The following is a 72,089-nucleotide window of genomic DNA, read 5'->3' on the forward strand; positions in this document are numbered from 1 at the left end:
TTGTGGGGATTTTAAAAAATTGTTTGTCTCTATAAAAGAAAGTGTGGAAAAAAATTAAAGGAAGGTTGGTCCTATTTTTATATATTGATTTTATAGTAAAATGCGAGTTGAATGAGTTATTGGAATGTGAGGCCACTTAAAAATAAAAAAGTGAAATGAAATATTTATTGGTGAACAGACGATAAAGCAAATATGTGACATTTAATGACGTACGGTGTGAGTAATAATTAAATATCTACCTAAATGCCAAACTTTTTATTAGTAATACTATTTGTACGATGAACAATGTTATTCTTAATTAGCACATGCATTAAAAGATGATCTAAGCCATCTAGGTCGAAAAACTGGAACTGATTCATGTATTTGACTTATGAATACGACATTTTGGTTTCTTTAATTATATGGAGTACTTTTTATTAAAAAAATCAGAACCAATATATTTTTTAAATTATAAAGTGAACTATAAATTTATTTTTTCTAAAGAATGTTGTTTGCATTTTTTCAGTACCTCATAAAAATAAATATCATCAAAATTTCGGGACAAAGACTTAATTTTATTTGAGATATTATTTTAGGACTTTTTACCCTTTTCTTCATTTTTTTCTTTAAAGGCTAATTTAATCATTTTTTGCCTTCATTTTTTATAATAATTTCAATTGACTCTCTCTCCTCCTTCTCTAATTATTAAATATATATATATAGGGATGCATTCATATACTTTTCCCATCTTTTGTTCTTTTTTCTTCTCAATCTCGGCCCTTCAATTTCAAAATCTGATGGCTCCAAATCATGCCACATGTATTTAAATAAAATATTCAAAAAATGAGAAAAGGGTAATGTTGCAAGTTCTTTTTTGGAGCGGTTTATTATCTTCCTTAATTCTCTCCATTATTATTAACTTCCTTGATTTTCTCCATTAAGTTTAGTAAATATATTTTCAGATTTATTTTTCTTAATTACCTAAAATCACGCCACTAGCACATTGAACAGTCAATCTATAATTTACTTAAATTAATATATAAAGATTTACAATATCTTAGTTTGATTTCTCGTAAAAGTATTGACCATAAAAATCGCACACTTAGTTATTTATTACCATAAAAATATTCTATTTTTATTCTTTGTTTTTGGTTCCATATAATCCTCGATGTACGAAAGTGGCTATAATGTACCAATAGTATCTAATAATGTGCACGTATCAGTGAATAATGTACACATTGAAGAAAATAATGTTGAAAGAAAATTGAATTCATGCCCTTTGGGTTTAGCAATCCATGGGCTAAGTTGTAGTACCCACTCACAAACGGAACCATCACAAAGGACAGAGAGTTTGAATAATTCCTCTTGGGTTTAGCAACCCATGGGGCTAGGCTATAGCACCACAACATGAATTAATTTTCATTTTTTAATGCGTTTAAGATTTGGTACAGTAAATAATGTACTAATAGTATCTAATAATGTGCACGGATCAGTTAATAATGTACAGTTTGAATAGAATAATGTTGAAAGGAAATTGAATTCATGCCCTTTGGGTTTAGCAATCCATGAGGCTAGGTTGTAGTACTCACTCACAAACGGAACCATAACAAAGGGCATAGAGTTTAAATCATTCCCCTTGGGTTTAGCAACCCATGAGGCTAGGTTATAGCACCACAAAATGAATTAAACATCATTTTTAATGCATTTAAGATTTGGTACAGTAAATAATGTACTAATAGTATCTAATAATGTGCACAGATCAGTGAATAATGTACAGATCGTCCATTACTACAAGACGCAAATCGTCCATTATTGAGTAAATAAAATCCATTACATTGAAATATTTGTACATTATATTTATCAGTTAAAACTACTCATAAAATCACAACAAAAACGTCTTATAAACATATACATTACAGGACACAAATCGTCCATTACTGAGTAAATAAAATCCATTACACTGAAATATTTTCACATTATGTTTATAAGTTAAAACTACTCATAAAATCAGAACAAATACGTCTCAGAAACATATACATTACAGGACACAAATCGTCAATTACTGAGTAAATAAAATGCATTACACGAAAATATTTGTACATTAAGTTTAGTATAAAACTCTAAATCGTCGACTTTGTGGTGTTTTCATTGCTAAAATCGGCTCAGAGACTGGTCTCTTACCAAAAATCGAAACTTTGGAACAATACCTTGTTGTCGATTGAAAATCTTCCACCGATTAAATTGGTGCTGCGTCGACCGAAGGTGTTAAGCAGGCAGAAATCGACTCTTCCATTGGAGTTTCTCTGATTTTGAAGCAGCTAGGGTTTCTAACCTCACTTTCTTCGTCTGTTCATCACAAATTTATCAGAATAAGCCATAAATTCAGTGAAAATCGAATTCAAAATTGCGAAAACCGACGGTTACGCACAAATTTACCAGAATAAACCATAAATTCACTGAAAAATCGAATTCAAAATTGAATCAATTGATCTCCAACCGTGACTAGAAGCAACTCACTAATCCTTATTACTCACTAATCAATAATGGACAATTCCAACTTAATAAGCAATCACTACTAATGATCACATACATCTATAATGTTGAAATCCAACCAAATAATGTAGAAAATGAACTGAATAATGTAACAAAAATGTAGACCACTTCTAGCACCATTAAAATAGAGATGGAATAGAGTTGTAATGCAAAAAATAAGGAACAAAATGCACAAAAAACGTTAAATAATGTATGAAACTTCACTACAAGCAACCTACTATTTCTTAAAACTCACTAATCAGCAATGTATAATTCCAACCAAATAAGCACCACTACTAAACACATACATCAGTAATGTTGATTACCAAACAAATAATGCAGAAAATGTACTAAATAATGTTACAAAAATGGACATCACTTCAACTAACTAAACAGCGATGGAATAGAGTTGTAATGCAAAACAATAAGTACAAAAATGCACACCAAACGTTAAATAATGCATCAAACTAAGGAAAAACACACTATCAGTTTCGTAAAATGGCGCTGCATTCTCACCTTCGGTCTGCGTGGACTGGCTTTTGAAGGGGCGGCCTCTTTTCGACATCGCAAAACTAACAGAGAACACAACAACAGAAACCACTTTAGATACTACACCAGAACCACACCTAATTCGTCTACAGAACCAACAAAAATAAAACCTATACCCAAACTCGTATATTTAAAGCAAAATCGACAAATTCAGGTTGAATTCAACCCAAAAATCTAACATCAAACCAAATACTCCCTCCGTCCCACAAAAGATGTCACACTTGTAGGACGGCACGGGATTTTAGTGCTGGGGTTTGGTGCCCCTTCCACATATATTCTAATTTAGATGTTTGCCTAAGACCATGAAGGTCTATATAAGCTTCCAATCATGCGTTTCTTGCCCTTAATTACATATCCATTAGAATGTTCTAGTAGATGATTTCCTCAAGACTTCTATTTATAGAAGGCTGTCTTGACAATCACAATACATACATTCTAATTTATGTAAGTTCTAATAGACAATATGATCGATTAATTCCTGGCACAACGATAGCGAGAAGATAATTCTCTTTGGGCATAACCCATTGTCATTGTCTAGCCATTTGAGATCCACATTTACACTTGCAAAGATACTTTGCTCCCACTGACTGACACAGCCTGTAGGTAGTATTGCAAGTCTTGTAAAATATGTTGTCTATCTTAGATTGTAATATGGAATCTATCACCTTTTCAAAGATGATTATCCAAATTAACCAATACTACATTGTAGTTAAAGGGATTATGTTCAAGTTAATCTAAGACTGAGTCTTACGACACTCTTAGACCCATGAACTTGTTGTGTTCCAGTGGAACGCTCCCACTACGACATGGTTCTTACAATCTTAGGTACTGAAGTTGATTTTATTAGTGCAAAAGTTTCTAATGGTATGACTTCTTGGTAATGTGGAAAATCTGATATCTCTCTCTTTATTTTGAGAGTTATCACGTTGTTAGGCTTGTAGTTCATCTCTTGATCTTCATACAAGAATTATATCTTTGAAGATTACAGAACTTATAACCTTACATCATTTGGGACAAACCTTAAAACATGCCTCAGTACACAACTCCAATTTCTTGGACACTTTTCCAACACGTGTTGGAACAACATTACACCTTGAGATGTGCTAGACTAGAGACACTCTAGTCCACAACTCGTGTTTTGTAGAAGGTACTGATGTTGGTAGTTTCTTTAATGTTTATCCCATCAATGATAAGATTTTAATGAGTATAACTCATCACTTAATCAAACTTGTCTTAGAAAGACTTCGATTCCTTCTTACATAACTATCTCATTCATTAGATGAATGCTTGGATTCATTATTGGAGATTAGACTCCCACTACTGATCATAACCCTTTGCTCGTCTCCTTATGGTGTAAACCATTGAGACTTGCTAGTCTTTATATGTTGCACTTCTATAAGCATTCTGAATCTCTTAAAAAATCAAATGATTCTAACTCATAGTGCATCAAACAGACTTTCTCAACTCTCAAGCTATTTAACGAAATGTTAAAATCTTGATAGTCTAGATCAGTTCGAACAATTGCTAAGTATTTTCTTGGCCTTAAGACTAAGAGCCATAAATACCTTATCATTCAATGATTAAGAAGTTGATGTGTTGTTGAATACTCAACCTTGTCGCCTATATTATTTTAATACTATGATGCCTTAAGCATCAACCATAAAACAATAGTTGAGCACTAATAGCTCCCACTGCAACAAAAACCTAAATCAAGATCTCTTACTTAGAAGTTGCATTATCATGTAAGTCATTGTCCTACTTTAAAATAGATCAATCCAACTCACAAAGCATCTTTTCTCGCTTTAAACAAACTTTGACGACAATTCAGGCTCTCCCTTTTCATATCTAGTCTTTTGTTCAAATGAACTAGGACTTAAGAAACATGCAGCCTTTATGAATTCGTCATCTATCATGTTACTTTCCTCTAACAGTAATATAACGACTATTAGTCTGAAGATTTTCTACTTTTCAGTTAAACCTTCTTATAGTCATTTCTTATTACTTTAGGCGATGACTTGTGTGTCAGAAACTATATGAGTGATCAAAAGATTCTCAAAACATTCTGTCACTCTAGGATATTCCAATCGAATCATCTTGACAGATTCTATTTATATCCATCTTTCATCGTCATTAACCAAGACTTGTCGAGCTACTTAAAAGGAAAATAGCTTGACCTTATTCCTCAAAGAGCTTGTCAAGTACATGCATAATGCATTCTCGAACATTCTTCGTGGAATTATGTCGAGGAATGGAGGACATGAATCATTGAGTATAAACTCCAAGCTTTCAGCGATGAGAATCTTATCCACTTTCGTTTCCCATCTACATAATTTTGGCATTCGAGTTTACTTTCTTTAAGGATCGCAGACAAATATTAAATGACATAATGAAGATTTGGCAAATAAACTTATTATCACATACTCATGCTCAATACATAATCGCAAATAACCACAAAACAATTATGTATCTTGCAACTGTAAAATTAAAATCTTGTACCCTCAAGCAGAGGTCAATACGCATTAAAATTTTAGCAATTTTACTGGTCACAACACCGACGAATAGTCAAGAGACCGCAGCACGACATGGCCGCCAAATGTTGCCTAAGCTCGACCATCAGATTTAGCATTACAGAATCTTGTTTCTACAACACACTCCCATAACAATGCTCATGTGCTGATAACAAAACCAAGCTATCTCATAACATCTGTTTGAACTTCTGAAACTTGTAATTTCTTAGGATTATTGTCCCCACAGCATGGGTGGCGATAATATTAGAAACTACTTTCTAGTTCATACTATTTATATTTGAGAAGTCTGCCCTTATGAACTTGCTATTTCTTAGGATTATTGTCCCCACAGCATGGGTGGCGATAATATTAGAAACTAGCTTCATAAATTGGCAAACCAACCGATGGAGACCGTATACAACGCACTTGTTGTAATCATCACTTAGATATTTTTATATGGTTTTTGCATAATTATCACATAAGCAGATAAAACAGATAATTCACTTAAAATAGATAAACACCAAATAAACAGATAAATCCATTTAATGCATGACATTTAAACACACTGGAGAATTATCGAAAATTATTTAATCTACTCAAGGGAGAATCAATTAAATAATTAAGTTTTATCTTGGATAATGGTTATCCAAATTCATTTAGGATTTATCAAGATAGTGTTAACTATCTAAATCCATTTAGGATTATTCTAGATTTTATTTCGATAAAATAAATCCTACAAGTCAAGATAACGTTGATCTAAGATTATCATTATTTAAATCGTACTAGGATATCACTAGATAGAAACAATTCCATCATAATACATAAGATAAAAATAAAATCCTATCAACCATGATTTATACAAATCTTAATTCTATTTAAAATAGACATCTAGAATATATCAAATATTACTTAGGATTTCTTAGATAAATAAATTCATCTAAATCCAATTAAAGAAGGATTTCTTATATATCATTAACATCCTAATCTATCTAGGACATAAATCCAAAAGATAAGAATAACTTGGATCAATACTTATTTTAATCCATCTAAGATTTGTCTTAATAGAATTAAATCTATTCAAATCCATAGAATAAAATAAATTAATATAAATGTTTATCCTAATTCATCTAGGATTTATCTTGGAATAAATCCATGTAAATCCATAGAATAAGATAATATTATATTATAATTATTCAAATCTATCCAAGATTTATCTAGGAACAAATCCATATAAATCTATAAGATAAGAATAAAATATTATATTATCACTATCCAAATCCATCTAAAATTTATCTATGAATAAATTCATATAAACTCATAGGATAAGAATAAAATAATATTATCATTATCTAAATCCACTAGGATTTGTCTAGGATAAATCCATGTTAATCCATAGAATATAGATAAATATTAGATTGTCAATATCCAAATTTAACTAGGATTTTCGTCTAGGAATTAAATCCCTACAAATCCATAAAATAAAGATAAAATCTATAATCAATCCATGATTTAATTCATAATCAAATCTTATATAATATATAAAAACCACAAAAGATATATTCAAATCTTATTTCCAAATTAATCTTGATTTCTTTCCAAATTGAATCCAAAGATGAGACAATCCTAATCAATTTTGGAAAGCGAAGTCACGAAATGAGGCGTGCAACGTCTCCATCATCCGTCGAGTTCGGGAACTGCCCACGAAGGGCTCCCACTCGATTCGCGAACTGCTGCTGTTCTGCGTTGCGCAAGCTGCCCAGCTCGAGAGCATGGGCTGCTGACGCAGCTTGGCCAGCCTGCGACGATCTAACTGCCGCTTGTGCCCAGCTTGCCTCCCAACGCTGCTGCTGCCCTGCAGTTGCCTCACGAGTCCGGGAAGCCACCGACGGCAAGCTCCCACTCTGATCGCAACCGCTGCTGCAGCTGTACCGCAGTCGCAGGCGCTGCTGTCACGCGCAGATCTTTGCCGCTGCTTCTCCGCTTTGGGGCTGCTACTGCCATGATCGACCCAAAAAGCCATTGCTGCTGTCACGATCCTAGGCCAGCCCCATCACGCTGCTGCCCTTTGGAGATCACTTGTTGCTGCTTTCGTTTGATCACGGTGTTCTCTCTTGTCGCAAACAAATCACACACCGATTCAAACCAAAGCCAAACAATTGATTCTCCATGTGATTACCGTAAGTAATTTAAACAATTACATACGCTACTAACCATTGATTATAATGATTACATATGTTAGGGAATTAATTAATCAACACATAGACTATGCAATGATTACATATATGAAATATAATTCATACTCCCATGGTAGAGCGCAATTTTCCGTTCATAGTTTTCGAGAGATTACAAACGGAAACACATCTTATCATGCATTCAGGCAATTCACATAACATGAAATTAATCCACATAATCAGAGCCAAAATTTGTTCTGATACCAATTACTGGGGTTTGGTGCTCCTTGCACAGCGGAAGACTTGTACAAAACAAATAAATCAGATACGGATCTATTTGCCCGATTATGCGATTAATCAATTCACGTGTTAAACAGATAATTGCATGCTAGAACGAAAATAATTCATGCTCAAAGAAAATAAATCCTAAACATGATTTCTACGATTTAGGGTTACCGATTTGATTCCCCAAAGAATCGTCGATTGCTCGCGCCTTCTCCACGTGATGATCTTCAATACTAGACCACAGATCTTCTGACTGGTTCCCGAACTTTATCTCGATATCAGGGTGGGCTGATCTTATCAAAATACTAGGACTCGAATAAAAAGAAGGCAGAAATTCCTCACGGAGGAGAGCTGAAGAATTTTCGAGCTCCTCTACTAATTAGAGAGGGGGACGAAAATTTCCTCTACTAATTAATTGTAACTCTGTCTCTCCTTTATTCTCCTATTTATATTAAGTTCATATTGGGCTCAGTCAGAGATCTATGGAAGGTTTTGGATATGGGCTCCCCCAATTAGCTTTTTACTAATTAAATTGAACCCACAATTTAATACAAGCTTATATTGAAATATTACGAGCAGCTACTACAGAAGTAATATTGCACTCCCCATCCAAATCTGAAATTACAAGTAATCCGGGTTTTCATTATTTATATTATTTATTTCCCGCACTTAAGATATAAATGTCCATTAATTAATTGAAGTCTGCTATGGACTTAATTAATTAACATCTTATTAATTCCAAGAGTGGACTTAACAAGAAACACTTATTTATTATTCATAGAGTAATAAAACTCCAACTGGCCAGTTTCCCGAATAATAAAACCTTGTTCAAGCTCCTCTTGAGGACATTATCAAACGAGACTCACCTCGCGCACGATTTAACATAGTAGCAATCCTAGCACCGCTAGATATTAATCACCACTATCCAATATATCAGGATTATTGGATTGCGAAAAACCCGCACCATTTGATAAGTCAAAGTAGTGCATAATCAATACCGTATGCTCAATGCTAACGTATGTAGATTAAGAAATAGTATTTTATCAAGACCTAGTCTTTCAATAGATAACATAAAGACACGTCTTGCTGTTACATCCATTCAGTGCTATACCACGCCAATGTCATCTTATTTCAGTAAGGTTTAGAAATAATCGAACTGACATTGCAACCTTTCACGATAGGTAGTCTAAGTCTATCTGGGTTGTGAAATTCTTCTTTTTCTTTTGCAAAGCACTGCATAGAACCGACTGTGATACCTTAAAGTGGACGACGCCCACAACCAGTCTACTAAGCAAAAGACTTAGACTTTGCTTGCTTCTTATACATTTAAATGTTTATAAAACATCTTATAAATGCACAAGCAAACACAATGTAATAATATACTGATTCTATTCGTGCGAAACTGCTCGAATAATACTGAATCGGGTTAAAAGTGGATTATAGAGTTTTACGTATACAAGCAAGATTCTATTCGAGCGAAACTTGCTCGAAACATGCTTTTCAATATACCAAACCTAACATTTAGGAGGTTTTATTTTGTGTGTAACACGGGAATGGTACCAATAATGTAACACGGGATTAATTTCAGAGTTCTAATCTTGACCGTCCACTACTATAATGTAATGGATGTGATTAAAAAGGAAATAGTATCTAAAGGGGTAAAAGGAGCTTAATGATCAATGTCGAACCCTTCTTAAAGACCGAACTAAAGACCAAATTTGGGCCACTCATTTTTCTTAATCTTATGGTTATGATTAATTTAGAATTAATTTAATATTTTATTAAATAAAAACGTTTTTAATTTATTTATTTTTTTTAAAAAAATTAATTTTTTTTTATTCGATAAAAACTTGCTGGAGTAAATAATGAACTATATTCACTACATGATGAACTAAATGAATGTATGTTATGAACTTATTACTTCATTCAGTCGTGCTATTACTTCATTCCGTTAGTTTATTACTTCATTTATTCATGCTATTACTTCATTCTTTTAGTTTATTACTTCATTCAGTCATGCTATTACTTCATTCAATTAGTTTATTACTTCGTAATGTGTTATGCCATAATTATCTTTCAGTTGGGTTTAGGGTTATTACTTCATTCCGTTAGTTTATCACTTCATTCAGTCATGTTATTACTTCATTCTATTAGTTTAGTACTTCATTCTGTTAGTTTATTACTTCATTCAGTCATGCGATTACTTCATTCCGTTAGTTTATTACTTCATTCAGTTATGTTATTACTTCATTTCATTAGTTTACTACTTCATTTCATTAGTTTATTACTTCATTTATTAGTTTATTACTCCCTCCGTCCCGCTTAAGATGACACGTTTTCCTTTTTAGTTTGTCCCAACTAAGATGACACATTTCCTTTCTTTATCTCTCTATTTTAATACTTACACACACCTTCTCTCTCTCCAATTAAACACTTTAACCAATAACTCCTAAAACCCCGTGCCGGCTAAGCAATGTGTCATCTTAGCCGAAGGGAGTACTTCATAATGTGTTATGACATAATTATCTTCATGAATGCGAAAAATTACTTCATAACATACATTCATTTAGTTCATTATTTACTCCAGCAAGTTTTTATCGAATAAACAAAAAAAAATTTAAAAATATTTTAAAATTTTTTTTTAAAAAAAATTAAAAAAAAAGTTTAAATTTTTTGTTAAAAAAATAAATAAATTAAAAACGTTTTTATTTAATAAAATATTAAATTAATGCTAAATTAATCATAACCATAAGATTAAGAAAAATGAGTGACCCAAATTTGGTCTCTAGTTCGGTGTTTAAGAAGGGTTCGACATTGATCACAACTCTATATATATATATATATATAGGATTGTGATCAATTGAGATTATTTAGGCTAATTGAGAAAAATGAGATGCAATATCAGCCACTCATTTTTATTAAATGAGTGGTCCAGATTTTACCACACAATAAATAATTTTAGATTAATTTAATATGAAAGGATATAATGGTAATTTTATTCTAATCTAAGGATGTCATCCACCACTACGCTAATGCCTTACCTCTTTCTCCTCCACAAAAGCAACGATTTTTCCCATCGCCGTCGCCGCAGCGGCAGCAGGCGGCCGATTGTCAAGCAATCGAGACTTCATCTCGTGAAATCCTCATCAAGCCTGCAGGAGGAGATCAAGGTTCCTCAAATTGGATCAATCCCCAAATTCGCGCCGGCGGTGCAAATCCCCAAATTGGATCAATCCCGAAATTTGGTGACGGAGTGGCGGAGACTCTGAGGGGGAATCTGAGGTTTCCGTCAAAGATTTTCCGTTCTGTGTCGCCGGAGGCCAAGGATCTGTTGAGGAAGATGATCTGTCGAGATCCTTCTAGAAGGCTCTCCGCCGAGCAAGTTTTGAGTCAGTATTCTTCACTCTCTACATTCCTGTACATAATTTCGCATAATTTGAGACTGATTTTCATTTTGATTGCTAATTCCAGTGCATCCGTGGATCGTAAACGGAGGAGAGATGTGAGATTTGAGCTGTACATTAAGACGGTGGTCGCAGAAACAAATGAATAATGTATTCGATGAATCCCTTACCCTTTTTCTTTAGATGAGAATGACGGAGCACCTCTTTGTTTTGGAGGAGTTGTGGTTTTCGATCATCTTTTGTGTTTTGGTGAGAGATTTGTGCCAAATTATGAATAAAGTTTGCACATTTATCTGATTTAGGTGTTGAGTGTATTGTTTTTTTTAATCTGAAAGAGGTAATGTTCAATACTCATGGATAGGGGAATCAAGCTTAATCATAATGCACTCTAGGTGTTTGGTGATATTCCCCAGTTAGGAATTAGTTGCTAAGAGTTAGATTCAAGATTTAGCTATTTCCATTTTTTAATGTCAACTACATATATAATCTATGTCAACAACACACATATAATGTCAACTACATATACAATTCATGTCAACTACACACATATAATGTCAACTATGTGTAAAATTCATGTCAACTATACACATATAATGTCAACTACATATATAATTCATGTCAACTATACACATATAATGTCAACTATAAGTTGTTGACATTCGATATTCGGTATTGATATGTGAATTATAAGTGTTATTTGTTAGTTGTTGACATTCGATATTCTCGGTATTGATATGTGAATTGTATATGTTATTTGTTAGTTGTTGACATTTTAATACGAGTTGTTGACATTCGATATTCTCGGTATTGATATGTGAATTATAAGTGTTATTTTTTAGTTGTTGACATTTTAATAAGTGTTATTTTATTGAATGTTGAAGATTTGAAGATTTGAAGACTTTGCAGCTAGAGTTTTAGAGAGGGTTTTAGAAAATGATTTCAAATACAATTTAATGAAAAGACAATTATACCCCCCCGTGTTGACATAATGTGATAGCTGTTGACATAAAGTTAATCTTGTGAATTAGTGGCTGAGATTGCATCTCATTTCTCAATTATGCCCAAAAATCTCAACCTAACAAGACCCTATATATATAAAAGAAATCCCAAAACTTTAAATTCATATACTAACATATATCAAGTTAAAGATAATTTTATGAGGATTCCAATGATATCCTACATGCATATGTTCTGACGTCAAAATTTGAAAAACATTTTGAAAATTTTAATTTTTTCGTACAGCAGAAATGTCAATATACTATATAAAATATGTAAATATAATACATGTAGAATGTAAATATAAGCAATGGGTTAACATTCTTAAAGCATTGTGTTGATATTTTTGAAACACTATATTGACATTTTCATCCAAAACCCAAATTTGGAGGTTTTTTTAATCTTTTTCGATTTAATTAATAAAAACGAAAATTACATGTGGCAAATTGTAGACCACACGTATTCTAATATCCTATGGCCTTAAATTAGTTGTAGTTAGCAATTAAATGATGAGTTAGCAATTGATATTTTTTTAATCTTTTTCGATTTAATTAATAAAAACGAAAATTACATGTGGCAAATTGTAGACCACACGTATTCTAATATCCTATGGCCTTAAATTAGTTGTAGTTAGCAATTAAATGATGAGTTAGCAATTGATACTCATCATTTAATTGCTAACTACAACTAATTTAAGGCCATAGGATATTAGAATACGTGTGGTCTACAATTTGCCATGTGTAATTTTCATTTTTATTAATAAAATAAAAAAAGATAAAAAAAACCCGTCAAATTAGGGTTTTAGATGAAAATGTCAATATAGTGTTTCGGAAATATCAACACAATGCTTTGAGAATGTCACACGATGCTTTAAGAATGTTAACCCATTGCTTATATTGACATTCTACATGTATTATATTGACATATTTTATATAGTATGTTGACATTTCTGCTTTACGAAAAAATTGAAAAATTTTCTATTTTTTTTTTCAAATTTTGACGTCGGAACATATGCATATATGATATCGTTGGAATCCTTATAAAATTATCTTTAATTTGATATATGTTATATGAATTTAAAGTTTTGGGATTTCGTTTAAAAGTTAGTTATAACTAAACATGTAGTTAATTGACATTAATACCTCTATTGATATTTTATGGAATTAATCCTATGGCTTTATTGACGTTTTTTGTTGATCGTATTGATATTTCTTGATTAATGATCTAGGCCCTTAATTTGAATATCTAATGGCTATTATTTAGTTGTAGTTAGCAATTAGGTATTGAGTTAGCAATATAACACTCCCCTTACGTATATTAATTAAAAAGGTTAGGCTAATGAACAAGGAGTTGAATTACACCAAGTTTAAAAACCTCAATTCATTCAAGAAAAGTGAGTAGTGTTAGTTATTTACCTAATCGAACTCTAATTTAGATGAAATTAGTTTATTTTAATAAATTATATAAGCTTAGTATTTATTTATTTATGTTCAGTAAAATTATATGTAATCTGATTATATATTATTGACTTGACTTTATAAATCATAATCAATTAAGCTTTGTTTATATGTACTATATTATCTAGTAATTAGGCCTGCTTATTCGGCCGGTTCCGGTTCTAATCGGACCGGTTGATCGGTTAACCGGTTTTAAATTTTCATAAATTCAAGAATCGGAACCGGAACCGGAATCGATCGGTTCCGGTTTGGAACCGACCGGTTAAGAACCGGTCGATTCCGGTTCCGAACCGGAACCGATGTGTAATTTTAATCCGAATTTATTTATAATTTAAAATAGTTCAATACTAAAAAAATAATAATCCAACATCTAGAATTATAACAAATAATACCTAAAAATTAAAATAAATACACAAAATACAAACCAACAATACAATAATATTCATATATGGATAAGAGTGATGCCAAGTGTAGTAGGTCGAGTCGGACTAGTTTATGTTAGCAATTTTTTACTAATACAAAAATAGGAGTTCTAAACTTTAGCATTTTTCAAAAAAAAAAATGAGTTTTAAAATTGAATTTCATTTTTCCTTTTTTGGCTAAACATAGTATTCATTGGAATTTCCAATACTAATTAATATTGTTGTGACTATTTGGTTTATACCGGAACACTTAATAAATTATTCACAAATATGTTAAAATCGTATGTTAAATGAATTGTTACATAAATTTGTAATAAATATATCATATGAAATGATATTGTATTTGTATAAGTTCTTTTGAAAACTAAAAACAAACTTATGATGTTCTACTCATTGTAGTTAGTTCATAAAAAATGGATTAGGGAAATAATTATAGATTCAAAGTATCACAGATTAAACATTTAAATCTAAAAATCACTCAATGTTTCAAACTATTTTACTTTAATTCAAAATTAATTCAATAAATTAGATTTTTTAGTATATTAAATTATAAAAAAATAAAATTGAATTATAATCCGGTTCCCGGTTAGGAACCGATCGGTTCCGGTTCCAAACCGGAACCGGTGTTATTTAAAAAGTTGGAACCGGTACCGGAATCGGAACCGGATTTTCCGGTTCCGGTTCTTCAATTAACCGGTCGGTTCCGGTTCCGATTCCGGTTAACCGAGAACCGGAGAACCGTTTAAGCACCCCTACTAGTAATGATTTCTGATTTTGTAACATATAATATTAAAGTGTATTTTAAGTGCACGCATCATTCTTTTATTTTTGGAAATAAAAGTGTTATCTATATTGAGAGAGGAGAGAAAGGGGGGAGAGTCATTTGAAAAGATTACAAAATGATCGGCAAAACATTGAAAAAATAGTTTTATAGAGAGAAAGAGGAAATTGTAAAAATGTCTAAAACTAGTAAAAGTATAGTAACTAATGTCTTTGTCCAGAAATTCTATAGATATTTATTTAAAAATAAAAAAAGTGCAAATAGATAAAACTTTTTTATAGTTCAATTTTTATTTTTTTATTTTTGTGTAAGGTAAGGAAAAAATGAAAAGAAAAGAAACCAATTTGTAAATAATGAATAAATGAAATTGGTAAGGAAGAAACGATAAAGTAAAATCGGTGAAGCCGTTATTATAAACTACAAAAGTCAGCAATTTGTGGAGTAGATTATTAAAAGGTCTAAAATAGGCTAGAGTTTTTCTGGAAATTAAAGTAAGAAAATAGAAAGACCTTAATATGTGATTTTTTCTATAATTTAGGCATTATGGAAGATATTTTTTTCATGAAGCGTATGAATGACACCTTAATAATTTAGAAACTAAGTATATACGTAGGGCACTTACAAGCGTCCATAGACCCCGCCCGATGCGATTAGCGGGTTTATTGGCGCCATTGCAGCCATCAGAAGAAAAAAAAAAAAAAAAAACACCGCAGCGTCCGACATAGGAATTGGCGGTCGCCGTGGCTCGGCAATTTTCTCGGCGCTATTGTGACGGTTCGACCAGGCCGATTTTTTATTTTTTTCCTACTATTTTCACTTTATAAATACCCTATTTTCTCATATAATTGATTTGTTTTGTTCTTTTATTCTTTTTCTCTGTTTTTTTGCTTTTTATTTATATTATTTTGCTATTTTATTTATTTTTTTTGATAAAACAAAAAAAAAATAAAAATAGAAACGGTGGTGAAATAAGTTCGGGGGCAATTTTCGGGGGCAGAATTTGAAACGCTATTATAGGTGCTGGGCTTTAGAATTTAAAATACTACGTGACATAGGAAAAATAGAAATTAGTTGACTTTTAGGGCGAGTTTTAAGGGTACTCTGATTACTTCATTATAGAAACAAAAAAAAAAAAAAGAGATAGGAGTATTATTTGTTTTGATATTCTAAACTCTATAACAGTTTTATAAATCGTGTTGTTTGAAAATCTTCATTTTCAAGATTTTAAACCTTTTAAAAATAACTTCTGTTTAATCCATTAATAAGTCTTATTTTAAAAATCAGATTAGATTGAGCGTTTGAACTGGTTCGTTCACAAATACTACTCCCTCCGTCCCGGCTAAAATGACACATTGCTTAACCGGCACGGGATTTTAGGAATTATTGGTTAAAGTGTTTAATTGGAGAGAGAGAAGGTATGTGTAAGTATTAAAGTAGAGAGATAAAGAAAGATGAATATTTTAATAGGAGTGAGAAAAAGTGGTTGAGTGTAAAAGTGGTTGAGTGTATTAATTGGAGAGAGAGAGAAAATTTCTGAAAAAGGAAATGTGTCATCTTAGTTGGGACAAACTGAAAAGAAAAACGTATCATCTTAAGCGGGACGGAGGGAGTAAATGTTTTGTCCAGTCTAGTTTGAATATATAAATCGTTAAACTATTGGACTGTGGTGAATCGGATAAATTGACCGGTGTCAAATGTGAATCGGCCTGCGATTGAAGCGATTTCTTATTCTTTCCATATTTTAATTTCTTTAAAATTAATTATAAATATTGATTTTTACAATGACCCATAATGAAACTGGGTCCATTGCTAAAAGCTATACTAAAAAATCACTCAAGAGACATTCTATAATTTTTTGTCTTATTTTTCAATATGGATGCAGGTCTTTATTTTATAGCCATATTTCTATACTTTTTTTTTAAAATGTGGGATACAATTATTTTTATTAATATATACTTTGTATTCATTTATGTACAATAGAGATATACTTATAATATAGTAGTACATTTTAATTAATTTGATCGTGGCCAAAAGTTAATAAATTTTAATTAAATTTTAAATAAAGTTTTAACTAACTATTTGGATTCATAATCTTAAAGAGTAAACTAAATTATCATTGCTGGGGCTAGTTGATTACACAAGTATATACATGTTTTTTTTCTCCCATTAAATATATTTAATTCGAATACGCATCTATATAAGTAAATAGGGACCTATGAAAATAGGGTATTTGTATTATTGTATATATACATATATCTACTTGGATAAGAATTCACCTATGCATTAAGGTTTAGTTATTCTATGACCCAATACATATAGTACTACATATTTATGCATGTATTTAGATCTCTTCTGTATTTGTATTATTGCACTATATGTAGTTGATAAGAATTGACCTATCACATTAGGATTTAGTTATTCAGATTATGACCCAATGCATGTACATGTTTACTCATATATCTATATTTCTTGTATATATATTAATTACAGTGATTATATTTATGTAAGCACAATTCTTGTTTGGGGGCATATTTAACATTATTTATGTTGTTTTCTATAATTTGATTTGAATACATTAAAAAATATTATTCACATTTTAATTTTACAAAATTCATAAAAATCAAAACTCACTTAAAGTGCTCACTTTTCTATTATATACTCATAAATGATTAATTAGGAATAGTTTGTTACACATCTCACAGTTCTTGTTTAAAATAATTAGAACAGTTTGTTTTTATATTTTACTCCATCCTTCCCTAAAAGTTTGTCCAATTTTTCTATTTCCGTCCGTCCCGCAAAATTTGTATTATTTTACTTTTTATTATTTTTGGTAATAGACCTTATATTCTACTAATTTATTCCTACTCATATTTTATTATGAAACTAATATATGAAATTAGGACTAACATTTCACTAACTTTTTCAATTCACTTTTTATTACATTTCTTAAAACCCGTGCACGGTCAAAATGAGATAAAATTTAAGGAACGGAGGCCGTATTATTAACACTCTCATACACTATCCGTATTATTAACACTCTCATACACTATCCCTAATATTCAAAGTTAAAGTCATTCAATTAATATTGAAAGAAACCCACAAATAAATTTTACTCCTTGACTTCTTTTCTATCTATGCTTATCTTCTGCCAAACTCAGTCTATAAATAGGCGCAATTAGCAGTTACATTTATCACACACAAAAGAAAATAGTCTTACGTACATCTTTTCAAGCACTCGTTCATGGCTTCTAAGATCTTTCATCCCATTTCCTTCATCTTCCTCATTTTCATCCTACTTGCTCCAATTGGCCATGCCAATAGGAGCATCCCAAGTGACAAAAACTCATCACCTTTTGATTTCATCAAGTCATTAAAAGGTTGTCACAAGGGAAACAACACAAAAGAAATCCACGAGCTCAAAGCCTACCTCGAGAAATTCGGTTATCTCAATTATCCAAACAAAACCCATGCCACTGAGGATGATTTCGATGATACCCTAGAATCAGCCATCAAAACCTACCAGAAAAACTTCCACATCAAACCCTCAGGTATCATAGATGACGAAACGATATCGGAAATGACAGCCCCACGATGCGGGGTGCCTGATATTGTTGACGGTACCAACTACATGCAACCTCGTGACAATAAACACGAGGCGAGCTCGAGCAACTTCCACATAGTATCTCACTACAGTTTCTTTCCAGGAAACCCTAGATGGCCTAAAAGCCATCTCACTTATAGATTTGTGTCCAACTATCCCACAAATGCTATTCCCCCAGTGGTAAGTGCCTTCCAAAAGTGGGATGCTGCAACCCACTTTTCCTTTTCACAAGTCCCAACCAATCAATTCTCTGATTTGCTTATAGGGTTCTTTAGAGGTAATCACGGAGATGGAGCCCCTTTTGATGGCCGTGGCGGAACTCTAGCTCATGCATTTTCACCAACAGATGGAAGGTTCCATTACGACGGCGACGAGATGTGGTCCGTTGCGCCAGCTCCGGGTGCTTTTCACCTTGAAACCGTTGCAATTCATGAAATCGGACACCTTTTAGGGCTTGGGCACAGTTCAGTTAATGGAGCAATCATGTTTCCGTCGATCGGAGCCGGACAGACTAAGAACTTGCATCCAGATGACATTGAAGGAATAAGAGTTCTGTACAATAAATAAAATGTTATGTTTAATCCGTCATAGTAAGTATTAATGTTGTGTGTGAAAATAATTTCCCTATGTTGGAATTTGTAATAGTGAATAAGGTTACTCGTGCGCTGATACAGACTTGGCCTTCTCCAAGCCCGTAGAGGCTGAGCAACCCATGTGTCCGTCCTAATAGAGTCGAGCATGATATAAGCTCATTTCCGGGTTTTCTTTGTCGGTTCTTTCCTGGATCGCAAATAAGTCAGAACCGTGTAGGGTTGTTAGAAGAGTCTATATATACTACCACTTGTATTATTTTCATAATCAAGCATTAATGAAATTTAGTGGAGTATCATTCAATTCGAGTTCCACGGCCTGCGGGCACAGTTATGCAGATAATTCTTTCCAACTAAAATAATCTCATAATTTAATCCTAGATTATATTTTGGTATTATTTTATCTAGCAAACTAAACACCACTTATGTGTTGGATCATGTCAGTTGCTTCAATTTGTGAAAGAACTTAATCGGTTCATTTTGGAAACCATACCATTGAATATGCGGAAAGGTGGTTTATGCACTCTTGTTGATCTCAGGTATGAAAGTAGGAGTGAGAACCATCGTTGGGTTATAATTTTCGTGGTCAGACTTTGATTTTGATAACAAAATTACATTCTCAAGAAACTAGGTTTTTTAAGAATGAATGGTGGAAATTTGGTTATTAGTATTCTACATTATATAGGCAATTAATTCTTACACATAATAGAGGTTGACATTGTTCCAAATTGTAATCAATATTTTATACTACAATAATTCAATATTCTTTTCTTCGTCTCCATGTTGTTGGTGAGACTTTTGAAAAATGATACTAAATTGAATCATATTTGACACGTCATTTTATAAAAAATCGGTAGATATCAGAGGATAGTCGGAAAACCTATCTATCTATCTATCTATCTATCTATCTATCCCACACATGACAAGATATTGCATACGCAATAGGAGTGGTGAGTCAATTCATGCATGCACCAGAAGAGGAACACTAGGAGGCGGTCCTGAGAATTGTCCGATATTTGAAGGGTACGGCTGAGCATGGGCTCATGTTTGAGAAACACGGGCACATGGAAATACATGGCTTCACCGACGCTGGCTAGGTAGGAAACCCGAACGATAGAAAATTCAATTGCCGGATATTTCACCTTTGTAGGAGATAACCTTGTAACATGGAGAAGCAAGAAGCAGAAGGTGGTAGCACTTTCCAACGCAGAAGCAAAGTTCAGAGGAATTAAAAGTGGATTGACGGAGATATTATGGCTGCGAAGATTGATGACAGAATTGGATTCTCGATCTGCCCTTCCTTGTAGTTTGTTCTGTGACAAAAACGACCATTAGTATCTCTAAAAACCCGGCTCAACATGATAGAACCAAACATGTGGAAGTGGACAGACACTTCATAACGGAGAACATTGAAGCGAAAGTGGTGTAAATGCCTTATGTCAAATATGAAGATCAACTGGTGGTTATCTTGACAAAGACAGTAAATTCGAAGTCATTTCGAGAAGTACTATGCAAGCTAAGTATCGCGAATCCCGTTACTTAGCTTAAGGGGGAGTGTTAGAATAATATCGCATAAAATCATGAAGATTATATGCAATTGATATGAGAGTATATTATGCCAAAGATAGAATACCAATTATTGTAAATTAGGTTTACCATATGTAGAGAATACCTAGCCTATATAATCTTATAATATCTGTATCACAATTACACTAAATAAGAAGATGATTTCTTCTACCGATATTTAACAAACACATAACTCATAAGTTGCAAACCACAAAACTCAGGATCTGTTAGTATAATCCTTAAGGCTTAAGGTGAATATAGAAAAAGCTAAAAGATGTATGGTGAGTTCAGTGGCGTATGGAGTAGGGAAAAAGGGGTACAGTTGTACCCCCAATTTTTTTTTTTTTTTTAATACTATTATACATATCCTTTATTTTGTTAATTATATACTGATATTGTACCCCTAAATATTTGGGAAAAATATTACTCCTATACGATTAATATTTCAGAGAAAGAAGGAAGGAAATAAACATGATAAAAGGGTAAAAAAGAGATCAAATTTAAAAGATATTCGGATGTTTTAGAGGAGCTGGGCAGAAGGGAAGGAAAATTTCAAATTAAATTTGGAGAAGGAAATAAATACATAAGGTAAAAAAAATTGAAATTAAAACATCAAGCCCTATAAATTTCGCCCAAATTAAAACCTCTAGATTCAAATCGAGTTCTTTGACAAGAGCTTTCTCCTCCGAGTCACCGCTTTGACTGCATGCAGTGCAGGTGCAGCGTCCGTCGTCTCCGGTCTGCTTCAATCGTCGAGTCGCCGGTTGAGAATTTTCTCTCTCGCCTCCTCGGTTCTCCAAAGACGGAGAGATACCACACAAATTTATCTACTTTGAAAACTGAAAATTATTTGAGAATTGATTAATGCTTTATATTTATTGTAAAGGGGAGTGTACAACCGTGATTCACTATTTAAGAATGTAAATTATCAATTCTTTATTATTTTAGAGTAGAATATTAGAATCTACTACAATACAGTTTCAATTTAAAGTTCAATCGTATGGTTTTGTGATGTTAATATTTGTGATTCAATTATTTATAATTTTAGTTTGTAATGATTTTGAATATATTTGCAGAAAATTAAAAAAAATGAGAAAATAATTTGATCTTCGACAATTTCTCTCCACAAAGAGAAAATCTCATGATAGTGTAAGCTCTCCTGCTTCTAGCTCTCAGCCAGCAAACCCTCCGGCTTCAAACTCTCCAGAAAATCTTCATGCTTCAAACACTCCTGCTTTAATTGATAATGTGTCTCCTTCAAATACTAGTGTGTCATCACGCGAGAAAGAATTGATTTATGATGTTGAATACGTTCCTCAAGATCCTGGAAAAAGAAGAGACACAATGGAGTATCCTCCACATGAGCGAGATGCAGTTAGAAGAGCCTATATTCTTAGAAAACCTTGTCAACCAAAAAATCATAAATTTCCTCGAAAAGAAATTGGAGGTTCGCGTCGATTTATGATTTCATGGTATAATAAATGGGATTGGCTTGAATATAGCATGACAGAAGATGCTGCATTTTGTTTTGTTTGCTACTTGTTCAAGAATGAAGTTGGACTTAATGCGGGGGAGACGCGTTTGTGAATAAAGGATTTAAGTCATGGAATAAGCCAGATAGATTTACTAAACATATTGGTGGGCTTAGAAGTGCTCATAATCGTGCTTATGAGAATATGTGAACCTAAGGGATGGCAAAAAAAAAATCGATTCTTGTTTCTTTAGATAATGTCAGTGATGTGATTAACAGAGAATATTCGCTTGAGGGCTTCAATTTCTTGTTTACATTATCTATTGCGACAAGGCTTGGCGTTTCGTGGGCATAGAGAAAGTGAAGAATCCCTTAATAGGGGAAATTTTCTTGAACTCTTGAAATGGTTGAGGATACATAATGAAACTATTTCAAAAGTGACTATGGAAAATGCACCTGGAAATTGTCAATTGATATCTCCAATTATTCAAAATGATATTATTAATTGTTGTGCTAAAGAAACAACTAAGCGAATTATGGATGATCTTGGTTAGGACTGATTTGCTATATTAGCCGATGAATCAAGCGATGTGTCGCAAAAGGAACAATTAGCCCTTTGCTTGCGCTATGTTGACAAAAAAAGTGGAAGGGTAGTTGAACGATTCATTGGTCTATTGCATGTCGCTGATACAACAGCTTTGTCTCTTAGAAGTGCAATTTTAGCTTTGCTTGCTGAACATTCACTGAGTCCATCTAAGATTCGAGGACAAGGATATGATGGGGCTAGTAACATGAAGGGTGAGATACATGGACTTAAGACTTTGATTATGGAAGATACTCCAAGTGCTTACTATATTCACTGCTTTGCGCACCAGCTTCAACTAACTCTTGTAGCCATTTCCAAAATGAACGATGAGTGTATTTGGCTTTTTGATACTATTGCAAATTTGTTGAACGTAATTGGAGTTTCTTGTAAGAGAAGGGAAATGATTCGTGAAATTCAAGCACAAAAAATCGCTAAAGCCTTAGAGATTGACGAACTTGAAACATGGACAAGGTTGAATCAAGAACTTGGTTTGAAAAGGCCTGGAGACACTCGTTGGAGTTCTCACTACAAGACTCTTTTGAATGTCATGGACTTGTTTTCTGCAATTGTTAACGTTCTAGTGATAATTGGGAAGAATGGTTCTTCAGATGATAAGCCAAAAGCTCAAGGCGTTTTGTACTCAATAGAGTCATTTCATTTTATTTTTATGGCACATCTAATGACCACTATATTCGGGTACACTAATGATTTGTGTCTTGCTTTACAAAGAAGGGATCAAGATATTATTAACGCTATGAGGCTCGTTAATTTAACCAAGGACCAGTTACAGAAAATGAGGAATGTCGGATGGGAGATTCAACTGAATAAGGTAATCTCAATTTGCAACAATCTTGGCATTGTTGTTCCAGATATGGAAGCTCAATATATCCCTCAAGGAAGATCACAGCGTTTTGTTCAAGATGTTTCCTATCTTTATCATTTTCGGGTTGATGTGTTTATAAAGGTAATTGATTTATTACTTCAAGAACTTGATAACCGATTTGATGAGGTCAATATGGAGTTGATTAGGTGTATGGCTTGCTTCAATCCTAAAGATAACTTCTCTTCTTTTGACAAGGAAAAGGTACTTAAACTTGCCACTTTTTATCCTTCCGACTTTTCAAACCGTGAATTGGTGGCTATTGAGTACCAACTTAATTTATTCATCGAAGATGTGAAAAATGATAGTGACTTTCAAAATTTACAAGATATTGGTTCTCTTCTGATGAAACCTGTTGAAACAAAGAGAGATGTCGCTTTATCTTCTTGTGTTTTTGCTTATCAAGTTGATTTTGATGCTTCCGGTTGCTACTGCAAGTGTGGAGAGAGTGTTTTCCGGAATGACGTTTGTGAAGAATAAGTTGCGAAATAGGAGGAGTGATCAATCTTTGAATGATTGTTTGGTCACTTTCATTGAGAAGGATATATTTCTACAAGTTTCTGACGACGCTGTAGTCAAATGCTTTGAAGAAATGAAGACACGTCGAAAAATAAACTAGATGTTATGTATTTTTCTTTTATATTTTGAATTGTATAGACTTAAAACTAAATATTGTTTCAAAATACTATATTATTTCTAGCATTAGTTTTTTTTTTTGTCATGTTATACCATTATTTATTGTTGAAGTCGTACCCCCATACCAAAAATCATGTATACGCCACTGGGTGAGTTGCTCAATAAATAATGAACGCACTATAACAAAAAAAACTGTTAAGGATATTTTTTAATGAAATTAAAGACGCTAATTTGTGTTTCTAAATATGTCCTTAACGCTTCGAAAAGCGTTCTTATTATTGGCGTCCCAACTGAAAATAGAGAACGCAAATGTAAGCGTCCTAAAGAAGCAAAAGATTAAGTTAATTTGTCATTAATTTTGGAAAGTGTTCTTTTGCGTCCTAAATTATTGTTATTTTTAAAAAAAATTCTAATGCAAGTAATTGCGTCTCAATTTTTGCATTCTTCAAAAATAATACTCCCTCCGTCCCAATAAATATGCAACATTTGGTTTCCGGCACAAGATTTTATGCAGTGGTGTTTTCTGAGTTAATGAAGAGAGAGTAAAGTAAGAGAGAAGAAAAAGTAGAGAGAGTGTTGTTTCCATTTTAGGAAATGTTTCATTTTTATTGGGACAATCTAAAAAGGAAAACGTTTCATTTCTAATGGGACAGATGAAATAAATTTTTTTATATTGACGTTGCTATATTTATGATAGGGTATACATTTAGATTTTTTAACATAGGTTCATGCATTCATTAATGTTGTAAATAAGATCTATACTATGCACTAATACATTTATATAGACTGTACTCAGTTTCGTATATATAATAATTATAGGAAGTGTTATATTGCTAACTCAATACCTAATTGCTAACTACAACTAAATAATAACCATTAGATATTCAAATTAAGGGCCTAGATCATCAACCAAGAAATATCAATACGATAAAAAAAAAACATTAATAAAGCCATATGATTAATTCCATAAAATATCAATAGGGGTATTAATGTCAATTAACTACATGTTTAGTTATAACTAACTTTTAAAAGAAATCCCAAAACTTTAAATTCATATAACATATATCAAATTAAAGATAATTTTATAAGGATTCCAACGATATCATATATGCATATATTCCGACGTCAAAATTTGAAAAAAAATTCGAAAATTTTTCAATTTTTTCGTAAAGCAGAAATGTCAACATACTATATAAATTATGTCAATATAATATATGTAGAATGTCAATATAAACAATGGGTTAACATTCTTAAAGCATCGTGTTGACATTCTCAAAGCATTGTGTTGATATTTCCGAAACACTATATTGACATTTTCATCTAAAACCCTAATTTGGCGTTTTTTTTATCTTTTTTTATTTTATTAATAAAAACAAAAATTACACGTGGCAAATTGTAGACCACACGTTTTCTAAAATCCTATGGCCTTAAATTAGTTGTAGTTAGCAATTAAATGATGAGTTAGCAATTGATCACTCCCATATGAATATATATTGTACATTTAATTAGTTGAAAATTTCCTATCCAGAAATTCATATAAATTGTAGTAGTAATTAAATTTCTACCTAAATGTCAAACTTATTATTAGTATCTTTTACTACTATTTGTACGATGAACAATGTTATTCTTCATGAGCACATGCATTATAATATTATCTAGCCATGTAGGTCGAAAAACTGGAACTGATTTTATGTATTTGACTTATGAATACGACATTTTAGGTTCTTTAATTATATGGAGTCCTTTTTATATATATAAAAATCAGAACTAAATATTTACTTAAATTATTAAGTGAACTATAATTTTTTTTTCTAAAGAACAGTGCATTTTTTCAGTGTCTCATAAAAATAAATGTCATAAAAAAATTTCTTGACAAAGACTTAATTTTATTAGAGGTATTATTTTTGGACTTTTTTACCCTTTCTTCATTTTTTTTCTTTAAAGGCTATTTTAATCAATTTTTTCTTCATTTTTTATACGTACTCAATAATTTCAAATGAGTCTCTCTCCTCTTTCTCTAATTATTTAAAATAAAATTATATTCTGTATTAATTTGTTGATTTGTTTGATTAATTAATTTAAAAAATTAGATGAATAAAGAGTTGAGTTACAGCAAGTTTAAAAACCCCAATTCACTCAATAAAAGTGAGTAGTCTTAATTAGTTAATTATTTATCTAATCGAACTCTAATTAGATGAAATTAGTTTATCGTAATAAATTATATAAGCTTAGTATTTATTTAATTATGTTAAGTAAAATTATATGTAATTTGATAATCATATATGATTGATTTGACTATATAAATTATAATCATATGTAAGCTTTGTTTATATTATGTATTAGAGACGTTGTACACAATTGCTTGTAGATAGAACATGGAAATTTCAAATCATTCTTCTAACGTCTAGGGACCATATATAACCTACCTTATATTTATACAAAATATACTAAGACCCTATATTTTTCATTTAGTTCCTCAATACATTAAATTCACTTTAACTAGAATATTTTAATAGATCACTTTAATTAAATAATGAAAAGATAATTATACAAATTAAATTAATTAAGCCCAAAATTCCACAATACACTGTCCAACGACTTGTATATTTTTCCAGTGTCGTCAATCTTCTCTCGGTCAATACCGCTAAAGGGAAAAAGACAACAATAACACGTTTTTGATCCATTTTCCAGGCTGAATAAAATTAACTTACTTGGAATTAGGATTATTTGAGATCGTTTCAATTTGGCTGTTGAATTAAGAAAGGATACAATGTGACATAGCTTTAAATTTCGAGGGACATGCAATTAATTTCCAAAATAAAGACTTCATCAAATGGTAACTACTTAAATTCTTCTTCGAAACTCGTATTTCTAATTACACACTAGATAATGTGAATAGGAGCCGAAAAAGAAAAATCAATTTGATAGGGATTTTGTGGCTTTCCACAAATTTAAATTTTCTACAGTATTTAATTAGTTTCACGGTGGAGAAGAAGACTTTAAATAACGAAGAGAAATTTTGATATGATCGAATAGAACGATAGAACAAAATGTGATTTCGATTTGAATTATTTATTTGTTTCAAAATGATAGAACGAAGGTGGAAATGAAATGATAATATAAAAAAATATAAAAAAAATGTTATTTTAATCTTATTTTTATCCAATTCTAACTTATTTCATTCCATCATATTAAGAGGCTAGTTCCTTATTTTTAAATAAACAAGAATAATTTGATATGGTCTTTGTTTACCAATTAATTTTTTCTACATCCAATATTCCAAGTCAAAGTCACTCAAATAAAGACAAATCAAACCCCAAAATTCTTTTTCTTGACGTGTTCTAATTTTATTCAGCCAGGCTATAAATATGTATAATCGATACCATTAGCATATATGTATCACAAAACAAATTATATACTCTTTACTTTCTTTCCATTGCTCATTCATGGCTTCCAAGATTTTTCAGCCCATCTCCTTCATTTTCCTCATTTTCATACTACTTGCTCCAATTGGCCATGCCAAGAGGAGCACCCCAAGTGACAAGAAATCATCCCCTTTAGATTTCTTCAAGAAATTAAAAGGTTGTCACAAGGGTAACAACACAAAAGAGATCCACAAGCTCAAAGCCTATCTCGAGCAATTTGGCTATCTCAACTATCCAAACAAAACCCATGCCACCGATGATGATTTCGACGATATTCTTGAATCAGCCCTCAAAACCTACCAAAAGAACTACCACATCAAACCCTCAGGTATTGTAGACGATGCAACGATATCAAAACTGATAACCCCGCGATGTGGGTTACCTGATATCGTAAACGGCACTAACTACATGCAACCTCGTGACAAGAAACACGAGTTGAGCAACATCCACATAGTATCCCACTATAGTTTTTTTGAAGGAAACCCTAAATGGCCATCTACTAAAACCCATCTCACTTATAGATTCTTGTCCAACGTTCCCTCAAATGCTATAAACCCTGTGGCAAGTGCCTTCCAAAAGTGGCAGTCTTCCACCCACTTCACCTTTGCACAAGTCCAAACCAATCAAAATGCTGATTTGGAAATAGGGTTCTACAGAGCTGATCACGGAGATCGATTCCCTTTTGAAGGAGCCACCATAGCTCATGCATTTGCGCCACCAGATGGAAGGTTCCATTACGACGAGGATGATAGATGGTCCGTTGGGTCAGTTGCGGATGCTTACCATCTAGAAACTGTTGCGCTTCATGAAATCGGACACCTTTTAGGGCTTCATCATAGCGCTGAGAGAGCGGCAATCATGTATTTTGAGATCGGAGCCGGAGAGGTCAAGAACTTGCATGAAGATGATATTGCAGGAATAAGAGCTTTGTACAATCGTTAAGTTAGATTTGAAGTTGTCATGGTAATTTATGTATTTTTGCATGTGAAAAATAATTTCCTTATATTGGAATTTTTGTAATGAAGGAGTAATACTTTTTAATCGTCTGAGGAATTTCTGATTTCTATAATAGATAATTGTTGCATACCCTTAACAATTTCATACTCCATATAGAGGAATTATGTGCAAACAAATTCAGACCAGTAGACATTGCCAATGTCTGTGTTGCTCTTGAGTCGATGCCTTCTTTTCCTCAACCAAACACGGTCCTCCTATTTTGTTAGGTTTGTTAGACAAAATAAACATGAGATGTAGTCTATGATTGGGTTGTGAAATTATTTTAGTTGGAGGGGGTTGACTATGACTCATTATCACATAATTATTCATCTTAAATTGAGTTGTGAGATTCAATCTCATTAACCAAACACAATACAGATTTAATCTGGAGATATAATCTTGCAAACAAAACAACCCTTTAGTGTAAAACCAGTAACAAACACGAGCAAGATGGCACCAAGAATTATTTAGTTCAATCTCAAGGATCTACGTCCACAGAGAAGAAAAAATGAGAGATTGTGCATAAAACTTACTAGGATTACAATGTACAAATTATGAACCTATTTGAAAAACTTTTTAAATGTTTGCACATAAATTTCAAATGGGTAAATCCAAGAAGCTGATTTTTTTTTTCTTTGCATTGTAATTTGAATATCACAATTTGTTTATACAATTTAGTTTTCTACACCTCAGGTCCTCGGTATTGAAATCGGCGTGGAATTAAATTGATGGACGATTTTATGTTTGAGGCAAATAAATACTTATAATGATCGTGGGCCTTAGAATGGGCCGAATATACATTTAATTCATTGTAGAAATCCGGCCTTTGTCAATTTCAATTTCAATTTTTAGGCCTTAACTTATGTCTAATATTAGCCGGATCTAGTTTGGCTCATTTAGAGATTCAGATGTTTGAAGTCGACTTGTGTTATTCTCGTTTACTCCTTCCGCCCTTTAAATTTTGTCATGCTATGAGTCGACACGAATTTTAAAAAATATAATAGAAAGTGAGTTGAAAAAGTTAATGGAAAGTGGGTCTTACTTTTATATACTCCCTCCGCCCCTAAATAATTGTCCACTTTGATTCCGGCACGAGTTTTAAGAAATGTAAAGAAAAGAGAGTTGAAAAAGTTAGTGGAATATGAGTCCCTCCGTTCCATAGTAATTAAAAGAGTCATTTTTCCATTTTGGTAAGTTCCATAGTAAACTTACCCAAGGTTTATCGAACCGGTGGTTAAAACCGAAACCATAACCGTCGGTTACGCTTCCGAACCGAAACCGTGAGAATTTACCCGAACTGAAACCGTCGATTTTTGAACCGTGATTCGGTTCAGGTTCAAAAAATTTCGAACCGAAATCATGCCGGAACCGCCGGTTCCGCGCGTACCTGATCTTTCACTTTCGCACATAAATGGTACCTGATCTTTATTTTATAGTAATAGAGTCATTTTGCCATTTTGGTACGTTCCATAATAATAGGTCATTTCCTTTTTTAGTAAAAGTCAACACATTTTTCCACACCTACTTTACTTTCTCTTACTTTTTTCTCTCTTCATCTCTCTACCTTTTTTCATTTTCCACTTTATTCTCTCTTTATTTAACTTACCTAACACAATTTTTCTTAATCTCCGTGCCGAAAAGAAACGCCTCCATTACTATGAAACGAAAGGAGTAGTTTTATAATAAAATGTGAGTGAATGAATTAGCGGAATGTTGGGACAACTTACCATTTATAGTAAAAAGTGAAAGTGGACAATTAATGGAGGACAGAAGGAGTATTAATTTTTGTAATTAAATGTGAGGTCAAATGAGTTAGTGGAATATGAGGTCCACTATAAAAAATGATAAAATGTGAAATGTGACAAATAATTATTATCATTTGAAATCTTATAGGATGTGTTGATCTTAGGAAATATGTGTGTTGATGATGCTGGGGCAGTTGTTGTACAAGTCTGTTTTTGTTTACATATGCGGGTCGAAATATATGCGAGCCAAGCTTACAAAGATGTGATCAAGGTTAGATAAGTTCATTTTCTTGGAGGCTAAAACTGGCCTCTAAGGAGCTGGCTGCAGCGTTCGAGGACCCTTTGAATCGTTGATCATACGACACTACGGTCTCCAACATACTTGATTGATGTGGTCTCATGTTCTAGTGTTGCAACGAACCATCTTCTTTTTTGGCACGGACGGAAATGAAAAAATGTGACAGAATTTAAGAGACAGAGGGAGTATGTTCTATATGAGCTTTAGCTCAAACTCAAGAGCATAAATGACTGACTGAAGAAGATATCAACGTCTAGTTGGAAATTTGATCTATATATCTCACATCAGAACTTATATAACATACATATAATTTGTAAATTTATGTATCAACCACATGTTGATAATCTATAAGCTATAGTTAGGATCGTGAGATATTTGAAGGGCAGTTATGGACACGGAGTTATTATGTTTGAGGGCATATGGTGGTACACTGTTATATCAAGAAATAAAAGGTAGTGTTCATGCAATTGGCTAATGAATACAAGTATACTAGTACATTTTTATTTATAGAATTACACTCCCTCCTTTCCAAGTTAGTTAAATTGTTCTTTTTGGATTGTCCTAAGGTAGTCGAATCGTTTGTAAAAAAGCTTAATTTATTCTCTTTTTATATATCATATGTTATTCCTTTTAATTCCTACTTTATTTTTTTTACACAACCTTTGCACATTAATTTTCTAAATCTGATGTCTAAAAGAAGGGGAGTATTTTAACTAACTCGAAAAGATGGAAATACTTTTTATAGAAAACTAAAGCTGATATAGTATGTAGATAAACTAAAACTCTGCTTTTATACATGTATCTAGATTGCATTCACTTTTATTTACGTAACAAAAATTTGAAATTAATTTTTTTACATATAATCAAAATGTGATGTTATAATAGTTCACAATTTACTATTACAAAGTACATTAATTGTCATGGTTAAATATCTAGATTGCATTCAGTTTTAGTACTCCTAGTAATACTTTTTTCTTTGTACGATTATCAGCGGTGTTTCTTTGTACGGTGAACGCTATAGTTTGAATTCATGTATTTGACTAATGAATAGAACAACATTTTTTATTTTTAGGATTAATATATTTTGGGTAGACCAATGAAGAAATGAAAAGAAAAGAAGTCAATAATCAGAGCATCCGCATCGGTATTCTTAGCTAAGAGCAGGCGCCGTGCCGTCGGCACGGCGAGTACTCTGCTCGCTGCTGTGCTCTTGCCGACGGCACGGCTCTGCTCTTAGCTAAGAGCATCGCCGTGTCGACGGAAAGAGCACTGCCGTGCCCAATGGCGGTCGCAGGATTTTGAAGGTGGGGGGTCCAATTTTTTTATAACAACTGTAAGGTATTATTTGATGTAGTCGTAGCTGAAAGTTGCGATATTGTTATGATGCGATGGAAATTAGTAATGAGATAGATTTAATTAGATGATATAGAAACTAGATATGTGTATATACTAGTACTTAATATTAATTATGAATAAATTTTGAAATAAGTTAAGTAATGAAGTCTATAGCATGAAATTTTTTATGTATAATAGTTGTAGAATAATACATAAAACATCAAAAAAAAATACTAGCTAAAAGAAAATTCTGAATAGATTAATTAGTGAAGTACATAAAATATAATTTTTTTGTGTATAATTCATGTAAGAAATATTAAAAACATCAGAAAAATAGTAAAAATACAATTAAAATAGGTAAAAGCCAAATTGAGCTTGCTAGGATTCGAACACAGGCTAGGAAGATGCTAAGCAAGGGCACTCACCTGTGCTAAATCACCATAATATACTTTTTGAATATAAACTATATAGTAATAAGTGAAATTGTTGGGGGTTCCATGGGTCCCCCACACCCCCATGTAGGTACGCCACTGGCCGTGCCATTGGTAAGAGTACGAGTAGCCAACGTGACATGCTCTGAATGGCTGTTGGTTTATCATTTTTTTTTAAATTCAAAAAAAATCTGAAAAATTCAGATTTAATAAAAAAAATATTTTCCCACTTCCCAATAAAATATATCAATTTTTCCACACTTTTAATTTATCTTTTCATTATTTTCATCCCAAAAGTCACACTTTTATCTATAAATACCTCCATTTCAACACAAAAAATCACACTACACCAAACAACTCTCTCAACCTCAATTTTTAGAATTTTAATTATGCAATTTTTAACTTTTAGGATTTTAAGTATGTAGTTTTCAGTTTTTAGGATTTTAATTATGTAATTTTAAATTTATTTTGTACTCATTTGTAATAGTAGTTCGGGTATTTTTAATACATTTTAATATTGTGGAAATTTTTTTATTTAAATTGAATAATAGAATGGTGAGAACCTTGAGCATGCGAAAGAGTATGAATGTGGATGTTGACTCTTGCGAAAAAGCAGCGAGTAAGAAATGAATAAAAGTGGATCCGAGTCTACATCCATGCTCTTTGGCAAGAGCATGGATGTGAATGCTCTCAACGTCTCAACGTACATAGAAGTAAGAAATAAAAATAGTTAAGGAAGAAAAGAAAAAATTTACTACTCCACAAAATAAAAGTCCAATATTATAAGCTACAAATTAAAAGTAATCTTTTTGCTTATTTTAGAAATTTGGTGCAGCCTGGATATAATAATAATCTAAAATAGCCTTCCAAGCTTTGGGGGATTTTTGGAGGGAAATTGTTTTTTTTTAAAAAAGTGAAAAGAACAAAAACGGTGATTGAATCTATAGTTTCGGGATACTGTTAACCCCAAGTTCTATAATCATACGTTGAGTTTTGATCTGCTGAGCGACTCTTAGTGAGCGACTCTTGAGCGACAATTCCAGATCACCCACCACTCACGCACTCCTTCCGTTTTCTTCTGAATTTCTCTCTCCTCTCTGCTTCGAATACCTACTCCCCCTCTGCAAAATTTAAAAAGTCCGATCTCTACCTATTTTCCACAATTTTCTTCGTTTAATTTCTTAGTATTTTTTAAATCACAATCAGAAGCCATGGTTACATTTAGCAACTTTCTGATATCTGTCGAAGGATGATGATAAAGAAGAAGAAGAAGATTGACTATTTTATTCTTTCTTGCTCGATTCTAATCTCGTCAATTCTCTGCATATATTGTGTGAGAATCAAAATCCATCCGAGCAATTCATTTTCTCAATTCTCTCCTCGTCGTTTATTTATATGCCTACAATATTTATTTTCAGTTATTTCATCAAATGGTTTTTGCTATCAACGACGCGGTATTTGCGTTTTCTTCTATTTGTGTTTCACTGCTCATTCTGGAAATAATTCTTCTATTTGAAAGTGGTTGAGGGATGTTGACGATAATTATCACCTAGAAAGAGAAAGGGTCAGAACAATCAAGAGTGAATTGTGGTCTGAAATTGAAAATTGCAGAGTACTTCATCATTTTTGGCGTATTCTTTATCGTGATAAAGAAAGAATTGAGAAGAAAATTAAAGAAGAGAAAGAGAATTGCGCAGACAATACTGAGGAGAGAAATTCATTGAACAAAAATAAAAGGAATGAGTGCCGTGATATTGAATCATTCCTAAAATTTCTGCAATTAGTTTTCACTACCAAAATGAAAATTTTCAATCATACCCCTTTATCACAATAATTGGTTTCTCATTCTCTCTAAACAAAAATGAAAGAGATATTGCTTTTTTATTGCAAAAAAAATGGAGAATTTGCAGAGAGAAGAAGAAGAGTACTACTATGTACTAGGATGTCGAAATTTGCAGATATTGTTTTGGCCAGATTTTCCAATAGATAAAACTCATTCGGAACGAATTGACTACTGAATTTAATTGTTTTGCACGGAAGAATGAACATCTCAATAAGAATAAAATTTTCAGATATGCAATCCATGGCAGAAGAACATAATTGCTGTTTGCGAGAGAGAGAAATTAATACAAAGAGGAGGAGAATATTGCAAGAAATTAATACTAAGAGAAACAAAAAATGATTATGTCACTGCCACGTCAGCAGTCGCCTAAGTGGCGCTCATATAAAGGACTATAAAGGACTGCAGCTCATTCCTCATTATATGTTTTTAGAAAAAATTAGTATAATATGTCAAATACAGTTATACTAATTTTTTTCTATATCTTTCATATTTTATAAATTATGCATTAAAAAAACGTGTCAGCCCATAATATGCTATTTTTATATGGAGGAAGTACTACTCTCCCCGTCCCGCTTAAGATGACACGTTTTCCTTTTTAGTTTGTCCCAACTAAGAGCATCCACAATGGATGCCCTAGTGGAAGACCTAGTGAGAACCCTAGGGGTTGCCACGTCAGCATGCCCTATCTTTCTGCAATGGTGGAGCCCTAGTGCATGCTCTATCTCTTATCCACTTTTCAATTCAATTTTAAATCATTGTTTTTTAATTTTGTTTTTATTTACTATAAAATACTAAAATATATCATTTTAAACACCACATTAAAACTGCATCAAAACTAAAATACTAAAAAAAAGAAAAAACCAAACTAGTCATCTAAATTCAACCTCTGCGCCAAATTCTTGATCATATTCTTAGTCATCTGTCGGGCTTCCGGATCGGTTTCTTGACGAAGGTTGTTTTGGGCGTCAAGTATAAACCTATACTCAACCACCTCGTGGTAACCTCCGAACTCCTCGATCGCCCTGTCCATGAGCTGAACAGATGGAGGAGGCGCAGCCTGCGGGGGGGGGGGGGGGGGGGGGGGGGCGCTGATCCAGACGCGCCCGCCTTCGCCTTCCCTTTGGCCTGGGCTTTGGCAGCCTTGGTACCAATGGGACGTCTAAAAGTAGACGTAGGCGTGCCGGAACTCCCTTCCGGCTCAGCTTTCAGATCCACAGGAGATGGGCCGCTGCTCGTGTAATCGCCAGCGGCGGTGTTCTTCGTGCGCTTCAGAGCCGAGGATCCAATCGATATCCCTCCGTTGAACTTCCCCTTGTCCTTCAAGATCAGCCAAACATTGTACAGCTTGAACTGCCCGAACTGCCGTTGGTACTCGGACAACGACTTTTTGAGGACATCCTCCATTCTCTCACCGCTAGCCCTTCCGTCCCTGTTCCTGTTGTAGATATAACAGAAGTTGTTGATGTGGATCTTGATCCGATCCCAACACTTGCGCAGCTGAACCTTGGTCCGCTTGAACGCCCACTTCGGTTTTACCTCGTTGTAGCGTTCCTCAATGCGATCCCACATCCTGGCCGAAGTCTGGTTGTTGGAGGCTATCGAATCCTCCGATACATCGACCCAACACTGAGCCACCTTCAGGTACTCATCCAACTCGTAGTCAGTACGCCCTGTTGCATACTCCTCGTTCGGCTCGTCGTGTGGGAGTGGGACTAGGACCGATGGCGCCTTTTCTTTCCGCGCCATCTTCTTCCTCCCTTTCTTCGGCGGCGGCCGCACAGGGGCAGGAGGTTGCCCACAACTAGGCTCCATATCCTCAACCCGATACTCCTCGGTGCCGAAGAACGGATCGAACTCAGAGTCGGAGACGATAGTGGATCCTACAGATCCGGGCGTCTCAACCCGGTAGTCTTCGTGGCCGGGCCACCGGGCGCCGCCGCCGCCGCCTCCTCCACCAATCATCGGCATATCGTCGTCGACATTATTCGGGCTTGGGTATTGACTCAGATCCATTGTTGAAAGTGTGGATATTGAGAGAATATAGAAGACAAAGTGAAAGGTTTGGTCAAAAGTGAAGAAAATGGAGTATTTATAGTGGTTTAAATTAGGGTTAAGTAATTAAAAAAAAAAAAAACCGGAAAATTTGGGCTCGGGCTCGGGCGCACCTCTGCAATGGGCGCCCGATCTCACGCCCGATCGATCGGGCGGGCGATCGGTCTCGACCGAACTCTCGGTCGCGCTCGGGCGTGACCGAGGCCTGCAATGGATGCCCGACCACGCCCGAGCCCGATCGGGCGCGCGATCGGGCATCCATTGTGGATGCTCTAAGATGACACATTTCATTTTTTGGTAACTTTTCTCACTCCTATTAAAATATCCATCTTTCTTTATCGCTCTACTTTAATACCTACACTCACTTCTCTCTCTCCAATTAAACACTTTAACCAATAATTCCTAAAATCCCGTGCCGGCTAAGCAATGCGTCATCTTAGTCGGGCCGGAGGGAGTAGTATATTACATATATCAACTTCGTACTATTAATTTAGGTTTAATTGGGACGTACTTATTATAAATGTTTCGATTATTTACACCGTAACTTTAAGTTAATAAATCTTAATTAAAATTTAAATCGACTAATAATCATTATTTATATTTAAAAACTTTGATATGCATAACACAAAACTCAAAAGTTCTAACCACAAAGCTAAAGATCTGTTAGTATAATCCTTAAAAGGTGAATATAGAAAAAGCTAAAAGATATATGGTGAGTTGCTCAATAAATAAAGAACGCACACTGCAACAAAAAAATGGTAAGGATATTTTGAATGCAATTAAAAATACTAAGTAATTTGTATTTCTAAATAGTATGCCACTAATGCTTCAAAAGCTGTCCTTATTGTTGGCGTCTCAACTGAAAGTAAAGAACGCAAGTAAAAGCTTCCTAAAAAAGTAAAAGATTAAGTTATTTTGTCTTTAGTTTCATAATGTTTTTTTTTTGCGTCCTAAATTATTGTTATTTTTTAAAATTTTCTATTGCAAATGTTATGTTTTTGGCTCTCAACATTTGTCACTTTCTTATTGGGCAATTAAGTTAGTTGAAAGGGGGTGCACATGAGCCAAGGTACAGGGGATTATATCTCTGTTGCAGGTAACGAATTGGGAATAATAAATCATATTCTCTCATTTTTGAAGAAAATAACAAAAATTACACGCACATCACACACAATAAAATTGAGCTGCTCTTTCATCCAGAAGATAGTTCGATTGGGGGATCTCTGTGATCGGCTCAAGAAATGAGATTGTGGTTCATATTAGAAATGAGTCACTCACCCCTTAAAAGGCCTCATAAGGGAGAGGGTTATCCATCCTTATATAGAAGAGATAGGATCATCACCAAGTCGATGTGGGACAAGATATTAGAATTTTAACACGCCCCCTCACGTGTGGGCCGGAATGACACATCAGACTTCCAACGTGGGATAAAGAGATAAATCCATCATCGGCTTGGGCTCGCTCTGAAACCATATTAGAAATGGGCCACTCACCCCTTCAAAGGCCTCATAAGGGGGAGGGTTATCCATCTTTATATAGAAGAGATAGGATCATCACCAAGCCGATGTGGGACAAATATTTGAATTTTAACAGTTCATCTTCGCATTGGTTAGTTGCTGTTCTATTGCGTTTTAGAATCTGCAAATTCTAGTGAAGTTGAGGGAATTGTGTAACTGTTGTTTTTTGCATTCCTCTTTGTATGCCTTGAATCTGAAATCAATAATATCGCTCGAGTCTTCCCGTGGACGTAGGTATCTATACCGAACCACGTATATTCGGTGTCTTTGTGCTTGTGTTGATTTACATTACTTTGCCTATTTTGATTTTGGTTCTTGAGATTGATATCAAATTGGCGCCGTATGCGGGTAACGTATTGAGCATTGTTTTGTGAATGATGTCGAACGCAAAATTTGATATGGAGAAGTTCACGGGTAAAAACGATTTTGGGCTATGGAAGGTAAAGATGAAGGCAGTTTTGATCCAGCAAGGGCTGTGGGAGGCACTCAGTTCAGAAGAGGATTAGAAAGGAGAGGAAGGAAATCAGAAAGATGAGAAAGAAGTTCTCAAGAAGCAGGAATAGAGGGAAAGAGCACATAGTGCTATAATCTTGAGCTTGGGGGATAGAGTCTTGAGGGAAGTCTGTAAAGAGAAATCTGCTGCAGATCTATGGGCCAAGCTTGATTCCATCTACATGACAAAATCTCTAGCCAACAAGCTGTATATGAAGCAGAAATTATATTCTTTCAAGATTGTTGAAGGAAAGGGAATTTCTGAACAATTGGAGGATTTTGCTAAAGCTTTAGATGATCTGGAAAATATAGATATTGAGATCAAGGATGAAGATAAAGCAATTATCCTATTGAATGCTCTTCCAAAGAGTTTTGAGCAGCTGAAAGATGCCATGCTATATTGGATGGAGAATACTATCACATATGAGCAAGTGCAGGTTGCTCTCAAAACTAAGGAGATCAACCAAGTATCTGTCAAACCCCTTGATCCTGTCTCTGAAAGTTCTCCAAGAAGAAAGGAAAGGGAAAGTTCAAATCAGGAAAGGAAAAGGATGAGCCAGCCAAGGAAACAAGATCATGTCACTATTGCAAGAAGGCGGGGCATTTGAACAAGAACTGCTACTCATGGAAGAGAAAGAAAGAAGAGGAGGCTGCAACACAGAATAATGCAGATATTGCTCAAGAAATTCAATCAGACGAGGTCCTGAATGTTGTAGAAAATGACATAAGTAATTCTTGGATAATGGATAGTGGTTGTAGCTTTCACATGTGCCCGAAGCTGGAGTGGTTTCAGAGTGTTGAGAAGTCGTCAGGTACTGTTCTTCTTGGCAATAATCATATATGTTTAGTCAAGGGGATAGGCAGTATCAGGCTCAAGATGCAGAATGGCTCGAAAAAATTGCTCACAAAAGTGAGATATATCCTTGATATCAAAAGAAATCTGATTTCTTTGGGAGTTCTTGAACAGAAAGGTTGCTCATTCTTATCTTCAGGTGGAGTAATGAAGATCATGAGCGGATCTGAGGTTGTGATGGAAGCTAGAAGAAAGCATAGTTTATACTATTTGGCAGCTGAAGCCATCTCTAATGACCTTCATCTAGTCAAGAAAGCAGATGCTGAAATCTGGCACCTCAGACTGGGGCATGTATCATTTGATGGTGTAAATCAGCTGATAAAGAAAGGCTTGATTGAAGCTTACAGCAAGCTGAAGTCTAGGGACTGTGAGGTGTGTGTGTGTTAGGCAAAAGCAAGAAGCTTGGCTATCTGACAGGAAAGCATACTTCATCAAATGTGCTAGATTATACACTTAGTGATATCTGGGGGCCAGCACAAACCACTACACTTGGGGGAGTAAGGTATTTTCTCTCCATTATTGATGATTATTCTAGAAGAATATGGATTTATGTGATGAAGGAAAAGTCAGATGCCTTTGGAAAATTTAGAGAATGGTGCTCCGAGGTGGAAGTTGAAAAGAATCTGAGCTTAAAATGCTTAAGAACAGATAATGGGCTTGAATTTCTTTCCCACCAATTTGATGATTGCTGTAAATTGAAGGATATTAAGCGACATAGAACTGTCCCTAATCACCCTCAACAAAACGGGGTGGCTGAGAGAGCTAATAGAACCGTTCTTGAAAGAATAAGATGCATGTTAATCTCATCTGGAATGCCAGCCAAGTTTTGGGGAGAAGCAGCAGCTACTGCTGTGATTCTGATGAATAAATGCCCTTCATCAGCAATAGGCAATGAAACTCCAGATTACAAATGGTATGGGCATCATGGGAGCTATTCAATGTTGAGACCTTTTGGCTGTCGGGCTTACTCACACATAAGGCAAGGGAAGCTAGAAGCAAGAGCTTTGAAGTGTGTTTACTTGGTTATCAGAAAGGGGTTAAAGGATACAGGTTGTGGTCCATGGAACCTGGGGAATCAGAAGGTTGTAATAAGTCGAGATGTCACTTTTAGAGAGCTTGAAATGCCTTTTATCGATAAGGATAGAGCAAGTAAGCAAGCTGAACTAGTGCCATTAGTTCAGGTGGAGTCTCTGGATAGATCAGAGGAGCAACAATTTTCTGACCCCGTTTATATTTCAGATGAAGAAGAGCCTGATCTGGAGATGAATGATGCTGATAAACAGAATGTTGATGATCTTATTGATTATCAGTTGGCCAGAGATAGGCAAATAAGAACAGAGATTAAGAGGCCAACAAGATATAGTAATTCTGGACTGGTTTACTATGCACTCTGTGCAGCAGAAGAGATGGATTCCTCGGAACTAGGCACTTACAGTGAGGCTGTGAAAAGCAGGGAAAAGCAAAGATGGATCAAGGCGATGCAAGATGAAATAGACTTTTTGCTAAAGAACAAAACATGGATCCTAGTAACAAGATCAGTAATGCAAAAGCTAATTGGATGTAAGTGGATTTACAAAAGAAAGATGGGGGCTTTGGATAGGATCAGATACAAGGCTCGATTTGGTAGCAAAGGGGTACAATCAGAGAGAGGGCATTGATTATAATGAAATATTCTCTCCTATAGTCAAGCATAGTTCAATAAGGATGCTCATGGCACTTGTTGCACAAAATGACTGGGAGCTTCACTAGATGGACGTGAAGACAGCTTTTCTCCACGGAGAGCTTAAAGAAAGGATTTTCATGGAACAACTAGAGGGTTTCTCTAGCCTGGGGATGAAAACAAGGTATGTTTGTTGAAAAGAAGCATTTATGGCCTGAACAGTCAAGTAGGCAATGGAATCTGCAATTTGATGAGCATATGAAGAAAATTGATTTTGTAAGCTCTAAGTATGATGACTGTGTTAGAGTTTGTATACTAGAAATCACGTTTCGAGTGATTGAATACTGTAAAACTCTTATTTTATTTTCCAATGAATAAAACAGATTATTTTTGTCATAATGTTGTTATGTTTTACATTTAATGGATGTTAATGCATGTTTAAATGTATAAGTTAACTTAACAAAGTCTAAGTCTTTGTTTTAGTAGACCGGTTGTGGGCGTCGTCCACTTTAAGGTAATACGGTCAGTTCTAAACAAAGAAAAATATGAATTTCACAACCTAGATGGAATTAGACTACCCATCGAGAAAGGTTGCAATGTCAGTCCGTATATTTCTAAGCCTTACTGAAATAAGATGACATTGGTGTGGTATAGCACTGAACGGATCTAACAGCAAGACTTGCCTTGGGCTATCTACTGAAAGGCGAGGTCTTGATAAATATTTATTTCTTAATCAATGTAGGTTAGCATTGAGCATACGGTATTGATTATGCATTGCTTTGACTTATCAAATGGTGCGGGTTTTTCATAGCCCAATTATCCTGATATATTGGGCAGTGGTGATCGATATCTAGCGGTGCTAGGATTGCTATTATATTGAATCGTGCACGAGCTGAGTCTCGTTTGATAATGTCCTCAAGAGGAGCGCGAAACAAGGTTTTATTATTCGGAACCTAGCTAGTTGGAGTTTGATTACTCTATGAATAATAAATAAGTGTTTCATGCTGAGTCCACTCTTGGAATTAATAAGAAGTTAATTAATTAAGTCAATAGCAGACATTAATTAATTAATGGACATTTTAATCTTAAGCGCGGGAAATGAAAGATAAACGGAAACCCGGATTACTTGTAATTTCGGATTTGGATGGGGAGAGTTCAATATTACTTCTGTAGTGGCTGCTCGTAATATTCCAATTATAACTTATATTAAATTGTGGGTTCAATTTAATTAGTAAAAAGTAAATTGGATGAGCCCATATCCAAAGCCTTCCATAGATCCCTGTCTGGGCCCAAAAGGAACTTAATATAAATAGGAGAATAAAGGAGACAGAAATGACACAATTCAGATTAGTGTAATTTTCGAAAATTATAGCTCCAAGCTGTAGAGATTTTCGAATTCCTCTCCTGTTTCAAAAAGGATTTCTTCTGTCTTCTTTATTTAAGTCCTAGTATTCTAGTAAGATCAGCCCACACTGATATTAGAGTACAGTTCGGGAACCAGAGAGAAGATTTGTGGTCTAGTACTCAAAGCATCACGTGGAGAAGTCGCTAGCCATCTTCAATTCTTTGGAGAATTAAACAAGGTATTTTTCCTGCTCCGTAGAAAAGCATGTTTTAGGTTTCTATATTCTAAAACATGATTGATTCAAGTTATGAGCATGATACATGTGAAATTTGCGCGAATAGCTTTTGTCTAAATAATCTGCTAAATAGATCTGATAATTATGTGATTTGTTTTATGCACCCGCTTCCGCTGCCAGATCCAACAATTGGTATCAGAGCCAGTCTTTGGCTCTGATTATTTGGATTTAAATTTCGCGAAATTCATGTATGCATGTCTTATTTGATTACGAAGCGTGTTCTTGTTTTATTATTTATGTTTATGCATGTTGAACTCAAGAACATTCGAATCATAGAACTTGAATTATTCGAACGTACGAGATGTGCGATTCGTCGGCGCTTGCGCCGGGACGAATCGCACTACGTGCAATCGAAGTAGGGTTGTCGAATTGAGTGGGAGCCGAGGGAGTCGGGCATCGGGCGACGCGCCGGCGAGCAAGGGCTCGCGCGCGCCGCCGGCGAAACCCGTGCAAACCCTAGCCGGCCCCGATTGAACTCGACGCGACAGAAAAAGGAGCCGAAGGGATACGATCAAGCGGCGACGCGCTGACGAGCAAGGGCTCGTGCGCGCCGCCGGTCTCGACCGCATGCCCAGGCCGGAATCGACTTCGTCGCTGGAGAGGAGATGAGGCACGGTGGCTCGTCCGAGAACCACCGAGGTGCCGAAGCTCTACCGGATAAACCCTAACCCTAGAATCCCTAACCCTAGTCGCCCGTCACCGGCGATGCACGACCGAGAGCAGCTGCGCCTAGCGCCGCAGCTGCTGGTTCGCGCGAGGCCGTCGGTTGAGTGGGAGCTCGCCGGAGCATGGCGGTCAGTGGCCGCGGGATGCTCGGCAAGACGGAGGGAGTCGCGGCATACGCTCGCCGCGAGGGAAGGAGGAAGCGCGCGCCTTCGGGCGCGGCCTGCCGGCGGCGGTCGGGCGGCGAACTTGCCGCTCCGGCGAGCGTCTCCGGTGGGAGTCTTCAAATCTTCGTCGTGTTGATTCGTGCGAACCTCGAATCACTAGATATCGACGAAAGATTATTTTAATGATTATTTAATTTATTAATTAATAGATATCATTAAAAATAATATTATTTAATGAAATAAAATATTTTGGGAAGATTTCCCTAGATTTTAGGAATATTTGGATTATTTTCTATATCTATGAATATTTTATATCCTAGATGATATAGATAAGAATAATTTAATAGTTTCCTAAATATATAATATATCTTGAATCTATAATAAGATAAGATATATGTAAGATTACATTAAATAATATAATTAATCATCTTCCTAATCTTGAACTTGGAAATTATATGAATTTAATTTTTCATGTCTAATTAAGATTATAAATAATGTACTTTATTTTAGATATATCTTATAGTATGACATGAATAAGAATTAAATTCTAGAATAATAATTCCTAAACTAAGATACTAAAGATAATGAAAGATTTAATTATCCAGTCAATTAAATGCCAACAGAATTTAATTAGTCTTAATCTGCCTTAAGGCTAAAGGATAATTAATGAAAAACCATAACTAAAATATCTAAGCGATAATTATGAACTAAATGTTTATATATGGTCTCCATCGGTTGGACTGCCAAATTTTGTGAAGCTGATTTTCTAATATTATCGCCACCTACAGAGTAGGGACAATAATCCTACGAAAACAGTAAGTTCATAAGGGCGGACTTCTCAAATAATAAATAGAATGAACTAGAAAGTGATTCCTAATATTATCGCCACCTACAGAGTAGGGACAATAATCCTAAGGAATTACAAGTTTCAGGGTTCAATCAGAATTTATGAGATAGCTTGGTTTTATTATCAGCACATAAACATTGTTATGGGAGTGTGTTGTAGAAATAAAATTCTGTAATGCTAAATCTGATGGTCATGCTTAGGCAACATTAGGCGTGTTGACCTCCAGAGGAGGAAGATATTGATGCGTCGGTGCTGTGACCAGTAAAATTGTCAAAATTTTAATGCGTATTTACCTCCAGAGGAGGGTACAATTTATTAATTTGGCTGTTGTAAGATTTTGAAAAGTTTTATGGTTAATCTACTCAATTTCCTTACATAAGTTTATGACAAATAGTAAAATCTTCTGTTTGCAGTGCAATAAAATCCGTCAAGATGTCTTTTAATCCTCTTTCTGCCATTCTCAAAGAAAACAAACTCGAAGGCCAAAATTACATCGAATGGAAACAAAACTTGGATATCGTTCTCACAGCAGAAGAGTACAAGTTCGTACTCACTACTCCACGCCCAGCTGTCCCGGCTGCTAGTGCCAGCCAAGCATTGCGAGATGCGCATAGACGGTGGCATAAGGCGAATGAGATGGCTAAGTGCTACATGTTGGCTTCTATGTCATCAGTACTCAAGCATCAGCATTCTGCCATGGAAACTGCCGCCGAGATCATGACAAATCTCGCAAATCTTTTTGGTACTCAGAATCGAACGGCTAAGTCTCAAGCCTTTCGGAGTATCATGACGAAGTCTATGAAGGAAGGCTCGTCTGTGAGGCAACACGTCCTCGAGATGATGAGTCACCTCAACCAGATTGAGGTATTGGGAGGGACGATCGATCCCGAGTCCCAGGTTACTATAATCCTTCAGAGTCTTCCCCCTAGCTTCCAGCAGTTCAAGCTCAACTTTGAGATGAACAAACGGAATTATACTTTAGCAGAGTTGCTGACTGAACTTCAGTCGGCGGAGGACCTTATGGTTCAAGCTAAAGTAGCTATGATGAGTATCGCGCCTAATTCCTCTGGCTCTAAGGCTAGAAGAGGAAAGAAAAAGGCACCGAACCAAGTAGCAGTCAACAATGCTAAGGGAAAGAAGAAACAGCGGGGTGACAAGAAGCAAACTGGAAAATGCTTCAAGTGTGGAGAGAAAGGTCATTGGAAGCCAGATTGTCCTAAAAAGGGCAAGGCTACAGGTATGCACCATGCTCTAGTAGTCGAGTCATGTTTGGCTTTGACATCTACTCATACTTGGGTTATTGATACTGGAGCAACTGATCATATATGTTTTGATCCTGACTTGATGCAGGTGACAAGACGGCTACATGATCGTGAGATAGAGGTCCAGCTGGGCGACGCTACGAAAGTGGCGGCCGTTGCAGTGGGAGACGTTTATTTACGTTTTTCTAGTGATAGATTTTTGATTTTGAAGAATGTTTTGTTGATACCCTCTTTTAGAAGAAATTTAATTTCAGTTTCTAAATTGTCTTATGATGGATATTCGATTTCTTTTAATGACAATTGCGTTATTAAGAAAGATGGTTCTTATATCTGTCGCGGTATCATGGAAAACAATCTGTACACGATCACTTCTACACAATTTAATCAACGTAAATCAGAACTCAATGCTACATCGAAAATTTCTAAGAAAAGAAAAGAACCTTCAACTTCAATGAATGAAACGTACTTATGGCACCTTAGACTTGGTCATGCCAACGAAAGAAGGATTCATGCGATGGTTAATCAAGATCTTATTAAAGGTCTTGAGAAGGAACCGTTTTCGAAGTGTGAGTCCTGTCTCGAAGGCAAGATGACTAAGAGATCTTTTAGATCAAAGGGGAATAGGGCCAAAGAAGTACTTGAGCTCATTCATACTGATGTGTGTGGACCAATGTCAACCGAGGCAAAGGGCGGTTTTCGATATTTCGTCACCTTTACAGATGACTACTCGAAAATCGGATACATCTATTTGATGCGCTACAAGTCTGAAACTTTTGACAAGTTCAAGGAGTTTAAGGCTAAAGTAGAGACGCAACATGGTAAGAGTATCAAATGCCTGCGATCTGATCGCGGAGGCGAATACCTAAGTGCCGAGTTTTTGGACTATTTATCGGTAGCTGGGATTGAATCCCAAACGACTGCGCCGGGCACACCCCAGCAGAATGGCGTGGCTGAAAGAAGGAATAGGACCTTATTAAATATGGTCAGATCGATGATGAGTTATGCACGGTTACCTGTTTCGTTTTGGGGTCATGCTTTGCTTTCTGCAAACTATCTCTTAGACGTCTTACCTTCTAAATCTGTTCCTACTACCCCATATGAGTTGTGGAATGGGCGTAAGCCCAATCTAGAACATCTCAGAGTATGGGGGTGTCCGGCTCATGTATTGGAAAAGGATCCAACTAAGCTGGAATCAAGGACTGAGGTTTGCGTGTTTATAGGATACCCTAGAGGAACGAAAGCTTATGAATTCTATAGTCTCAGAGATCAGAAAGTGATTGTGAGCACTCATGCCACATTCTTAGAGGAAGACTATGTAATGAATCATAAGTCCAGCAGTGAGATTGCTCTAGAAGAGCTAACTCAAGTTTCAACTTCCATTAACCAAGAACAATTACCAAGTGTAACAACAATTCCAGAAACTTCAACTAATACTCCAGATATTGTAGTGCCGCGCCGCAGTGGGAGGGTCTCTCATGAGCCCGATAGATACATTGGTTTGGGTGAGTGTATGGATCACTCCTCGGACAGCAATGTACTGGATCCCTGGAATTTTGCAGAGGCGCAGGCTGATGTCGATCATTGCGAATGGGTGAAAGCAATGGATTCGGAACTACAATCTATGTTAGACAAAGACGTCTACGATTTGTCTGTCCTACCCGAAGGCTGTACTGCCATTGGGAGCAAGTGGATATACAAACGTAAACGTGGACCCGATGGACGAGTTAAAGTCTTCAAGGCAAGACTAGTGGCTAAGGGGTATACCCAAAAGGAAGGTATCGATTACGATGAGACCTTCTCCCCAGTGGCCATGCTCAAATCGATCCGTATACTTTTGTCTATAGCAGCTTACATGGATTGGGAAGTATGGCAGATGGACGTTAAGACTGCGTTTCTAAACGGGAGTCTTGAGGAGACCATCTACATGCAACAACCCGAAGGCTATGTGGTAAAGGGCAAGGAACACATGGTTTGGAAGCTTAAGAAGGCCATTTATGGTCTCAAGCAAGCATCTAGATCATGGAACCAGTGTTTCGATCAAACTGTTCAAAAGTTTGGATTCGAAAAATGCCCTAATGAAAGCTGCGTGTATAAGAAGGTTGAAAAAGGAAATGTTGTGTTCTTAGTTTTGTATGTAGATGACATTCTTCTAATTGGAAACAATAAAAAGATGTTGTCATCAGTGCGAACTTGGTTGTCCAGCCAGTTCGAGATGAAAGATATGGGTGATGCGGGACACATTCTCGGTATCAAGGTTCTTAGGAACCGAGGTAAGAAAATGTTGTGCTTATCCCAAGAATCTTACATCGAAACGGTACTTAGACGCTTTAGCATGCAAGATGCCAAGAAAGGTTTCCTACCTTTTAGACATGGCATCCAGTTGTCTCAAGAGATGTGTCCTAAGACAGCATCTGAGATAGCAGAGATGAGAAGAATACCATATGCCTCGGCAGTTGGTAGTCTCATGTATGCTATGCTTTGTACTAGACCCGATATCTGCTTTGCTGTTGGCATGGTAGCAAGATATCAATCAAATCCCGGCCAAGGACATTGGACTGCCGTAAAGAACATACTCAAGTACCTTAATCGGACTAAGGACTATGTTCTAGTTTACAATGCAGCCGAGCTCTGTCCTTTAGGATATACAGATTCAGACTTTCAGGCTGATCTAGATTCGAGAAAATCAACTTCCGGATATGTGTTTACCTTAGGAGGTGGAGCCGTAATTTGGAAGAGTGTAAAGCAGAAATGCATTGCAGACTCTACCATGGAAGCCGAATATGTGGCCGCTTCGGAGGCTGCAAAAGAGGCTGTTTGGCTTAAGAATTTCCTTCTGGACTTAGGTGTGGTTTCGAATATGCCCAAGAGCATCACCGTTTATTGTGACAATTCCGGTGCTGTGGCAAATTCGAGAGAACCACGGGCTCATAAGGCGAGCAAGCACATAGAGAGGAAGTATCATATCATTCGAGATATAGTGCAGAGAGGAGACATACAAGTGGTCAAGATTGAGTCAGAGAACAACCTGGCAGATCCTTTCACGAAGGCGTTAGCGGTAAAGCCGTATGAAAGCCATGTTGAAGGAATGGGAGTTCGACTAATTCAAGACCTCAATCCGCTTTCAGTATAAGTGGGAGATTTAGACGTTAGCACATTTTGTATACTCGAAAGTGTTTTGAGTATAAGTGGGAGATTGTTAGAGTTTGTATACTAGAAATCACGTTTCGAGTGATTGAATACTGTAAAACTCTTATTTTATTTTCCAATGAATAAAACAGATTATTTTTGTCATAATGTTGTTATGTTTTACATTTAATGGATGTTAATGCATGTTTAAATGTATAAGTTAACTTAACAAAGTCTAAGTCTTTGTTTTAGTAGACCGGTTGTGGGCGTCGTCCACTTTAAGGTAATACGGTCAGTTCTAAACAAAGAAAAATATGAATTTCACAACCTAGATGGAATTAGACTACCCATCGAGAAAGGTTGCAATGTCAGTCCGTATATTTCTAAGCCTTACTGAAATAAGATGACATTGGTGTGGTATAGCACTGAACGGATCTAACAGCAAGACTTGCCTTGGGCTATCTACTGAAAGGCGAGGTCTTGATAAATATTTATTTCTTAATCAATGTAGGTTAGCATTGAGCATACGGTATTGATTATGCATTGCTTTGACTTATCAAATGGTGCGGGTTTTTCATAGCCCAATTATCCTGATATATTGGGCAGTGGTGATCGATATCTAGCGGTGCTAGGATTGCTATTATATTGAATCGTGCACGAGCTGAGTCTCGTTTGATAATGTCCTCAAGAGGAGCGCGAAACAAGGTTTTATTATTCGGAACCTAGCTAGTTGGAGTTTGATTACTCTATGAATAATAAATAAGTGTTTCATGCTGAGTCCACTCTTGGAATTAATAAGAAGTTAATTAATTAAGTCAATAGCAGACATTAATTAATTAATGGACATTTTAATCTTAAGCGCGGGAAATGAAAGATAAACGGAAACCCGGATTACTTGTAATTTCGGATTTGGATGGGGAGAGTTCAATATTACTTCTGTAGTGGCTGCTCGTAATATTCCAATTATAACTTATATTAAATTGTGGGTTCAATTTAATTAGTAAAAAGTAAATTGGATGAGCCCATATCCAAAGCCTTCCATAGATCCCTGTCTGGGCCCAAAAGGAACTTAATATAAATAGGAGAATAAAGGAGACAGAAATGACACAATTCAGATTAGTGTAATTTTCGAAAATTATAGCTCCAAGCTGTAGAGATTTTCGAATTCCTCTCCTGTTTCAAAAAGGATTTCTTCTGTCTTCTTTATTTAAGTCCTAGTATTCTAGTAAGATCAGCCCACACTGATATTAGAGTACAGTTCGGGAACCAGAGAGAAGATTTGTGGTCTAGTACTCAAAGCATCACGTGGAGAAGTCGCTAGCCATCTTCAATTCTTTGGAGAATTAAACAAGGTATTTTTCCTGCTCCGTAGAAAAGCATGTTTTAGGTTTCTATATTCTAAAACATGATTGATTCAAGTTATGAGCATGATACATGTGAAATTTGCGCGAATAGCTTTTGTCTAAATAATCTGCTAAATAGATCTGATAATTATGTGATTTGTTTTATGCACCCGCTTCCGCTGCCAGATCCAACAGACTGTGTATACTCTAAGAGAAAGGATGGGAGGGCAATAGCTTCTCTTCTGCTATATGTAGATGACATGCTCATAGCAGGTTCAAATATTGATGAAGTTCAGAGGATCAAATATGATCTGAGTTGCAGGTTTGAGATGAAGGACTTGGGGGAGGCTAAGAGGATTATGGGGATAGATGTTATAAGAGACAAAAAAAGGAAAATGTTATGGCTCAGTCAACAAAACTATATAGAGAAGGTGCTAAAAAAGTTTCAGCTGCATGAATCCAGAATTGTCTCAACTCCTTTAGGACAACAATTCAAGTTGTCTTCCAATCAGTGTCCTAAGAGTGAATCAGTGTCTTAAGAGTGATGAAGAAAGGGAGCAGATGAAAAGAATACCCTATTCGAACATTATAGGAAGCATTATGTATGCTATGATTTGTACCCGGCCAGATCTTGCTCATGCAGTGATTTTAACAAGTAGATACATGAGTGATCCGGGAAGAGTTCACTGGCAGACACTTAAATGGGTGATGAGATATTTGAGAGGAACTGATAACTATGGGATATTGTATAGAGGAGATTCAGATCCAACAAAGGATGTCTTGATGGGATACTGTGACTCGGACTATGCTTCAAACTGTGACAGCAGAAAATCTCAGACAGGATATGTATTCACTTTATATGGGTCAGCAATCACTTGGAAGTCAAACTTACAATCTGATGCAGTTAAAGAGTGCTTTTGGCTCAAAGGAATTCTGATGGATTTTGGAGTCAGTCAAAAGAAGGTCATCATCAACTGTGATAGTAGCAGCACTATTTGCTTATCTAAACATCAAACGTTCCATGACAAGAGCAAGCACATTGATGTGCGACTGCATTTCATAAAAGATGAAATTGGGAAAGGAAAGATAGAGGTAAGGAAGATAGCAACCGAGCACAATCCAGCAGATGCATTGACTAAGGTACTACCTGCTACCAAGTTCGTTTATTGCTTGGAGCTAGTTAGCATTCTCAGGAAGTAGAAGAAGGTTTGATTGGAGGATAGGGACAGCTAGAGGTTGTTGATGTTGGATCCAAGGTGGAGTATTTGTTATGTTTTTGGCTCTCAACATTTGTCACTTTCTTATTGGGCAATTAAGTTGGTTGAAAGAGGGTGCAAGTGAGCCAAGGTACAAGGGATTATATCTCTGCTGCAGGTAACAAATTGGGAATAATAAATCGTATTCTCTCATTTTTTAAGACAATAATAGAAATTACACGCACATCACACACTAGTAAAATTGAGCTGCTCTTTCATCAAGAAGATAGTTCGATTGGGGGATCTCTGTGATCGGTTCAAGAAGTGAGATTGTGGTTCATCTTCGCATTGGTTAGTTTATGTTCTATTGTATGAAGATATGTGGCTGCATCAACTCAGCTTCAATAGGAACGAAGTTTTGGCTAAGTGTTGGAGAAGTCGTGTTCTGCACTAGCGCGCTTCTTTAAGTAAAAGGAGCTTTTATCCGGGCCGTTAGATGCAATTATATTAGATGATTAAATCTGGTCCATCCATTGTAGTTAATGGAAGTAGTTAAGATTGTTGAGTTTGTTTTAGCCTCTTAATCGAGAGGGCTTTTGTATCCAATTTAATTGAGAGATTCATCTTCAATAATAAATTCCTTTCTTTCTCAATTCGATTCACCAGTTCTTGCATTCCACATTTGTTCTTCAATCTCGCGATTTCACTCGATTACGCAACAAAGTGGCGTCGTCTGTTGGAAGGATCTTCGAAGCTGGTTCAGATCGTCGGAGTTTGAAGAATGGCTGGGGCAAAGTTTGAGATTGAGAAGTTTACAGGCCAAAATGATTTTGGTTTATGGAAGACCAAAATGAAGGCTGTCTTGATGCAGCAGGGAGCGTGGAAAATCTTGAAGGATGGCAAACCGCTGTCAGTGGAGGGGCTGCCGGAGAAAGAGGCGGCAAAGTTGGAAGAGTTGGAGTACAAGGCGTACAGTACTCTCTTGCTTTATCTCAATGATAGAGTTCTGCGGGAGGTTCAGAAGGAGGAGACCGCGCTTGATGTATGGGAGAAATTAGAGTCACTATATGCTACAAAATCCACCACCAATCGACTCCATCTCAAGAACAAGCTACTGGCCTTCAAGATTATAGAATCAAAGGGTCTCCTGGAGCAGCTTGAAGAGTTTCATAGGCTTCTTGATGATTTAGAAGCAATCGAGGAGACAATGAAGGATGAGGACAAGGCATTGATGTTGTTGCATGCCTTGCCAAAAAGCTATGTACATTTCAAGGAGGCTATACTTCTTGGCAGGGAAACCAAGGTCAGCTATGAAGAGGTGTACCAGGCATTGAAACTCAAAGAAGTGGAGGATGTGGATTCTCTAAGAACATAAGAGAAGGCTGCATATCCAGTCCCAGAGAGCCTGTATACTAAAGGCAATGACAAGAAGTTTCCTCCTACCAAGAAGAAGTTTGGCAAGAAAACAGATAAGGAGAAGGTTGGTTTATTCAAGGAGACAAGGAGCTGTCATCACTGCAAGAAACCAGGCCATATCAAGAAGGATTGCTTTGCTTGGAAGAGAAAGCAAGCTGCTGAAAGTGCAGGCCCAAGCTTGAGTGATTCTGATTATGTTCAGGAGGTGGAGGAGAAGCCTCCTCAAGCATTGAATATCATGGAGATAGGTGAGGATGCTTGCTGGATTCTTGACTCAGGTTGTAGTTTCCATATGTGTCCACATGAGCATTGGTTTGAGTCCTTGAATGAATCTGATGGTTCTGTGGTCCTGGGGAACAATCAAGTTTGTGGCATAAAAGGGATTGGTAGTGTCAGGTTGAGGATGAAGGATAGCTCGGTTGTAATATTGAATGATGTGAGGCTCATTCCTGATGTTAAGAGGAATCTCATATCATTGGGGCTTCTTGATAAGAAGGGCTGTAAAATAGAGACTTTTGCTGGAAAAACATTGGTGAAAAGAGGGGATATGGTTCTTCTTGAAGGTGTGCAACATGGAATTCTTTATTATCTGAATGCAGTTGTTTTGAGAAGATCTAGGGATGTGAATGTGGTAAAATCAAAGCCTCTGGAATTATGGCATGTGAGGTTGGGGCATCCTGGGGTTGGCAGTATCAAGGAGTTGATAAGAAGGGAAGTTATTTCTGGAGCAACTGATAGAGTTGGTCAGCCTTGTGAAGTTTGTATTCTGGGCAAGGCTAAGAAATTGCCATATCCAAAGGGGAAACACACCTCTACAGCACCTCTAGACTATGTACACAGTGACCTGTGGGGGCCTGCACCAATGAGTTCATTGGGGGGAGGAAGATACTATATGAGTGTCATAGATGATTTCTCCAGGAAGATGTGGGTGTTTATTCTGAAGGAGAAGTCAGAGGCTTTCTCAAAGTTCAAAGAATGGTGTATCATAGTTGAGAGGGAAAAAGGTTGTGTGGTGAAGTGCCTGAGAACAGATAATGGCTTGGAATTCCTTTCAAAAGAGTTTGAAAATTTCTGCCATGAGAAGGGAATCAAAAGGCATAGGATAGTCCCCCTTAATCCACAGCAAAATGGGGTAGCTGAAAGAGCTAACAGGACTATCATGGAGAGAGTAAGAAGTATGTTGTTGGCCTCTGGGATGGAGAAGAAATTCTGGGCAGAGGCAATGTCTACTGCAGTGAAGTTAATCAACAAATGTCCTTCTTCAAGCATTAACAGTGAGACACCAGACTTCAGGTGGTATGGGAGTTATGGTCAGTATATTCATCTGAGGCCATTTGGCTGTAAGGCTTTTGCTTATCTGAAGCAATCCAAATTGGATGCAAGAGCTCTCAGATGTGTCATGATAGGCTATCAGGATGGTGTGAAAGGGTATAGGCTTTGGTGTATAGAGCCTGGAAACTTGATCAGTAGAGATGTTACCTTCATTGAGAATGACATGCTATTCAAGAAAACTATGGCTTCAATCTCTGATAATTCTGATCCTGATGATAATGCTGGAGTTCAGGTGGGGAGTCATTCCGATGAGAGTGATTCAGATAGTGATAGCACTGAAGTAGAAGCTGATAATGCAGTTGATCTGAGTGGTTATCAGTTGGCCAGAGATAGAGCTAGAAGAACAAACATTAGGCCACCTTCCAGATTTGCTGATTCAGAAATGATGTATTTTGCTCTATGTGTGGCTGAGGAGATTGAGTTCTCTGAGCCAGGGTCTTACAAGGAAGCAATGGAGTGTAAAGAAAGAGATAAGTGGCTAAAGGCTATGATTGACGAAATTGATTCCTTGATTAAAAATGGCACTTGGATTCTGGTGGATAAGGTGGAGGGCAGGTGATTCACTTGGATTTTACATGATTTTAGAGGGTATTTTTACTTGGTTTTGATCATATATTATGTACTTTGAGACATGGTTATAGCTACTTCTCTATTATGTTGGTATTTTGACCATTTTGTGAAGAATGTGTAGAAAAATGTACAAAATATGTGGATGTGCAGCTGCTCAATGTTCGAGACAGCTTTTCTGGATATTTTGAAGTCCGATTCGCATGTAATACATACCATTCTCTTCGTCTTCGAAAGAGCTTCGCGTGGATGTCTTAAACGTCTCAATCAGAGTTCGGTAGAAGAAGTTATGGTCGTTTTACAAAGACTGCGCAGAGCATGGACATAGCTGGCGACCCGCCAGGTTCGCATACAAACGAACCTGGCGACCCGCCAGCAAAACACGAAAAAAATGCCGTAAGCAGCTGGCGACTCGCCAGTTTCGACGCACACCCAACCTGGCGACCCGCCAGCTTCGTCGGACAGCTTATTTCAGGCCCAAAGTCAACCGTAGGTATATATATGCCTAGGAAACGCCTCCAAACACAACTTACACGCCTCCTACCCCAAAAATACCACTTTTTCACCTAGAAAGAAGAGAAGAACGAGCAGAGGATGGGTATTCATCGCAAGATTGAAGACGAGGCCTCCAATCCGCCCAATCCAATTCTAGGAGTTCATCTTTTAGTTTTATTCTTGTTCAAACAATGTTTTTGAATATTTCATTGAATATTTCTTTGACTTTTGTGTTGAACATGAGTAGCTAAATCCTTCGTAGAGTTCTACGGGGAAGATACAATGATTCTTATGTTTAATTGATTTCCTTTTTCTATGCCTTGGCTCATGTGGTTATTTTGATTTCTTCTGTGCTTATACATTTATTTGATTGATCACATTATAAATGCATGTGGATTTTACTACAAGAACTGAGAAGTGAGTAGTTTAATTTGAAAGAGAAGAAATTGACGTCTTTGCCAATATAATCGAGAGATTTGAGCCTTTGAATGAAGCTAAGTATCTTAGGAGCTATTAGGAGTTGTTGTCTTAGTTCTAGGAAGGAGACTTCGGTTCTAGGTAGCAATCTACAAACTATATGCTTTGAGAAAAGATATAGTTTTACCTTAGTGATAACTTAATAACCCTTGAGACCCTTTGTTGGCATAGTTAGGAAGTTAATTGAGCATAAGATAGTTTTCATCGATCCCGTAGGATTCTACTCTCCTCATCCTTGATCTACATCCGTATTCTCTTATTTGCTTTTAGTTCTCTAGTTGTTTTTAATTGTTTTTACCTTGCTTTTAAGTAGATTTAGAAAACCCAAACTTTCCGATTCATCTAGATAGTAGTTGAGGTTGGTTCGTGGTAATTAGGTTGACACTGATTGTCTCTGTGGATACGATGCTCTTTGCTTACTATTTGCTACATTAGCCCCGTACACTTGCTGGTATAATTTTGTTAAAAATAAGTTGAGTCAAGTTTTTGGCGCCGTTGCCGGGGACAATTTTGTGTTACTATAGCCTAATATCGTGATAATAATTAAGATTACTAATCTAGATTTTACCTGCTTTAATTTTTTTTCTTTTCTTTTTGAGTTATTCTCACTTTTGTGTTTTTCTTTTCAGGTTGTATGCTCACTCGCTCTAAGGGGCAACCATTAGAGTTATTCGATCCTGAGATCGAAGCATCCAACCGAAGGAGAAACGCTCAGAGAAGGCTCAATCAAAGGCGATCACTTTCGCCTCTTAAGAGAGAACCGTCTGCTCCTGTTGCAGTAACAATAGTGGACAACGAAGAGAACAATGTACCACATCCAGACCCGGTAGTCCAACAGCTCCATTTACAACTTGCAGATGTGGTGAAACAGCTGAAAGAAAAAGAGGAATAACAAGCCACAATGCCAGTGCAAAACATGTACGCTTACAGAGAGGTAGAGAACCCACCAATTGGCAACGATGGGATTGATGCCAATCATTTTGAGCTCAAGCCAGGATTGCTTAATATGGCTGAGGCTAATGCTTTTGCGGGGAAGGCCAATGAAGGAAGCTAATTAGTTGCAAGTGGATCTTCAAAAAGAAGATTGAATCTGCTGATAATGAGCAGATCAGATTTAAAGCCAGGTTGGTGGCAAGGGGCTTCACACAAGAGTATGGTATTGATTACAACGAGGTGTTTTCTCCAGTGGTCAAACATGCATCTATTAGAATTTTGCTGGCAGTAGTGGCAAAACTAGATTGGGAACTTGAGCAGTTGGAGGTAAAGACAGCACTCCTACATGGAGATCTTGAGGAGACTATCTATATGTGTCAGCCAGAAGGTTTTGTTAAGTCAGGGATGGAGAATAAGGTGTGTCTACTTAAGAAGAGTCTCTATGGCTTGAAACAAGCCAGCAGGCAGTGGCACAGAAAGTTTGATAACCATGTGTTGAAGAATGGTTTTATCAGATCAAAATATGATGAATGTGTCTACATCAAAAAGAGAAAGGGGGTTCCAGTTGCTTATCTTCTTCTTTATGTTGATGATATGCTGGTAGCAGGATCATCTAAAGAGGAAATTTAGAGAATAAAAGATGACTTGAGCTCTGCTTTTGATACGAAGGATTTAGGTGGAGCTAGGAGGATCCTGGGTATGAATACCATGAGGAATAAACATAAAAGGGAAATCTGGCTGAATCAGACAGACTATATCTCAAGGGTAGTGAGGAGATTCAGGTTAGGAGATTCCAAGGCTACTGCAACTCCTTTGGCTATGCATTTTAAGATGTCTGTGGGGCAGGCTCCTGATGTGAATCAAATTGTAGTCCTTTATTGTATTGTTTTAACACACATTTTTAGGTGAAAAATAGACTCATTATGATATATTGTAGGACAAAAGACCAATCCATAAGAGAGAGGAGGAAGAAAACAAAGGTCCAAATCTGATAAGTAATCAGCCATGCAAGATTAACTTAAAATGCTTCTACAAGTCCACCATTCCATTCACCTTCAAAAGAGCTTCGCGTGGATATCTCGCACGCCTCAATCGGAGTCCGGATGAAGAAGATACGGCTGTTTTACGAAGACTGCGCAATGCAGTGCAAAACGCGCGACCGGGCGTCAAAACGCGCGACCTGATCGAGAGTATAACAAAACGCCCGATCGGGCGTTTTTTCAAGATGCAAATCGCCCGACCGGGCAAATGCTACTGGGCCTGTTTTTCGGGCCCTAGCTATTTAACTATTTAAATAGCTAGGGCACGACTTCCAATGCATCTTTGGCGGCTGGGGAACGAATTTTGAAGAGCATTTAGAGCTTGGGAGCCATTTTAGAAGGAGAGAGAAGATCAAACCCCCTTCCACCTAAAATCAAGCCTCATATGGTAGCATTTACTCATCTTCTTGTGTTGTTGCCCACTATGAGTGGCTAGATTTTAGGGATTACTTCTAGTTTGTTAGGGGAGCTTGTAAATATGAATCCATGACTTTGTTTTGATAGATTTCCATGTTTTGGTTCTTGTCTATGTGTTTATTTCAATCCGTGTTGGGTTTTGCTAGCAAACTTAATCCGGTAAAGGCCTTAACTTCAATGTCTCTTTAACTTGGAGTAGGGAGCTAACATAGATAAGAAACCCTAGGCTAAAACTGATCAGGGGATAGTCCGGGGTGGATCTTATGTGTTGAATGTTTGTAGAAGCCAATCTCGAGCTTACTATGCGACTGTAGGAGTGAGGGGTTGGTGAGTAGAGCCTAGGAGATGTGATCAGCTTATCCTAGGTGTAAAATTCCACGATCAGTGATCAGCTGCGTGAGAGTGTAAAATCAACACGATCCCGATAAATATTGGAAAATAATTAGATTTTAGGATTCATGTGAACAAGCAACCCGAAACAAGCTAGAAGTAGTCTTTCCTCTCTATTGTGTTTCTCTTGCATTTTCTTGCCTTCTCATTTAGTACTTCACTCGCCTCTTGATCCAAAAAAAAAACTCAAAATCAAACTAATTTACTGTTTTTTTAATTAGGTTTAGTAGTTTTAGCAATTAATCTCCTCCTTGTGGGTTCGACACCTTTTATACTGCATTGCACGTCTGTATACTTGCAGAGGTAGTATTTTTAGGGATTTATTACTTGTTTTGTGTACTTAAATTGCACTCTAAAAATCACAACAAGTTTTTGGCGCCGTTGTCGGGGAGGCGTTAGTTGTTAGAACTTTGTGTGTTTTTTTTTTTTTTTTTTTTTAATTTTCTTAGTTTTATAGGTAGTTTAGTTTAGTTAAATTTTTAGTTTTTTTACTTTGTTTTCCACAGGGTGCCCGTAATCCGTGTGTTTCTTGTGCAGATATTATATCGTGGAAGGAGGGCGGAGCTTGTGTGGAAAGCACGTGATTAGTGGTCATCAAGTTCTGAAGCAGTGACCGTTTCTCAACGGTTGGGTAACGGATGGCTTGACTCCCACTCTTAGGATTTTCTGCTAGAACACTTCTTTACCGCACACACGATTATTAGGACTAATCTCGGAGTTGTTGAGGTTCTCGCTTCCGGTAGAGGGGTGACATCGTGCCAACTTAACCCCTTATTTGCTTTAATTTGTGTTGTTGTGTTGTGCTTGGTATTTTCTGCTTGACAGGGGTTCTAGTGTATGTTTACACGATCAAAGGGTCTAGCCGAGTTTGGTACCTTGAGTTCAGTGAGACAAAGACAGAGAAGGTTTGATTCAGAAAGTTCAGATTCAGAGAATACATTGTTGTTTGTTGAAAACATGGATGGTGGAGAGGGAATTGTGCCACCGGAAGAAATATTTGGTGATTTTTTCCAAGAGGCCAATGATCATCTAGATGCCTTTGCATATGCGTCGGATAATGTCAACATACCTCCTCACTACATTGGTTTGATTACTGAAAGATCTCAGTTTTGGGGGAAGAGTGATGAAGACCCCATTGCCCATCTGAATTTGTTCTATGAGCTCACAAGTAACTACAAGCCGCAAGGAGTGCCACATGATTCAGTCAAGAGACTTCTTTTTCCTTTCACTCTACGGGAAAAGGCACGTCTATGGTATGATTCCTTGCCGGGGTACAAGATTGCCACATTTGAGGAGCTCAAGAAGAAGTTCTTGATTGAGTTCAATTCTGCCGAGAGGTTGGACAAGCTTAGAGAGGCCATCCACAACTTTAAACAAGAGGATGATGAGACCTTCTCGGAGGCATGGTATATATTCTCTGACTTGATTCGAAAATGCCCAAGTCATGGTATGGCTCCAAACAAGGAGTTGCACAAGTTCTACAAAGGTCTAACTTATGAAGATATGCGTTGGATCAATGCCGCGAGTAAGGAAGACTTGTTGCAGATGTCTTTTGATCAAGTGAGAGAGCTCTTCGAGACTCAAGCGGCGGCACAGAAGACTTGGCATAGCTCACGGAGAGCTAGTAAGAAATCGGAAACATTTGGCGATAGCTTGCGTGATGAAGAGTTGGCCTTGGTGAAAGGCCAAATTGCGAGCATCCACACCCAAGTGGGGGTCCTATCTAAGGCCTTCACATCCATGCAATTGGGTGCTCCCTCCACTGTTGCCATTGTGAAATGTGGAGTTTGTCATGGGGATCACCACACTGATAAGTGTCACCTTGTACAAGAAACTGAGGATGTGAATTATGTGGGAAACCGCCAAGGATACAATCAAGGTCCGAATCAATCATATTTCCAAGGCAATCAGTGTCGCCAAGGGAACCAAGGAAATCAAGGGACTAGTGGAAATTGGAGGCCAAATGCACCTCCCGGGTTTGAAAAGAAGCCCGAGGTTGGAGACCCATTAGCTGCCATCTTTTCCTTCATGTCTGAGAGCAAGAAAGAGAATAATCAGTACCGAAAAGAAAGTGATCAGTTCAAGAAGGATGTAATAGATAAATTTCAGCAAATGGATGCCACCATGAAGAGCATGCAGACCCAAATTGGGCAGATTGCATCGGCATCGAACACAAGGCCACCTGGAGGCCTACCGAGTGACACCATTCCGAATCCGAAAGGTAACGAGCAATGCAAGGCTGTTTTGAGAAGCGGAAGAGAGTTGGTTCCTCCTCCTATTATGGACACCCTAGGTGGTCCCAGCACTTCGCACGCAGGGGCGGACGAAGGGAGTGAGGGGACTACCGCGCTACCGCTTGGAGCGGAGCAAGGGCAAGGATCGGTTGCATCCGGCAACAAGGATAAAGGAGAGGGTGAATCCGACTCGTCAAAGAAAGAGAAGCCGAAGTTGAGCCCCGCCTTAGACCCCAAGTCCCCGTATAACTTTCCCGATTATCTACCACCCCCGCCATTTCCAATAACGGGGAAGAAGAGAAAGCCCTATCAAGAAAAAAACTTTGAGTGGATGATGAATGTGTTCAAAAAAGTTAATGTGGACATTTCTTTGGTGGACTTGGTGATGAATTTCCCCAAATTTGCAAAGTTCTTCAAGGACATGATTGCCAACAAGGAACAACTTCAAGAAAATAGAGTTATGTCATTGAGCTCCAATTGCTCCCAGTTGATCTCAGGGAGACTGCCCACAAAAAGGAGAGACCCAGGAGGGTGTATTATCTCATGTGAGATAGGAAACAAGCATCTAGTCAAGTGTCTCCTTGATCAAGGGTCTGGTATATCATTGATGGCGTTGAAAACCGCCCGATCCATTGGATTGGAAAATAGAATGGAACCAATTGAGCTAGCTCTGCAGCTAGCGGATCACTCCATAGTGAAGCCTTCGGGAATAGTGGAGGATGTCCTAGTCAAGGTGAACAAATTCATCCTCCCTGTTGACTTTATCATTTTGGATATGGAGGAAGATAAAGAGGTTCCCATCCTACTCGGGAGACCTTTCTTGGCTACTGGAGATGTCTTGTTGGGAGCCAAGGATAACTCTGTGACTTTTAGAGTAAATGGGGAAGAGATCACAGTGAATGTGGAAAAGGCTATGAAAAAGCCCATGGATGCAAAAGCTTGCTTCGTGGTAGACGCCCTTGACAAGTGCATATACAAAAAATCGCGCTGCAGTGCACAAATTGAGGAGAGTGTTTATGATCTTGCCGACCTAGAAAGTGAAGGCGACGGAGTAAAGTCATCAACCTGTGATGATGAGTTTGATTTTGAGAAAAATGTTCATGATGGGGTTGCATCATTGTACACTGAGGGTTGCTTTAAAGCAAGTTTGAAACCCTCCATTGAAGAACCCCCACTAGTGGAATTGAAACCCCTTCCCTCGCATTTGAAGTATGCATTCTTAGAAGAAGAGGGCAGACTACCTGTTGTCATCTCTGCTCACCTCAGTCAGAAAGAGGAGGATGACCTTATTACTATTCTGAGACATCATAAGGGAGCAATTGGATGGAGCATAGCCGACATAAAGGGTATTAGCCCGGCAGTATGCATGCACAAGATCTTGTTAAATGAAGGCAGCTCTCCAACAAGAGATAGGCAGCGAAGACTAAATCCAATGATGCAAGAAGTTGTGGAAAAAGAGGTGATAAAACTGCTTGATTTTGGCATCATTTATGCTATATCTGATAGCGAGTGGGTTAGCCCAGTTCAATGTGGGGGAGTGACAGTCACGATGAGTGAGAACAATGAGGCATTACCAACGAGGTTGGTGAATTCGTGGAGGGTTTGTATGGACTATCGCAAGCTAAATGCGGCGACGAGGAAAGATCACTTTCCGTTGCCCTTTCTTGACCAGTTGCTTGACCGCATAGTCGGTCATTCACATTATTGCTTCCTAGATGGTTACTCTGGCTACAATCAAATCACCATAGCGCCGGAGGATCAAGACAAGACGACGTTCACATGCCCTAAGGGCACTTTTGCCTTTAGGAGGATGCCATTTGGGCTTTGCAATGCCCCTGCCACCTTTCAGCGTTGTATGATGTCCATCTTCAGTGATATGAATGAGGACATTATGGAGATATTCATGGATGACTTCTCAGTTTTTGGATCCTCCTTTGATATTTGCTTGAAAAATTTAAGAAGAGTGCTTCAACGATGCGAGGAGTCTAATTTGGTCCTAAACTGGGAAAAATGTCAATTTATGGTGCGCGAGGGCATTGTGTTGGGACATAGAGTGTCCGAAAAAGGTTTGGAGGTTGATCGTGCAAAGGTCGAAGTCATTGCCAAACTCCCTCCTCCAACCACGGTAAAAGGGATAAGGAGCTTCCTAGGCCACGCGGGTTTCTATAGGCGCTTCATCAAAGACTTTTCGAAAGTAGCCAAACCGTTGTGCAATTTGTTGGAAAAGGAAGCCAAGTTTGAATTAACTGAGGCATGCTTAGAAGCCTTTGAGCTCCTTAAGAAGAAGCTAGTAGAGGCACCCATCATCATAGCCCCTGACTGGACACGACCATTTGAGTTGATGTGTGATGCGTCAGATTTTGCTGTGGGGGCTGTCTTGGGACAGAAGCAAGGGAGAGTCTTTCATGCCATCTACTATGCAAGCAAGGTCTTAAATGATGCCCAAGTGAACTACACCACAACAGAGAAGGAAATGTTGGCAGTAGTGTTTGCTTTTGACAAATCCCGTGCCTATTTGTTGGGCACGAAGGTGGTTGTATTCACTGATCACTCGGCAATCAAATACTTATTAGCAAAGAAAGATGCCAAACCGAGATTGATTAGATGGATTCTCCTACTCTCAGAGTTTGACTTGGAAGTCAAGGACAAGAAAGGTTCTGAAAACCTTGTGGCAGACCATTTGTCTAGACTGGAGGGACTTGTCTTCTCAAAAGATGAACAAAATAGAGCAATCGCTGAAGAGTTCCCCGATGAGAGAGTATTGAGCATTATGATGAGAGGGATGACCACTCCATGGTTTGCGAGTTTGGCCAACTATATAGCGGCAGGAATCATGCCCAATGACCTCTCATACAATCAAAAGAAGAGGTTTCTACATGAGGTGCTTGCATACTATTGGGATGATCCATACTTATTTCGACTTTGTAGCGATGGTATAATTAGAAGGTGTGTAGGAGAGTGGGAACAACCCGCTATCATCTCCGCTTGCCACAGTTCTGACTACGGAGGGCATTTTGGTACAAGACGCACATCCTTCAAAGTGCTACAATCGGGATTCTATTGGCCAACACTCTTTAGGGATGTTAAGGCATTTGTAGAAAAATGTGATACATGCCAACGTAGTGGAAATATCTCGTGGCGCAATGAGATGCCCATGAACAACATTCAAGAAGTAGAACTCTTCGACGTTTGGGGGATAGACTTTATGGGCCCTTTTCCTAAGTCTAATGGGCACCAATATATCCTTGTTGCTGTTGATTATGTGTCCAAATGGGTAGAAGCGGTTGCATTGCCTACGAATGACGCAAAAGTGGTGATGAAATTTGTGAAGAAAAACATCTTCAATCGCTTTGGGACTCCAAAGGCCATCATTAGCGATGGAGGTTCACACTTTTGTAACAAAGTATTTGCAAACCTCCTTTCTAAGTATGGAGTCCATCACAAAGTAGCTACCTCATATCACCCCCAAACGAGCGGGCAAGTTGAGGTATCCAATAGGGAGATTAAGAGGATTCTTGAGAAGGCAGTTAGACCTTCAAGAAAGGATTGGGCAGCTAAGTTAGATGACGCTTTGTGGGCCTACCGCACCGCCTACAAAACCCCCATTGGAACATCTCCATACAAGCTAGTCTTTGGCAAAGCTTGTCACCTCCCAGTCGAGCTTGAGCATAGAGCTTTTTGGGCTTTGCAATTGTTGAATCTTGATTATGAGGAAGCTTCAAGAAAGAGGAAGATGGACTTGAATGAGTTGGATGAACTCCGATTCGATGCTTACAAGAGCATGTCCCTCTATAAGGAGAGAACAAAGAAGTTACATGATGCGGCCATCAAGCCCAAGGAGTTTCATGTGGGTCAACAAGTACTTCTTTATAACTCTCGTTTGAAGCTATTTCCTGGCAAGTTGAGGTCACGTTGGTGGGGGCCATTTGTTGTACACAAGGTGTACCCCCATGGAGCGGTTGAGTACTTTGATCCTGCTACCAACCAATTGAGGAAGGTGAATGGGCATCGATTGAAGCCATACCTTGGTGACCGAATGACCAATGAGGAGGTGATGGAAGAGACCCCTTTGGCCGAGCCTATTGTTTGAGAAAGAGAAGATGGAAGGTCTAGCCAAAGACGTTAAAGAAAGGCGCTTGTTGGGAGGCAACCCAACGGTTTGTAGTAAGATTGTTTTATGTTTTTTAGTTTTTATTTTGATCGCGAGGGTTTTCTTAACTCGGTTCTTTCCCTCGTTTATGATCTTGATAGTTTGTTTTCTAGTTTTGTTTTGTAGGAATAAGGACAAGCTACTTATGAGGAACCCAGCCGAAGGAAAGAAATACCCGACCCGCCCACCCCGACTTAACATGATTTGAGGGAGTCTTCTTAACCCTTTCTTTACTATTTTTGTCCTTTGCGTTTCATGAGTATGCACATTGAGGACAATGCATGATTTAAGTTTGGGGGTGTTCGCATGCTTGCTTGATTAGTGTTGATTTTGGCTTAAATTCTTCCTATATTTGTGTATAAGCATGCTTGATTTTCTTCCTTCGAATGTCACTAGGCACATCGTTTCCTTTAGGATTTGTTGGTGTGGACTTAGTTTTACTTAAGAGTTGGGCCGCGGAACCTTTCTTTCACTTATTAACCGCTTGAGAGCTATAACTTCCATATTTCAATCAAGTGAATGTAGTGTCCTTAGGAGTCCGATTTCTTGAGCTAAGGAGAGAGGATAATTCCGGTTTTGAAAAAATTGATGAAAAAAGGGCTTAAGGTTGATCTTCTAAACTTAAGCTTGATGAATTGTGAACTTGTTATTGTTGATGCATGAAAATGATTAGGCAATAGGACGTTAAGCCTCACATCCATATTATCACATGCCTTACCCTTCATAAACCCCTAGTGAGCCAAGTTTGAGCTTTGAAGCCTTATTTTTTGTTGAAATTTTTGAGTCACTAAATGAGCCTATGTTATTTTATCATTTGCTAAGCCTTAATTGATGGTCCCTTTCACCAAGGTTAAAGAGCTAGCACATCTTGGGAGGGTTTGTTGTGTGACAAGAAAGGGCTTGTGTTTGAGCCATTAGGTGGTAAATGATGTTGATAAAAAAAAAAGAGAAAAAAGAAAGAAGAGAAAAAAAATGAATAGAATAAAAGGCAGCCTTTTATGTTTGAAAAAGCCAAGGCTAAAAAATAAAAAATAAAAAAAAAAAGAGAAAGAAAAGTGAAGTGAAAAATAAAAATAGAATAAAAGTGTTGGTTTGTTAGTTTTGAGAAAATGAAAAATATCAAGTTTGGGGGCGTGTATTGTATTGTATTTGAGATGTGAGATGTGTAATGGATGTGCTAGAACTTTAAACTTGGTGGTGAGTCACTTAGCCAAATATGATCCCACCTTGACCAAAAGCCCCATTACAACCAAATGATCAAAGTCCTTTGATTTGTGCATCACAATGACTTATTAGTGGTAAGTTTTGTTTAAGTTTGGGGGAAACACCTCAAGTACCTTAAGAAAATAGAATAGCCGGAAGAACTCCTTTTGATGATCTAGTTATGACGGTTTGAGACTCTCTAGGCACTACCCGAGCATAAATTGGTGTAGTGGAGTGACAAGCTCTTAGGTGGTTGGTCGGTTGATTGGTGCACATTGCATGTTCTAAAGTCCTACTTGCGAGTGAATGCGGGGTCCATCCAATAATTTTCGAGGACTTGTGTGGGTTGGTGTGATATGAGAAGAAAGATTTCTAGGTCTACAAAGTGCTAAATTGTTAACTTGCTCGGGACGAGCAAGATTTAAGTTTGGGGGTATTTGATGTGAATCAAATTGTAGTCCTTTATTGTATTGTTTTAACACACATTTTTCGGTGAAAAATAGACTCATTTTGATATATTGTAGGACAAAAGACCAATCCATAAGTGAGAGGAGGAAGAAAACAAAGGTCCAAATCTGATCAGTAATCAGCCCTGCAAGATTAACTTAAAATGCTTCTACAAGTCCACAATTCCATTCACCTTCGAAAGAGCTTCGCGTGGATACCTCGCACGCCTCAATCGGAGTCCGGATGAAGAAGATACGGCTGTTTTACGAAGACTGCGCAATGCAGTGCAAAACGCGCGACCGGGCGTCAAAACGCGCGACCTGATCGAGAGTATGACAAAACGCCCGATCGGGCGTTTTTTCAAGATGCAAATCGCCCGATCGGGCAAATGCTACTGGGCCTGTTTTTCGGGCCCTAACTATTTAAATAGCTAGGGCATGACTTCCAATGCATCTTTGGCGGTTGGGGAACGAATTTTGAAGAGCATTTAGAGCTTGGGAGCCATTTTAGAAGGAGAGAGAAGATCAAACCCCCTTCCACCTAAAATCAAGCCTCATATGGTAGCATTTACTCATCTTCTTGTGTTCTTGCCCACTATGAGTGGCTAGATTTTAGGGATTACTTCTAGTTTGTTAGGGGAGCTTGTAAATATGAATCCATGACTTTGTTTTGATAGATTTCCATGTTTTGGTTCTTGTCTATGTGTTTATTTCAATCCGTGTTGGGTTTTGCTAGCAAACTTAATCCGGTAAAGGCCTTAACTTCAATGTCTCTTTAACTTGGAGTAGGGAGCTAACATAGATAAGAAACCCTAGGCTAAAACTGATCAGGGGATAGTCCGGGGTGGATCTTATGTGTTGAACGTTTGTAGAAGTCAATCTCGAGCTTACTATGCGACTGTAGGAGTGAGGGGTTGGTGAGTAGAGCCTAGGAGACGTGATCAGCTTATCCTAGGTGTAAAATTCCACGATCAGTGATCAGCTGCGTGAGAGCGTAAAATCAACACGATCCCGATAAATATTGGAAAGTAATTAGATTTTAGGATTCATGTGAACAAGCAACCCGAAATAAGCTAGAAGTAGTCTTTCCTCTCTATTGTGTTTCTCTTGCATTTTCTTGCCTTCTCATTTAGTACTTCACTCGCCTCTTGATCCAAAAAAAAAACTCAAAATCAAACTAATTTACTGTTTTTTTAATTAGGTTTAGTAGTTTTAGCAATTAATCTCCTCCTTGTGGGTTCGACACCTTTTATACTGCATTGCACGTCTGTATACTTGCAGAGGTAGTATTTTTAGGGATTTATTACTTGTTTTGTGTACTTAAATTGCACCCTAAAAATCACAACAGCTCCAAAGGATGAGAAAGAAAGATTGGAGATGGAGTCAATCCCTTATGCAAACATTGTTGGGAGTGTAATGTATGCCATGATTGGAACAAGACCTGATGTAGCTCAGGCCATTAGTACCACAAGCAGATACATGAGCAATTATGGGAAGGAGCATTGGTCTGCTTTGAAGTGGATACTAAGGTATCTGAAAGGAGTTGGTGATTTTGGAATATTATACAAAGGAGTTATGGAATACAATGGAGATTCTATAATTGGTTACTGTGACAGTGACTATGCTGGTAGTGTGGATAACAGAAAATCTCAGTCTGGTTATGTTTTCACCTTGTTTGGAGCTGCTGTGAGCTGGAAGTCAAGGCTGCAGAGTGTGGTGGCATTATCTAGCACTGAGGCCGAGTACATTGCACTCACCTCAGCTGTGAAAGAGAGCTCATGGTTGAGAGGAATTGCAGGAGACTTTGGTGTGGTACAACAGGTAATCCAATTTGTTGTGATAACAATGGGGCTATCAGTTTGGCTAAGCATCAAGTGTATCATGGAAGGAGCAAGCACATTGATGTTAGGTTGCATTTTATAAGAGAAGAGATTGAGAGAGGAAGAGTAAGGGTATTCAAGGTTGCTACTGCAGATAATCCTGCGGACATGTTGACTAAACCTTTGCCGAGAGAGAAGTTTGAGTTGTGCATGAAGCTCATAGGCATGTGCAGAAAGGAGAGTGAGTTGAAGCAACCAGGTGGAGATTTGTGAAGATATGTGGCTGCATCAACTCAGCTTCAATAGGAACGAAGTTTTGGCTAAGTGTTGGAGAAGTCGTGTTCTCCACTAGCGCGCTTCTTTAAGTAAAAGGAGCTTTTATCCGGGCCGTTAGATGCAATTAGATTAGATGATTAAATCTAGTCCATCCATTGTAGTTAATGGAAGTAGTTAAGATTGTTGAGTTTGTTTTAGCCTCTTAAGCGAGAGGGCTTTTGTATCCAATTCAATTGAGAGATTCATCTTCAATAATAAATTCCTTTCTTTCTCAATTCGATTCAATCCAGTTCTTGCGTTTCACATTTGTTCTTCAATCTCGCGATTTCACTTGATTACGCAACATATTGCATTTTAGAATCTGCAAATTGTAGTGAAGTTGAGGGAATTGTGTAGCTGCTGTTTTTTGCATTCCTCTTTGTAAGCCTTGAATCTGAAATCAATAATATCGCTCGAGTCTTCCCGTGGACGTAGGTATCACCGAACCACATATATCCGGTGTCTTTGTGCTTGCGTTGATTTACATTACTTTGCCTATTTTGATTTTGGTTCTTGAGATTGATATCAGCAAATAATTGCATCTCAAATTTTGCATTCTTAAAAAATAAGAGTTTTTATAATGACGTTGCTATATTATGATATGGCATACATTTAGATTTTTTAACATAGGTATTTCATGCCTTCATTTTAAGTTTGGCGGTAACGGATAATGTTGAGATCTATACTATGCACTTACACATTTATATAGACTGTACTCAGTTTCATATATACAATAATAATGAATTTATATTGTACATTTAATTAGTTGACAATTTCCTATCCAGAAATTCACATTAAATTGTAGTAATAATTAAAGTTGTACCTAAATGTCAAACTTTTCATTACTATCTTTTACTATTTGTACGATGAACAATGTATTCTTCATGAGCACATGCATTATAAGATGATCTAGCCATCTAGGTCGAAAAACTGGAACTGATTCATGTATTTGACTTATGAATACGACATTTTGGTTTGTTTAATTATATGGAGTACTTTTTATATAAAAAAAATCAGAACTAATATATTTATATAAATTAAAAAGCAAACTATACATTTTTTTTTCTAAAAAATGGTGTTTGCATTTTTTGGTATCTCATAAAAATAAATATTATCAAAATTTCTGGACAAAGACTTAATTTTATTTGAGGTATTGTTTTTGGACTTCTCTACCCTTTTCTTCATTTTTTTTTTCTTTAAAGGCTATTTAAATCTATTTTTTCGTTCATTTTTTATACGTACTTAATAATTTCAAATGACTCTCTCTCCTCTTTCTCTAATTATTTAAAATAAAATTATATTCTGTATTAATTTGTTGAATTGGTTGATTAATTAAAAAAAGTTAGGCTAAATCAATAAGGAGTTGAGTTACAGCAAGTTTAAAAACCTCAATTCACTCAATAAAAGTGAGTAGTCTAAATTATTTATCTAATCGATCGAACTCTAATTAGATGAAATTAGTTTATCTAATCTGATAATTATATATTATTGATTTGACTAATCAATTAAGCTTTGTTTATATGTATTTGCTAATAATGATTTTTTATTTTATATATTATTATGATGTGTATAATATTAAGTGTAGTTTTAGAGCACGCATCATTCAATAATTTTTTCAAATAAAAGAATAAAAGTGTTATTTATATTGAGAGGGGAGAGAGTCATTTGAAAAGATTATAAAAATGATCGGCAAAAATTGACAAAATAGCTTTAAAGAGAAAAGGAGGAAATTGTAAAAATGTCTAAAAATAGTGTAAAAGTATAATAAAGTAAAGTCTTTGTCCCGAAATCTCTATAGATATTTTTATGAAATATAAAAAAAAGTGCACATAGATAAACCTTTTTAATTATAGTTCAATTTAACTTTTTTATGTAAGGTAAGAAAAAAAATGAAAAGAAAAGAACCAATTTGTAAAGAATGAACAAATGAAATTGGTAAAGGAAGATACGATAATCTAAAATAGGAGAAGCCATAAATAAACTGCAAAAGTCAGCAATTTGTGGAGTAGATTATTAAAAGGTCTAAAATTGGCTAGATTTTTTCTGGAATTTTTTTATCTAGAAAAGTAAAAAAATAAAATGACCATGATATATGTGTCTACTTCCTCCGTTCCACAGTAATGGAGGCATTTCTTTTCGGCACGGAGATTAAGAAAAATGTGTGTAATGTATTAAATAAAAGGTAATAAAGTATGAGAGAGGAAAAAGTAAATGAGAATAAATGTGTTGACTTTTATTAAAAAGGGAAATGACTCAATTACCATGGAACGTACCGAAATGACAAAATGACTCTATTACTATGAAACAGATGGAGTATAGTTTAGGCATCACAGAAGATATTTCTCTCATCAACCGTATGAATGAAACCTTAATAATTTCGAAACTAATTATATACTTAGGGTACTTGCAAGCGTCCTAGAAAAAACCGGCCTACCTTGTTGGCGTCACAACTAAAATTAGAGGACGCAAATAGAAGCATCCTAGAAAAAACACCGCCCGGCCTACATTGTTGGCGTCACAACTAAAATTAGAGGACGCAAATAGAAGCGTTCTAAAAAAACAAAAGATTAAGTTAATTTGTCCTTAATTTAGGGACGCTTTCTTTTGCATCCTAAATTGTTGTTCTTTTTAAAAAAATTTCAACGCAATGATTGCGTCTCAATTTTTGTGTCCCTAAAAGATGAGGTCCATATTTATAGAATATGAGTGAAAGGAGTTAGTGAAAAGTGGGGTGTACCTACGATATTTATAATAAAAGTGAACCGTGACTCATAATGGCAGACGGACTAAAATAGTAAATCGGGACTCTTAATGGTGGACGAGGAGAATAAATTTTTTGTAGTGCAAGTACATAGGGTCCTATGATATATATATCTACTTAGATAAGAATTCACCTATGCAATAAAATTTCGTTATTCATATTAAGACCCGATACATTTACATATTTATGCATGTATTTATATTTCTTCTGTATTTGTATTATTGCACTATATATCTACTTAATAAGAATTGGCCTATTACATTAGCATTTCATTTTTTCAAATTATGACCCAATACATATGCTCCCTGCGTTCCACTTTAAGTGTAATATTTATATTTCGGTACGTATATTTAGTATTGTTTTATAAGTTAAACAGTAAAAATAATGTAAGAAAGAATGATAAATCACCTAAAGTGTGACGGAAGGAGTACATGTATATTCTTATATCTATATTTCTGCTATTTTATAAATAATATACTTCTACATCTGTATATTTCTTCTATTTTATAAATAATATACTTCTACATCCAATGTTTCAAGTAAAACTCATTCAATTAATGACAAACCAAACCCACAAATAAGTCCTGCTCCCTTGACTTCTTCTATATTTATTCTTATCTTCTGCTAAACTCGGTCTATAAATAGGAGCAATTAGCAGTTACATGTATCACACACAAAACACAACACTCTTTACATCTTTTCATGCACTCGTTCATGGCTTCTAAGATCTTACATCCCATCTCCTTCATCTTCCTCATTTTCATACTACTTGCTCCAATTGGCCATGCC

The 72,089-nt window shown here is 36.5% G+C and overlaps 2 protein-coding genes, 1 non-coding gene and 4 pseudogenes across 3 annotated transcripts in view; 6 read left to right on the forward strand and 1 right to left on the reverse strand.

Annotated features, from left to right (window-relative positions):
• Positions 1-18,267: 18,267 nt before the first annotated feature.
• On the forward strand, positions 18,268-19,578 carry LOC125212533 (metalloendoproteinase 3-MMP pseudogene; annotated as a pseudogene).
• Positions 19,579-22,184: 2,606 nt separating this feature from the next.
• On the forward strand, positions 22,185-22,865 carry LOC148930285 (uncharacterized; annotated as a pseudogene).
• Positions 22,866-23,297: 432 nt separating this feature from the next.
• Positions 23,298-24,257, forward strand: LOC148930286 (uncharacterized). The gene has a single exon (XM_089066410.1). The coding sequence runs from the start codon at positions 23,298-23,300 to the stop codon at positions 24,255-24,257; it is 960 nt and encodes a 319-aa protein (XP_088922536.1).
• A 3,562-nt stretch (positions 24,258-27,819) lies between these two features.
• On the forward strand, positions 27,820-28,879 carry LOC148930287 (metalloendoproteinase 3-MMP pseudogene; annotated as a pseudogene).
• Positions 28,880-59,715: 30,836 nt separating this feature from the next.
• Positions 59,716-59,822, reverse strand: LOC148930288 (small nucleolar RNA R71). Its single transcript, XR_016137482.1, has one exon. It is a non-coding gene; the product is annotated as a small nucleolar RNA R71 (small nucleolar RNA).
• A 7,959-nt stretch (positions 59,823-67,781) lies between these two features.
• On the forward strand, positions 67,782-68,497 carry LOC148930289 (secreted RxLR effector protein 161 pseudogene; annotated as a pseudogene).
• Positions 68,498-71,960: 3,463 nt separating this feature from the next.
• LOC148930290 (metalloendoproteinase 3-MMP-like) overlaps positions 71,961-72,089 on the forward strand; it is a 1,271-nt gene continuing 1,142 nt past the window's right edge. The window contains exon 1 of the mRNA XM_089067610.1: positions 71,961-72,089. This exon is cut by the window's right edge and continues 1,142 nt beyond it. Within this exon, the coding sequence (XP_088923736.1) occupies positions 72,003-72,089 (87 nt within the window). The 5' untranslated portion in view covers positions 71,961-72,002.

This window comes from Salvia hispanica, chromosome 3 (genome assembly GCF_029641045.1).
Source record: "Salvia hispanica isolate PSC_SH4W2 chromosome 3, Shi_PSC_v1, whole genome shotgun sequence".
In the NCBI taxonomy this organism is placed as follows: Eukaryota; Viridiplantae; Streptophyta; class Magnoliopsida; order Lamiales; family Lamiaceae; genus Salvia; species Salvia hispanica.

Bases quoted from the DNA above. Each gene is read 5' to 3' on its own strand.
- LOC148930286 (XM_089066410.1), top strand. From the start codon at position 23,298: ATGATTCGTGAAATTCAAGCACAAAAAATCGCTAAAGCCTTAGAGATT.